The 72,089-nt window shown below is 42.8% G+C and overlaps 2 protein-coding genes across 2 annotated transcripts in view; one reads left to right on the top strand and one right to left on the bottom strand.

Moving 5' to 3' along the window:
* LOC306967054 (cathepsin K-like) overlaps positions 1 to 678 on the top strand; it is a 13,445-nt gene extending 12,767 nt beyond the window's left edge. The window contains exon 8 of the mRNA XM_079561957.1: positions 563 to 678. Within this exon, the coding sequence (XP_079418083.1) occupies positions 563 to 659 (97 nt within the window). The 3' untranslated portion in view covers positions 660 to 678. The remainder of the gene's footprint in view (positions 1 to 562) is intronic.
* A 14,728-nt stretch (positions 679 to 15,406) lies between these two features.
* onecutl (one cut domain, family member, like) lies at positions 15,407 to 49,843 on the bottom strand. The gene is made up of 2 exons (XM_079561942.1): positions 48,427 to 49,843; positions 15,407 to 15,743 (listed from the first exon to the last, which is right to left on the bottom strand). The coding sequence occupies exons 1-2, from the start codon at positions 49,457 to 49,459 to the stop codon at positions 15,433 to 15,435; spliced, it is 1,344 nt and encodes a 447-aa protein (XP_079418068.1). The 5' UTR covers positions 49,460 to 49,843; the 3' UTR covers positions 15,407 to 15,432.
* Between the last annotated feature and the right edge of the window lie 22,246 nt (positions 49,844 to 72,089).

Genomic DNA, 72,089 nt, shown 5'->3' on the forward strand with positions numbered 1-72,089 from the left:
TCCTGGAACCGCCACCTTAACGTGGTGGAGGGGTTTGAGCACCTGACTGTTCCTGGGGGCTCTGTTGACGGGGGCTTTGTGCCCCTGGTAGGGTCTCAGGTCCTATAGGTGACGGGTCAGACAAAGAGCGGTTCAGAAGCCCCTTATGAGAGACCAACAGGCCCGGTTAGAACCGTGAGGCCGTCCTTCTGTGGACCCACCACCTGCAGGAGGCACCATAGGGGCTGGTGCAGTGTGATTTGGGCAGCTCCAACACCTGCCCCCATGGATGGATGGATGGATGGATGGATGGATGGATGGATGGATGGATGGATGGATGGATGGATGGATGACGTTGTTAGATTTGGGTAAAGTTGACCAGGTGAAAATGTGCTCGGTTAAAGTGAGGGTTAAGAGATGAAAGTTTTGGATAAATCTTCTAAAGGTCCACGAGTCACCACATTTATTGAACACTTCATACATTTCAGCCAAAAGCAACCCGATTATGTCGACATCAACATTTCAACATTGCACCCACGAGTGATTTATTTCTGTGTAATCTTTCTTTTTTTCCTGCCCGAAGCTGGGGGACAGGTTGGGGAGAACAAGGGTACGTACGGATCGCTCGCAACAAGGGTGGCGTCTGCCGCATCGGTGCGTGGGGGGTGTACCCGCAGTAATCATCAAGATCAACAAAAGTCAATGAGACTATTGCCCACTGAGGACAACTAGGTCCACTTTGAAAATTCTTTGCCAAACACTGTAACTGTTGGGATCTTTTGTTAAGTTGCGAAAAATGTTTGTTGCATGTCTATGATTAATCACATCTTATTGTACACATGCTAGATCTTTGAGAATCAGCACTATGGATCCAATAAGCAGCTGTTTATGTTGTCATATCTTTAACTTTCTGCTTTACATTTCATGCATTATAAAATATTGTTTTCTGAAGTCAGGCCTCCAAAACTGTTTAGGCCTGCTCTGTTTTCAATCAAGCCAGCTCGAGCCGGTGAAGCTGCAGGGTCATTTTCAGTGCCAACCATGTGGAATAATTCTCATCACTTGCATGTATGTTAATGTTGGACACGTATGTATTCTCCTATTTAAAAGTGACATCAGACACTCTGTATAAAATGCACGGCAGACTCATATGCAGACTTGTCAGTGTGGGATTACCAATAAAGGACTTCATTGAACAATATTCCTGTCTCCTGGTTTTCCTTAGTCTCGGACGGAGAAGATCAACTTTAAGACATTTCCCTTCATAGTCACTGTCATTGTAGACTATACTGGAGTTCAAAATGATCAAATTTGACATTCATTTCAGTAGTTTTGCAGTAAAAACTCTGTCTGGGGATGAGTGTCTTTGCAGAGCCGTTTTTTTCCAATAGGCAAACTATGCAAGGTGCGTAGGGCCCCGCAGCCGCAAGGGCCCCGCATCTCAGTCAAACTTCGGTGCTGTTTCACTGATTAATCTACGCGTTGTTAGGGGCCCATTTGTTTCAAAGATGAGTTGAATCCACACAGTTCTCATGTGCACAGTTACTTACAGTAACTGGTTCTGTGAATGTGCACAGTCTAAAACGAGTGGGGCGACTCACAGGCTAATTCTCAGTGGTCAGACAGAAAAAACCGTCAGGTGCAGGTTTCAGGTTTAAATCAGCGTTTCCCAAGCTGTGGGTCAGGGACATAGACTGTAAAAAATAATGGACGTCTTCTGCTCACTCCTCCCCGTTTACCATAATGACCACGGTCGAGGGGGAAGTCATGGCGGATTTACAGACTCCGCCTCCCCAGCTCTGACGAAGCATGTTCCTAAAAAGGGCATAAGGGCGGGATCTTCACCGTAGACTCCAATGCTAACAGTCCGACCCTCATTAAGTACGAGATTTCTAAAATTCTTCTCACGAAAACCAGCCTGGTTTCTTAAATTGTGACTAACCCAGCGTTATCTCAGGAGGAAGATCCAGCCTAGTCTAGTGTTGAAAAAATTGAAACCAGGCGTTAAAGTTGTTTTTAAGGTGTCTAAAGTCCGATGCTTTTCAATGGGGGCCTAGTGGCGATATGGAGGTACTACAGCAATGGCGGCCCCCAGTGTCGTGGTCATAAAGCAGAGCAGCCAGCGCCCATTGGTCAGGGACCAGAGGTGAGAGAATGTGACCAATTGCCATTTACCATTTTAAAAAGTTGGTAAATAGACTAGCGTCGTACAAAATTCCAGTCTCACAGTGGCTTAGTGGTTAGTGGTTCTCACACAGAGGGACGGGGCCTGATTTTCCACTTCTCCTTTTAATGGAATTTATATCATTTCTGTGGTTTCATGATCTTTAGTGTCCACTGGATGTGTGTCCGACCCTTAGCAGAATTTGAGTTAGCAAACTTCTTCGACGCTGATTTGTATCTAAAGCAAAATCTCAAAAAGAGGCACATTCATTAATGATTTCTAACTTTGACCTCACATGTGGTCGATGGATTGACGGCTGAAAACGTCTGGATCGTTCATAATTTGAGATGATAGATCGATGGCTTACAGTCTCTGAAAAGTCTCCCGGACTAGCTCACTTGCTAACTGTCCGCACATGTTTTGACCGAACGCCGCCTTTCCTTTTCATTTCTACTTCTATGGCTGACCCACTTTGCTCCTCTCCGCGTCTCTGTATATTTATTTAGTAAAAACATATATTCACAATTCAGCATTTTGTCGTTTTGGGAGTGATTTGTAGAAGTGTAGTTATTTTCCCTCCTTTGTCTTGCGCCCCCGGAACGGACATCGCCTTTTACATGAACGACTGGACGTCTGTCAGCGAGTGAAACCCGCCATAAAAACGGCCTCGCGGGGCTTTCACCGACTCCGGGAGGAAATTGGTCTGTTGGTCAATTTAGCTTTTACATGTTACGACAGGGAGCAACAGCAAAATCAATACGCGATGTCTGGCCCCAACATCTCTGTCCGGTGACGTGACATTACGGCCGCCTTCAGGAGCGTCATCAGCGAGGCGGTAGGTACGTAGTTAAGTCGGACGCTGACTTTTTTTTTTTTTTTATTATTTTATTTCCCCCAAAGCTTTCATCAACCAGAGTGAATTTATTAACGGACTGATAGACTACCCCGCGCGGTCAATAACGCGGCTGTAGTCTTAATAAACGCCGTGATTGAGAGCTTTACGGTGCGATTCTAAAGGCGCCTTGATTATGGATGGGTTTAATCTCTCGGAAACCATTAGAGGCCCGAGTTGACTGTATGATCAACGCGGAGTTATGGGATTGACCGACGCCGCTCGCAAACGCTAACTAGGTTTTAAGATTATTAAAGCTCAGTTAGGACCGGATGAATGCGTTCCATATCGTCCAGGTTAGCGAAGCGCCGGCAACACCGTGGCGGTTTTCCTTTTCTACGTTCCATCAAAAAGTGCAAGTGCACAAAAAGGGAAGTCTTGATCGGGACTTGGAGTATTTCACGTTCATTTGAGCAATTCTGATGCAAGGCAGGAAGAAAGCTGCCACGTGCTAGTAGGTCGTAGCGCCTTTCGATTTAGCATTGGTTAGTGCTAGATCGTATGCTCTGGTCTGCTGTGATTTTGTATAGATCTATGAGTTGGTTTGTCTAAAAATACAAATAATCCTAATCCTAGCCCTAATCCTTAAGGTTTAACCCCTTAACTCCCACCTGAACCGAGCACATTTTCTCCAGTTTGGCTTTACCCCAATCCAAAAGCTTCTGGAAAAAAGCTGTGAAAATAGCAACAAAACTGAGACGAAAACAATGATGGAAATGTGACAAAAAAGCGACGAAAAATTGATGAAGAAGAGGCAAAAATGTCACAAGAAATTGGTTAAAAATTGACGAAAAAATGACAAAAATGTCACCAAAAAATTACAAAAAATTGATTAAAAAAAGGACAAAAAAATGACAAAAATGTCACAAAAAATTGATTAAAAATAGACGAAAAAATTGAGGAAAAAATGACAAAAATGTGACAAAAAAGCGACGAAAAATTGATGAAAAAGTGGCAACAATGTCACAAGAAATTGGTTAAAAATTGACGAAAAAATGACAAAAATGTCACACAAAAATTACAAAAAATTGATTAAAAAAAAAGGACAAAATAATGACAAAAATGTGACAAAATGTGACAAAAAAGTAACAAAAATGAGTTGAACGCCCAACAAAAAAATGTTGGAAAAAAAATCGGATGACGTGAGGAAAAAGATCCTCTCGGTTCAGGCGGGAGTTAAGAGGTTAACCATTTCCCTGGCCCTAACCTTAATTTGTGTCATGATATCTCACGTTTTCACAGCAGACTGTCCCTCCGGAGCATACGATCTAGCACTAACCATTAGCATTCTAGCATTTAGATTCTGCAATATCAAAAGATCCATTGTTGCATTCATTCTTCACCAAGATCTTGAGTGACCAATGCATGTGACAGTGTTCATGGCAGTGTTAATTTGTGTGTGTGTGTGTGTGTTAAAGGTGCCTCATGCAACTTTTTATGTGGAAAAAAAGTTGATATTTGTGTGTGTTTGACCTTGTGGTGACCGAGTGGCGGTACGAGTGGTCAGTAACGCCTTTACTTTCATCACAGTGCTTTCTAAGATGCTCCAGGATCAATTGTTCTGTGCTGACAAACCCTCTCACCAGAAAACCTATAACCTGCTTGTGCATCGATACAAATCATTTAAAGGCACTTGGAACTCAAGTTACATCAACAAAGACATGTCAACCTCTTAGCCTTAAAGGAACAGGCCACCGTTTTTACAGACTGAGATATGTTCTTACCTGAGCTTAGACGAGTTGATTCGTACCTGTCTGGTCTTTGTGCGTGCGCCCAGTTACGCACAACGACCAAAGATGTTGTTAGCATTTGGCCTCTCGCAATGTATTCCTATAGCTCCAAACAGGGGTGAAGTTGGAAGCCACCGCGCTCTTCCACGGGCACAAAGACCAGACGGGTACGCATCAACTCGTCTAAGCTCAGGTAAGAACATATCTCAGTATAGAAGAACTGTGTGCTTTCAGTCACGCAAAAAGACCAAAGATGTTGTTAGCATTTAGCCTCTCCCAGCATATTCCTATAGCTCCAAACAGGGTGAAGTTGGAAGCGACCGCGCTCTTCCACGGTCATTCGTAAAGACCAGACAGGTACGGATCAACTCGTCTAAGCTCAGGTAAGAACATATGGAAAAACGGTGGCCTGTTCCTTTTCCCCAGTTCGGCTTTACCGAAATCTAAAAGCTTCTTGACTAGAGAGCAACAGTGTAACGCCTCATTTGAAAGCTAACACCTACAAAAGTGATTGTAACATTTTGTCATGATTTTGTCACTTTTTTGCCCTTTTTTTGTTGCTTTTCCGGCACATTTTTGCTCCGTTTGCATCCTCGTTTTCATAGCTATATTGATGCATTTCTTTTAAGCTTTTAAATTTGGGTAAAGCTCGTTTAAGGCGTTAAGGAGAAAATTGAGAGGCCAGACCGTGGCCCTTCTGTGCTCTTCCAGATTGAACATATGGCCAGTCCGCCCCTGAACTCTGTAATGGCAAATATAAATTGAATTTACAGCAGCAAAACGTCCGCTGTAATGTTATCGTAAACCTGCACAGATTGCTGCAATATGGCCAATATATACTTGTTGCATGAAAAACAAAAACAAAATGTCTAAGATTGATCTAGTGGTGCAGGTTCTACATGATTCTGCAAAACTTACATTAATCCCAGTATTTAGGACACTTAGCTAACGTTGTCCTGACATGGTTCCAGGGGCGAACATCGGATGACCCCTCGTTTTTGGGAACGTTCACCTGGACTTAAAGTGAGTTTCCGCCGCATCCTCAGGAGACGAGCTTTCCACGAACTATTCCCAAGTCAGTGACATTATTCGAGCATAACCTAAACAACTTATTAGGGATGCACCGATACTGATACCAGTATTGGGCCGATACTACATGCTTGTACTCATACTCGTACTCATTAAGGAGATCCCGATACCAGAATACGATGCCACTTGACGTGCGGCCGGTGCTTAAAGGGGCTAGGTGCCATTTTATACTCACTACTGCCACCTCAGGTCATACATGTAACTGCACCTTCTATATCAAGCTTGTGCATGACGGCAATTCAGACCCGAAGTAACAACTTTTTGAGTGACAGTGCAGGACTTTAGAGGCAGTTGTGGTGAACAGGTCTGAGCTCATTCCACACCTTAGGACATGGCTGGAACATGTAGGGGGAGGAAATTAGATCATTTTAAACTCTGTATAATCACTTTAAGCGGGGCGCAGCTCTCAGCTGAAGAGAGAAAATAGCAACAAACTGGAGAATTCTTTAGTGGAAATATAATATTCCACATAGAGCTGACTTTATTGCAGACAGCACTCCCTAAATCTGAGTCTGTGCTGGATTTAACCAGAGCTAATGTTGCTAACGAGCCGCTAACTCGCGTTTAACAGTTCTGGCGATAATAAGGGGCTTATTCATCTGAAAAACTAATCCAGCGACTAAAAAGTCCTCAGGAAATCCAAATGAAAGAGATACAGCATGTCCATATTGAGGTGAAAATGAGCTGCAGCAAAACAATCAAAATGCTGTAGCTACTCGCTAAGTTGCTTTAAACACACAAGAAAATCTACACAGAGCTGTAGTGAAGGCGAAAAGAGACCATTTAGCAGCAGTAATAAGTAACCATCTCAATACTATTGTTAAATAAAAACATATACATGAATAAAGTACAGGTATTGAGGAGCTTTAGAACATGAGTTGTTCTGTCTGTGATGGACAGAGCAATAGATCTCAACAATACTATGGTATAAAATGGCATCTGTACAATTCTGATATAACTCATCTTAAAAGAGTAGTTTACTCAAGGAAATGTAAATGAGTAAATTAAAAAATTACTAACCAATCTGCTGTGAAAAAGTCAGTCTATAAACCGTCTATTCACTTCACAAAGTCTGTTGAAGAAAATGCCTTGTACTCGTATCGGTATTCGGTATCGGCAAGTACTTAGAGGAACAGGCCACCGTTTTTACATACTGAGATATGCTCTTACCTCACTTTAGCCGAGTTAATATATCCCCTAAAGGTTATTGACGGAAGTGAGCGGGGGAAGTCTTTAGGAGTTACTGCGCGGTCGTTTTGCTCCTCGTATCATTACGCCTCACAATATAGTCCCCCTTTTTATTTGCTTATAAAATCGACATGCTACATTTCTGTGTAAATTTACTTCGCATGAAAACACTTCACGTAACTTTATTTAAATAGGGAACACGTGGAAGAGCTTGGTAGCTTCTATCGTGAGCTTTTTTGGAGCTATGTGACATGTGGGAGAGGCTGCGTATGTGCTCCGTTTGCCTGACAGAGCGCACGGACAAAGACCAGACGGGGATATATTAACTCGACTAAAGTGAGGTAAGAACATATCTCAGTATGTAAAAACGGTGGCCTATTCCTTTAAATCAAAGTGGTATCAATGCATCCCCATAACTGATATCTAATATGAATAACTGATCATGTAAATCCGTCAATTAGGATGTTTCGGGGAAAGTGTCGGTGAGGAGTCTGGACCACGAGTAACAATTTCCTTCCCTTCCTCCTCCTCCAGGGCCCGGAGGCGTTGACCTGACAAAAAGGAGAAGCTCCGAGCTCGTGGCAAAAAGTGTGTTTGTAAAAAGGCGTACAGCGTAAAAGTACAAAACAGTGACCTTTTCAAAACAACCGGTGTTTGGAAGTCTGGCCTTTAGATACCTCGGAACGCGCTTTTTTACCCCGTCGCCCCGCGGCTCGTGGAGGAGGAGGGAGAAAAAAAAAAAAAGCAAAAACGTCCACACGATACAGGCTTGGGTTACAAATGAGTCGTTTTTATTTTTTTTTTAGTGCAACATCACAACAAACAATTTTCACATGAGGTATTCAAAGGGATTCTCTTTAGTTGTTGATACAAAATGTCCCACCATGATTGACGTTTTTAAAGTGTTGTGTTTATCTCTCTTCTTTCTTTATTATTATTATTTTTTTTTTGTCATTTTTCTCTTTAAAGCCTTTGGTTTGGTTAGCCACATTCATTAGTAAGTCTAACACATGAACAAGGAAAATGGCACGATATAAAGCATGGTGGGCCGAGGGTCCGAGGCCCGAGGGGGGGGGAGTCCGACTCAGGCTAAATATAGGACCCGCCCCCCCCCCCACGGCTCTTTCCCCAGTTAAAGCTTTCGTTATGGATTTTTCATTAATTCCTACTTACAACAGTGGGAGCAAACAGGATTTTCAACTACGCTAAACATTTGTTCGAGAAAGAAAAAACAAAAACAAAACAAAAAAAGTGGAAGGGGTGACTTACAAATGTGGAAAAATAGCTTTTGTCTCCTCTGAACGTTTTTTTTGGGATGAGCGCTTCATTTTTGGGCTTTTTCTTATACAGCACGCAATGATTTTGGGAAAGAAAAAGGAAAAAAAAACAAAACAAAGGAATAGGCAACGTTGATTACAGCAAGAACCTCCTTGCTTAGATTGTCACCTCCTTCTTTTTGGTCTTGAGAATGATTTCGTTATATACAGAACACGGATGGATGGGGTGGGGTGGGGTGGATGGAACACACGATCACACCGGGCTTTTGGCTGGACACCGGAGCCGGACCTTGGCTCCCGTTTTGAAAGGATTGATTCCAGCACATTTGGTTTTTCGGAGTAAAAGGCATGGAGTAAAGAGAGACGAAGATGAACAGACAAAGATATTAGGACGGACGGGACGGACAGACAAGACACCCTGACGGGATGGTTTCTTTGGTTAAGGAAAAATCTTTGCCACACGACATCGCACACAGTTGAGGTAGATGGGTAAAGTCTTCATGTACACAGAAGGGAGGGGACAGGGGGACAGGAGGAGGGGGGACAATGGGGGGGGGGAATCACAGTCAAAAAAGACTTCCATCTGCAGAAGAAGACGCTGCCTCATGTCAGTTTCTCAGTTCCAGCTCAACATAACACTGTCTTGAACCACGCAAATCCCGAGTCCTCTGAGTGCTACGCTATAGCTCTGACAGGAACTGCCAAAAAACTACCCAAGGAACAGAACCATCCAGCAGCTACCCACCAATCTTTGGTTGTTGTTTTTGGTTTATCAAAAAATATTTTTTTGTCTTTTTAAGTGTAAAACATAAGTATACATTATCTCCTGCTATGTTTTTTTTTTTTTTTTTTTTTTTCTTTTTTGGTTATAACCCGCGCCCCACCCCGGTTTCAAACCTTGCATTTGGTTTTTGTTCAAAGTGGCCAAAGCTCTTTGGGATCAAGCCTCACTAATAATGTAAACTACTCATTTCACGTCAATGTTCCCTGACCGTCTGATCGATTTATGCCATGTTGTTAGAGATGCACTGCCCGAGCGAGGGTTAAAGGAAAAGTCACGCTCTGAATGTTTCGCTTTGGAGCTTTGAATCAAACGTTGCCGCCAAAAAAGATCTCGCGTTATTGACGATGGGAGAATGCGACCACAGCGCGAAAAGCCCTCTCCAGCACGTCGTAAAGATTCTCAGCAAGGTTAAGATCTGGGGAACCTGGTCGGACAATCCCGCGACGCATGCCCGACGAACTCTGGCATTGGTCATGGAGGAATATGCCCCTCGCCATCAGGGAAGAAGTAATCCAATGATGGAATAACCTGGTGATCTCATTCTTTCGGACGCACAGACCTCGACCAACAGCAACACCAGATCAGAACAGTCAGCTACATCCGGACGGTGACTTATCTTTTTGTTTCCGTGATTTTTCGCTCAGGCAGTGTAGTCGACGATGCATTTCCCCCGTGGAACAAACCAGGAGACAACCGCGAAAAAAAAACAAAACAAAAAAAAAACTGGAGCAGGACCTGCGTTTTTGCCACCAAAACTCACACCCTAGTCCCGCCCCAGAGATGTAAAAGCATAGGCATCTCGAGGCAATTTTTTTTCAAACAAGTCACGAGCCTAGAAATCTCTCTTAAAACGCTCAGTGCTCTCAGTCTCTCGTGGAAAGCCACTAGAGGGCGCCGCAGGCTCAAATGTCCCGCGCGGCCGCACCTGCCGCAGCCGACCGGACCCCCCCGTTTGTGTGCCTCCCTCTTGTACAAAAGCGCTGCTCCCCGCGTTTTTGACACCGAGCAGAAGGTCGGCTCACTACAAACAGCCCCCCCCCCCCTCCTCCACGAGTCCGCGAGACAAAGCACTGGGAGGGAGGGGGGTGTGGGGGAGAACCTGAAAGGTGTCACCTCTCCTTTGATACAACGACGAGGAGCGAGCATGGGGTCTCTGCAGAGGAGCCCCCAAGAAAAAACTCTTTTATTTTTAATTTTTTCCACCACCACCCCCGCTTTCCCCTTGTACGGGACTCGCGGCGCACATCCCCGGCCACCGCTTCGACCCCTCCACTCTCAGCGTGCTCACAATTGTTGCTCATTAAAGTTTAATTCCGCTTCCGTGCCCGGCTACTCCCGACACCTCCTGTTCCTCCGATAAACCCGCCGATCCCTCCCACTCTGCCCCGTCTCCCTCTTGTCTCGTCACATTCGGGGATGATTCAGCCTCCTCTCTGATCTACCCCCCCCGCGCCCCGGCCCGAATGCCCCCCCCCCCCCTCCTAAAGCCCCACAGGTCTAGCCGAGAGCGGACCCCGGGACCAGATACCCAGAGAGGAGACAGGATGAAAATGAAAAAAATAAAAAAAAAAACCCTCCCCCTTTGAAGTCTGTGGAGGGAAAAAAAAAAAAAAGTCGATGGCCTCTTTCATGACCGCCCGTCTTTCAAGTGCACACTGTGAAGGGGGCCCTGGCAATCCGGCCCCCTCTTCCAACGCTAAAGACGGGAGCGTCAGGGGGGGGAGAAAGAAAAAAAAAAAGAAGCAAAGCAAGAGGAGCGAGTGGAAAGGGTGGAGAACGTGACGCTCTTTGGCAGCACTGACGGAGGGGGGGGGTTTGACCGGTGAATATGAGGAGAGCTTAACTTGGATCAGGTCGTAGTTGGTACTTTAAGAAGAACCCCGAACCCCGAACCGAGTGCATTTTCTCCAATTTGGCTTTGCCCAAAAGCTAAACGCTTCTCAAAAAAAGTGTCGAAAACGGCGACAAAAGCGAGGATGGAAAAAGTGACGAAAACGCAAAAGAAAAGCAACAGAAAAGTGATGAAAAAGTGACGAAAATGTGATGAAAACCAACTGGAGGAAACAATGGGAAAAGAAATTCAAAAAAAGTGACGACAACGCGAGGAAAAAGATCCATTTAGATGAGTTTTGTAGGTCTTAGCTTTCAGATGAGGCGTTACACGGGCCTATAGGCTGTGACCTTATGGACGTGGGTAAAGCTAACCCGGAGAAAACGCACTCGGTTAGGGGGGGTTAAGGTCAACCCTGGCTTAAAAAGATTCCGAACTACCACCAGTGGGAGCTCTCATTGACAAAGTAAATGAATAATGACCTTAAATATTCCTCCACAGAGTTCACGGACGAGATCTTTGTGCAGAATGTTCGACAGGCGAGAACAGGAGCGGGGGGGGGGGGAGAGCGACAGCACCTCGAAACAATCCGGGTCACCCAGACACCGGCGAAATCCTTCCTCCCAAAAAAAAAAACCCCAGAAGAAAGACACTATAAAAACCCTCACCGACACCTGTTAAAGCTTTTAAAAGCCTCTCGAAAACCCCGCCAGATGAGAGTTGCTAAACCCCCAAAAAAACAGTTTGGGGAACTGAGACAACTGGCAAAAGGTTTGGGGGGATGTGGAGGACGAGGGTTATCACACTGAGCTTGACACACATTAGACACCGGAGTCCAGTGGGGCCCCGCACTGGAGGGTGGGGGGGGGGTTGGGTTGGGTTTGGGAGAGGGGTGGGTGCTAGTCAGGTGGGCGAATGGAGAAGGGGTCGCAAACCGTGCACTTCCCCAGACAAGACACATGGCAACGCCTGCTCGTACGCGGAAACCTGGCTGGACTTTCCGGGGCCTTCGGTCAAAGCTGTTAAGGCGGGGGATCCCCCAGATGCTCAACACACTCTGCCAGATGGCGCCGGGGTCTGAGAGACACTTCGCCGGCGGCCGGGTGACGTCTCCGCGCCGCCGCCATCGCCCCGCCATTATCGCCGTCGTCACCGTTAAGAGTAGAGATGCACCGATCCAGCTTTCTTTTTTCCTTCCGATACCGGGGGTTTTAATATCTGCCGATATCTGATACTGACCGATCAATAAAGTCTGATAATTTCTTGTCATGATGTCACAGATCAATTATCAATTATATCTATTAATAAACTAATGGGAAAACATTGAACAAGGATCACTGGACTTTTGACACTATCCTTGGGACAGGCTATTTTACATGAATATATCAATACAACTCCTGCATTACAAATATGTTGGATCAATTTTTCTTTAAGAGCATTTCATAAAATACACTAAACACTTGGCCGATTTTATTGCAGTGGCTACTTTAAGGGGAGACACTACAGGCAAAACTCATTTTTTTTCAGTTTTCAGGTTTTGGGCTAAATTGGTCTCTGAACATATAAGCTTTCACCAGGAAACAGAAAATATACCTAATCTTCGCAATAACATGGTTAAATATTGCGCTGGTTCAATGTTCCCCCATAGACTTATATGGGAGAATGCAATTTCAAGGGCCTTTTTCTCAAAACACATTTTTCTGTCATTGTGGCGACACTATGTCCACGTCAGTCGGACCTAAAGACTTCAAATTTTCCAGCCTTGGACTGAACAATATTTGGAAGATTTTTTCAGAGGGATTTTTTATTATCTAATTCCTAAGCCCCATTTATTGAGTTTTGAATGTCAAAAAATAAGGCGATAATGTAATTTTTACACATTTTTCCACTAAAAAACAGCTTATTTTAAAACTAAACAAGAAATCCAAAATCCCCTCTGAAAACGTCTTGGCAACTCATTTATCAATAAAATGAAACAATGAATTTGAATGTAGCTCTATCCATTATTCAGATTTCGTCGCCGAAAAGATGGGAAATTTGGGGCATTTTTAGGCACAAAACACCTTGTTCTTATATGAAAAGATAAAATAACAGAAAACTTGCAATATATTTTTTTCTTACATTTATGCCAGTGATCTACAGCAAAAGTTTCAAATTGATATCTGTAAATATACATTTTTTCCCTATTCACCTGCAGTGTCTCGCCTTGTTTTCCTATCATAGTTTTTACCCCAGTCTTGATTAGTTGCCGCTAGCATTAGCACGCTCCCACTAGCTTTAGCTTGCTGTTGCTAGTCGTGGAATTTAAGTCAGCGATCGAATTCTCCAGGTTCGAAGCTTTGAATAGACATACGGCATATTCTTTAGTTAAGTTTAGTAGGTTTAGTCAGTGAAAGTTGTTTTGAGCCAAAACCAGTATCGGTTCAGTATCGGATATTTGCAACGGATATCGCATTTTTTCCAGTATCGACTACGATATCGGATATCGGTGCATCCCTAGTTCATAGTATTTACTCATCGCTTTTCCCCCCCAACATTCAAAAACTAGCTTTGGCCTCGGCTTTTTTTTTTTTTTTTTTTTTAAGAGCAGTCCTCAGAGACATTTGCGAGAAAGAAATCCCCTCGACGAAACCAAAAAAAAAAAAAACAGCCTGGCCTTACGGACAAATATACATCACTGAGCGAATGGGGTGGGGGTGGGGGGTTAAGGACCGGGACAAGGGGGTCGGGGGGGGGGGGTTGGGGGGGGGGGATTCAGGCCGTACATTCAGGGAGGCAATGTTTATCTTTGGTATAACGATGGGATTCTACAGCTAAAAGTGCCCATCAGAAAAAAGTCATCAGTTTCACACAGACATACAGAGCATCATTAAATAAATACATTACAGTATATTAGATAGCATAAATAAATAACTAAATAAATAGCAATGAAACGGAAAAAGAAAAACAATAAATACCCTAAACGCGTTAATAATAATAATAATAATAATAAATACCATGATCATATCAGTAGCAATTGCATTTTGAACACTTTTCTGTCCGTTGGCTATAAGGAGGCCATCGTGGACCGAGAAGAGGGGCAAGGACGGGGGGGGAAAAAAAATGGCGTCGACGGCGAGGCGAAAACAACCGCCTCGCACTTTTCCCCGACGTGATCTATAAAATACCGATGTGCTTGAAATCTGTACAAAAAAACTGGGCGGAAAGAATCACGTTCCTCTTCAAAATAGGGTGGGGGGGAAAAAAAACAAAACAGAAAAACAATATCACTATACATTGTGTCAGATGCACTGTTTCCCTCTGGAACCTTTGGCGAAATCTTTTTTTTTCTTTTTTTTTGGCTTGAGACGGAAAAAACATGGCTGCGAGCTCGTTCAAGTGTCTTTCAGAATCGTTTGCGCCAACCGAGTCTCTTTACCCTCCTTCTTCTTCTTCTTCTTCTTCTTCTTCTTTCCTTGAATTCGCTTATTCTTAGTCCCGGCAACAACGACGACGACAACGACAACAAAAAATGGCGTGACCCAATGGGATTCCTTCCTTGAAAGCTCTGATTAATTCAAGGTAAGGAACGAGTTTTGAAATTGAAACGATTGACGGCGGGGGGGGGGGGGCATGGCAAAAGAAGCCCCCGCGCGACCAAAAAAAAACTCTTTCGCGCAACACCGAGGTACAGTCCAGGGGGAACATCATCATCACGACAACACATGCTAAGAAATGGGATCGTAGAAAAACCGAATCAAGAAGAAAAAAAATGCCTTTCCCTTTTAGCTTTGATTTGAAAAAGAAAAAACAAGAATCAGTCTAATATCTGGGGGAGGTGGGGGGAGGATTAGCGTCTTTTGGATGATGGCGAACACTTCTGATTAAAGAAGCTACACGATGGTACTCTCCGGCAAACACCCTTTGATTCTTTCACGTTCGGAGAGGTGGCGGTGTATCGATTTTTTGAAGGTACGCCCCCGAAAAAATATGCTTCCTCCTGATTTGGGGGGCACCCTCGTTCATCTCTAAGTCTACGGGATAATGCGATGAGATGGGGAGGCGTCTATGTGTTTTTTTTAAAAAGAAAAGGGGGCGTCGAAACACAAAAACGCAAAAAAAATAAATAAATAAAATTCAAAGTAAGAACATCCCACGCCGCCCCCCTTTCGGGTTTTTCGGGGACTGTACAAGCGGGATCTCGCACCCCGCGTTCATATCACTATAAGGATACCGCCCTCTTCTTTTTTTTTGGTTTTCAGTAAAAAAAAAAAAAGAAGGAGCGGTCGACTTTGGTTTAGGAAAAAAGTACAACGGAAAAAAACTTTCGACGATGCATCATAAAATCATCTAAATAGCTGGCTCCGTCGCTCCTACAAATAACGAGGAGGACATTTATTACGGCTGATCTCCGCCTTAGACCAGTCTATGTACCCCCCCACCCACAAAACCCCACCACTTTTTTTTTGCACCTTTTCCTGGAGCAGAAAAAAAAAGAGAAGAAGATCAACATTCTTTTTCACGCCGTGGTGCAGGACACCGCGGAGGAGGAGACGCTGGACCCGGAGGACCCCGTGGAGGACGGGCGCCCCTCGTCCGCCCACTTGTTGACGTTGCGTCGGCGGGCGTTCATGAAGAAGTTGCTGACCGTGGACAACTCCAGGCCCAGCTGCTGCGAGATGGTGACCTGCAGCTCCTTGGTCGGGCGGTGGTTCTCCCGGAAGATGGCCAGGAGCGTGCGCCTCTGCAGGTCGGTGAACACCAGCCGGGTGCGCTTGGGGCCCTGGTTGCGCTCCAGCTTGCTCTGCTCCTGCTCCTTCCGCTTGCAGGCTGGAGGGAGAGCGGGGGGGGGGGAAACAAAGAGAAACGACAAGGTTACCGTGGGTGACGGGACGGGCTAGCGAGCAGACCGCCTGGGACCAATGGATCAGATTTGTTGTAAGTAATAATTATCATTTCATTTCAGTGAAGCAACAGTTTTAGTGAAGAAAAGTTGGGAAGAAAAGTTATTTTTTTTATAAACTATTATTATACGGTTCTTCACAACGTCAGTAGAAGCTCCGTTGATTTGAATGGGATTTCCCAACGTTCTACCGGTCATTATTTTCTGCCAATGGCAACGGAGTTGGTGCTTTCATATCACTCCGCGCGTACGTAGTAGCAACACTATCTGTCCCCGTCACTGCGAGAGAAGTTGGGGGAATTGCTCGTGAAGTTAGTGTGAGTCTGACTTTCAACTTACCCAGAGATTCACCACCATTCCTCCTCTCCAACTGCGCCTTCAACTAAGTAGCTAGGCTAGCTGCTAGCCTTGCTGCTTCTAGCCTAGCAAAACGTTGCAGAGCAACGCGCAAACATTTGGGAACTATTTGTCGCGGAAGTCATTAAATAAACCTTTCGACCGAAGTGTACGAAGTTTATGTTGTGTATCGGGAAAATAAGCACCTTCAGGGCGAAACAAGCCCTGTCGGTGCTTATTTTACCGATAATGACCAGCGTTCTATACATTATCCCTTACATAACAGAAAGTGACATAGAGGTGAAGTTCCAAAGCAGTTTGACTCATTTCCCATACGTTGGCATCACACACGATAATAAACTACTTCCAGGTCCAAACTGTTCAGAGTTCCATCGACAAACGCAGCAAAAAACACAACTTTTTCTGAATCTCCTGCTGAAATAACAATAGAATAGAAGGGAATAATAAATCTCATCATTCCTCCAGGTAAAATGAATATGCTTAATATTTAAAATAAGCCTTCATTGTGTATAGGAAAAAAATATATATAATTAATGTCAGAAAATCATTAATAAAGAAAATCAAGAGTAAATGTGATATTTCTGTGTGATCACTGTGTGTTATAATCAGTAAAATACCATTATAGTCAATACGGCTAAAGCTCCATTGGACCTGCAAGTGGAGCAATGACATCATCACTTAGCAAACGTATTGATATAACATGTTCTGTGTCCAATAAGGACATCACAAAAAAAAACTAAATTTCTAAGCAATATCTTAAATATAATTGTGTATATAATTGTGTATAACCATGTTTTCTCAAAAAAATGTGTCTAATGTGTAATATGCACTTTAAAGGAACAGGCCACCTTTTTTACATACTGAGCTATGGTCTTACCTGAGCTTAGACGAGTTGATGCGTACTCTCTGGTCTTTGTGTGTGCGCTCAGTCAGGCAAAACGAACAAAGATGTTGTTAGCATTTGGCCTCTCCTAGTATATTCCTATAGCTCCAAACAGGGTGAAGCTGGAAGCGACCAAGCTCTTCGACGGACAGACCAGACAGGTACGCATCAACTCGTCTAAGCTCAGGTAAGAACATATCACAGTATGGAAAAACAGTGGCCTGTTCCTTTAAGCAAAATTGTAGCTATCTAAGCCAATTCCTTCAAATGCATTGAGGCCAAAAGCTTCTCAGACCTGTTTGAATTGAGCGTTCTATCCCCGTTGAAATGAATGGTAAAGCCACATGAACAGAACTGATAAAGCCAGTGTAAAGTTAACAAAGGGGCAGATATAACATTTGTCGATGCTCCTTTTCATTAAAACTGCAATGACTTAGCAGTTTTCTTGTATATGCTGTATTTAGTGTCACTTTTGAAAGAAAGAAAATAAACTCTGGCAGGGCGATGGTCATGATGCCTCTGATACAAAGCTACGCAATTTGGAGTGAAAAATGCCAGATAAAGTCCAAAACAAATGAGGGCCGGACAAAATGGCGGTGCTAATTCTTATCTTAGTAAAGTCTTAGTAAAGTCTGTAAATTCATTCATGATTTCTAACTAGGCTTTGTCATCACCTAAATGTGGCTGATGGGTTGAAAACAGCTGAAAACATCCGGATCGTTCATAATTGGGATGCTAATGCTAACGGCTACAGGAAAAATACATTGAGCAAGCTAACGAACGCTGAGAATATTCCCCAGATTAGCTAGCTCGCTAACTGAACGCTACTTCTTAGCAGTTTAGCAGTTTGTACGAGATGATGGAAGATGTTCATGTGCTAAACGTTACTGGGAAAAGTATTTGTATTTAGCTTGTGTTGTGGTAGCCTATATTAAAAAAAAGGTCTGCCTTGCCCATATTCATGAATCAGCTGGATTTGTTTTGAATATGAAAAATAAAATTGTATTGAATATTGAGATTGACCATTATGAGTAAAATAATAAAGATTTAATTTTTTGTTCAACCCTAGTTAATATGTTCCTAAACAGTTAACCTTCCTATGTAAAACAGTAACCTTTGTCAACAGAAGTTACCATCGTATTATCATTTTCCCCCACTCTTTAATAAATAATCCTTGAGGCTGGAAGCACAGCACACAGAGAGGAGGAGGGGGAAAAAAAAGAAAAAGGTAAATTAAAATACGGACAGGGAAAACGGGTTAGCTAACAGACCGGCTGGCTAACTAGGACAAATGGATTAAGCTGGCAGGAAAGTGGATTTGTTGAAAGAAAACAGATTAGCTAAGCAACTTTGATTAGTTAAAAGAGATGAATCAGCAACTTGTTTCGCCGCGCTGCAAAGGAATGAAGACGTCTTATTGCCCGTGAGCCGCTGTAGGCTGCCCGGATAATACCGATAACATCCCGCCCAAAGCTCTTAAGTTTTCCTCCAGGTTTTCATTACTCCTCTGTTTGATGTCGGGGCCCCGCAGACTAAAAGGCCAAAATGTATTAGGATGATCTTTTTGACAATGTATCTCCCAAAAAAAGAAAAAAAAAAAGAAAAACAGCGTGTGAAGGCGCTCCTTTGAACAAAAACGGCACAACCACCCCTCCGCACCACGTCTAACCTTTCCATTTTGGATCCTGAACATGCGGTATATCATTAGTCACTGCATTTGCACAACGAGAAAACAACAGCTCACATGGCTGAGCGGGTCGTCTTCGGACCAAAAGCGTTGGCGGCTCGAATTCAGGTTCTCATTGGTCAGGGGCAAAGTACGGCCCTCCAGCATATATCCTCTGGCCCCCAGATGGTTTTGAGGAATGTATAATAAGATATATAATATAATAAGATCGAGAGAGATCAAATACCTGTTAATGTACTTCAAAATACTAAGGGCAGGACCTCGAGACTAGGGCTGAACGATATGGACAAAATTTCTCGATATTCATGCCAGATATCTCGATACGATACGATATAACTTTGGGTTTAGGTGAAAACACAAACCAGTGCAGTTTTATTGATGAAAATCTGCATCGTTTATATCTTGCTTTTTCGATTTTAATGTTTTCAATGTTCATATCTCGATATCGATACGACAACGATTTATCCTTCAGCCCTACTCGACACCCCCTTTTTAAATAGAGTGGGGTGTCCAGACTTTTTTTTTTTCTGGGGCGGCACCAGAACCAGCCACTACTTCCCGTGACTTAAAACCTTTTTAATGGTTTTGAAGCAGCACAACGTAGTGAAATGAGGACTACCAAATGAACAATGTTAGCTTATTTTACAGCTTTAGGTCTAATTTAAAGGAACAGGCCACGGTTTTTCCATACTGAGATATGTTCTTGCCTGAGCTTAGACGAGTTGAAACGTACCTGTCTGGTCTTTGTGCGTGCCCTCAGTCAGGCAAAAACAACCAAAGATGTTGTTAGCATTTGGCCTCTCCCAATGTATTCCTATGGCTCCAAACAGGGGTGAACTTAGAAGCGGCCAAGCTCTTCCACGGGCACACACAAAGACCAAACAGGTACGTATCAACTCGTCTAAGCTCAGGTAAGAACATATCTCAGTATGGAAAAACGGTGGCCTGTTCCTTTAAAACATTGTATGCTGTGTACTGAATGAAAACGTATTATATATTATAGGCAATAACGTTTGTAAATATTTCTGAGGTCAAATCTCCACTGGACCAACCAAAGCTGGGCTATACTGCTAACGCTATAACAAAATGGCCCGGGCCTCTCCTGGTCACCCCCGAGACACGCCCCTGCAATGCTAGCTTTACTCAAAAGTGGTCCTTGAGTTTCGGTCACCATGGGAAGACTCGGCCCTCCGCCTGTTCACCATGGAAAAACAATCACATCTCTGTCATAGGTGTAGACTGTCCCTGAGTGACTGTGGTCATAGGATGGTGGTGGTGGGTCAGGACGTCACAACCAATGCTACACGATGTCACTTTAATCCAGACACACTGTTGTTTAAGAACAATGCAGGATTATTTGTGGGAACACCATCAACCAAAAGGAGCATCTCAACACAATGTCTCTATGTTAATATCTCCAAAACGCTTCGTTAACTTACAAGCCGGACAATCCTCCACAGACTGGCTGATGTATTTCCGTCTGATACTCCGACTAATAGGGCAAAGATCTTCAGTTTTTAAATGCAACCAAACAAAAGAGGAGCCGGGGGTCGCTCTGTAATTTGCCGTTTTTTTTTTGTGTGTGTTTTTTTTTTTAACATTTGTGTGTAGTTTTCAAAAGCGCCGGGTCCGGGTTAAACGCCGCCGTAGCCGTTGCAGCAGCAGCGGCAGCAGCAGCAGCAGCAGCGGCCCAATTATATAATCAATATTTTCTCATGAGGAGTCTGGAACGCACACAAAAAATAAATAAATATATAAACAAACAGAAAAGCCTGCAAGAAAACACGAGCGAGAGGAGACCTGAGGAAGGAGAAGGAAAATAAATAGCCTGTGTGTGGGTAGCCGTGGCTCACATCCATTTTGAGAATCAGACGGGCATTTGGAAGTCAGCCCGCGCCCGCCTTCCTTTTTTCCTTCTTCTGCATATCCACCGCTCGACCTTCCGCCCCCCCCTCCTTCCCCTCAACGCGCTGTGATGCCGTATTTACAGGGGAGGGAAAAAAAAAAGAAAAGGCAAACGCCGGCCTGTGCTTTTTGCGTGTGCCGCCCCCGTCGTTCCGCACATCCTCCTTTTTCCCCCTTAGTGGACGACTCCCCGGCATCATTAGTTTCTCATAAAAGTCATTTACATGTGGCGGCAAAGTGAGTGAGCAATAATCACTTTAGGGGGAACTCGTTTATTTTCTATTAAAGGCGGGGGCTACGTCAGGGGGGGGGTGAGCCAAACGAGCCGAGTCGGCATAGCCCGGGGTGTTCGGGAAAGCCTTAAGTGGAGCCGGAGCATATTTGGGAGAGAGTCCGGCAATTACCTAAATGCACACTTTTAAAAGGTTTCAATCAGCCCGAGCGACTGTTTTGCTGATGGTATCAGATGCATTTGTAAGTGTAAGCATCGGGCTGTGTGCAGCGCAGCAAACCACACACATGCACTCAAAACACACCCACTCACGCTCACACCAAAGCAGGCCAGAGCCGGTGCCGACAGGACGCGTTCTGTTATTGGGAGGCACCTGTCAATATCTGTGCACTGTTCTAAGGCCAGACTCTGGAGCTGAAGAGAGGGGGGGGATTGTATGAGAGATATTATTTTTCTAAGGGAGATTCCTGACATTCTTCATGGGGGTGGGAGGTGTATGACAATCTCTGTCTCTATTATGTTTTCATATAGAAATCAGGCATTTTATGCATAAACAATTCCCCAAATTGGCTATATTTTCAGCAACAAAATGTAAATAATGAATTTAAGTTTAAATGTATGGTTTTATTTTATTGATATATCAATTACAAAGATTGTCTCAGAAGGGATTTGAGATATATGGGGTTTACATTTTAAAGCTAGTTAATGGAAAAATAATGAAATAAATAAGTAAATACAATTTAATCTGTGGTTTAAAGTTCACTATGTCCGGCAGGAAGTAGATATTCAAAACATTTAAAATCTGAAGTCCAAGACTGGAATGTTTGGAGTCAGCAGGAGCTACTAAAGTGTTGTTGCAGGAAGGAAATGGTCACATTTAGCACTTTTCTACCTTCACCAGGCACTCAAAGCACTTTACGTCCTTTACGTCCTTTACATCAGGGAACCACTCACACATTCACACTCTCATTCATTCACCAGTGTCACCAGACACACCAAGAGGGTGAAGTGTCTTCAAAAATGCCTAAAATAGGCCACAGTGTTGTCATGTCTACATATACGCGTGTATATTGCTGCTGTTTTTTTGCCGCTGCTGTCTCGCGGAAAGGAAATGACCATATTTGGATTACAGTGTCATCCCAGACGCCTTTTGTGCTACACATGGATCCCAAACAGGTCAATATTTGTGAATAAATAGAATTGGGAAAGACGAGCCACACTGTTGTAGTGTCTTCCTAGAAATCTCCGACTCGCTATCGGACAAAACAACATGAAATAAGCATCTCAAAGGGGGAGGGTTTTTTTTACTGTGACACTGAAGCTAGGGGAGAAAACGAGCTGCAACAGGACACTCAGCACAATATCTCACCAGTAAATCTGTTAAAACAGATTAACCGCTAAGCTCTTCCCAGAAGATGGTGAAAGACTGTTGTGGAGCGGAGGGAGCTGCACAGAAGGAAGAGGAAGGAGCTGACCAGTGCAGGACACCACGCTCTGAAACAGGGACAAACCCCGGAGGCGCTGCACCGTTTCAGAGGATCAGAGGAGACTGACGGCAGCCAGGTTTCCTCCCCGACCTCCAAAAACATGCTGGTCATGTCGACGCACAGTGGCTCAGTCACAGCGGCTCAGGACTAACACCTGAACACTATTTCATTGTACTGTTGTTCTTGCAATATCAGGTCTTCCCTATTGATTGAGAGTTACACATTTTTGACTTAATAACTGGGAAACGTAGCGTGAAAACTCCCTCATATGTAAAAATAAACTACAAACTGTCTCACCACGACTTCTACTCGCCGCTTGATTATGGACCATTATTTATCTCTCTTATCAATAATCCTTTCATAACTCCAATTTCGAACCCCACCTTTTCCCAACCGCAAAACAGAGGCACGAGCCGATCGAAAACCCGAGTAACTGCGCTCGAAAATCAGGAAGATGACACTTTATTTTCGGTAATACACTCGCCGCGTTCTGCCTGGCAAATGCTCGGGAGTAATCTGGCCCATTTTCCTCACTCCTTTTAAGAAAATAAAGATCCGCCGCTGCTCCGTTATTGACAGAAAAATGACTTCATTAGATGGAGATATCAGGGCGGCAATAACCCACGGAATCCTATATTCCTCAGATCCACCACCGCCAGAAGGAAAAAAAAAAAACAACAACCCGAGAAGCCGAACCTCTCTCTCTCGGGCTCGGAGCAGCGCCGGCACGTCCAATTGATTGGCTCACATCTTCCCATTGAGAAACATCTCACACGCCGCGGCCTGCAGCTGCTGATGTTTACTGTATGACCGGCTCTTGAACGCAACGCGGCCAAATATCTCTCATTAGCCCCGTGCCAGAGCGACCTTACAGCTACGCTCTCCTCCACGACGGCCGCCATCGCAAATAAAGCGGAAATTGCTAGTTTCATCACCGCGTTCCTCGAAGTTGAATAGCTCGCTCTCGAAACAAACTGTGTGAACCTTCTCCTGGAAAAACAAAATCGTTGCAACCAAATTTCCACTTAAGCAGCATCTAGAGCAGACCTGGGCAAAGTACGGCCCGCGGGCCACATCCGGCCCGCGAGATGATTCAGTCCGGCCCATAACTTGTAGGGCATAAATTCATAAGCATGTCAAAAAAAAAAGTAAGTCTCTAGCTCATTCCTGTGCGGAGTTATGATTTTTTTTATTTTTTATTACCAGAATGCTCACTCCAGCCACTAGGGGGCAGATTAAATAAGAATAAAAGTAAAGAATTCCACAGGTGTCCAGCAAAGGGCACTGGCATAATAAGATATAAGGATATAAACAACACATTGTGTGACTTGCAAGTGGGAAATGGACAGTCTGCCCCTGGGCAGCTGTGGCTACAATAGTAGCTTACTACCACGGAGTGCGGAGTGAATGAATATTGACTACAATGTAGCAGAGACTTGTGACACAGGCTTGTAAAGTGCAATAAGTGTAAGCCGTTGTTATGAGGCTACAGTCCTGCCAGACTCATCATTATAGATTTATTGAAAAAAAGTCCTCAATGTATTTTCCCAATCAAAACATTTTTTTTTATTTTGGAGCTTTTGTTCATGGACCCCGGCGATACACTCCCGATATATTATACTTATATCCCGATATAAGTTTGAGTTATTGTTGGTGCGGCCCTCCGACTCAATTCAGGCTCCTCATGTGGCCCCTTTTGAAAATGAATTGCCCACCCCTGATCTAGAGACACCAAAATGTCCGCTCGTGGCCTTAGCAGCACTTCCAGGGTTTGCGCTCAAGTATTTTTCAATATATAATCACCGCACTGGAAAAAGTTGTAAAAAAAGTAGGTAAAACGTCCTTGTATTAAGACTACACTCCGAAAAATGTATATCTAGATTAGTTTAAATGTCTCCAATTGAGAATAATAATTTGAATTTGAGTTGGTTAAGATTATTTCACTTCACTTTCTGACTCGTTCCAATACGTTTTGTCTTAATGTCAGATCAATCAAGTCTGAAATTAGAGGTCGACTGATGCCGATGCCGTTTTTTGGGGGATTTTTATTGGCCGATGCCGCAATGGACAATGGACAGCCGATGTTTTCTAAACTGTAAACTATTTCAGTATTGAACTGTGACAGCAGGGGGCGCTTTATTAGGGGCATAGGGCAGATTTATTGAAAACATTCCTGTTTAGTAGGTACTAGAGATGCACAAACCCAGGTTTTCTGCTTCTGACACAGATACTGGGGTTTGAGTATCTGCCAATATTAACCAAAACCTAGAGACTTTCTCTAAAGTGGCTTTCTCTGAGTGAAAAAGGGAATGATCCTCTTTTCTCCAGTATAAGATCAATACAGTCTTAATTTTTCTTGCAAACAAGACGCTACAGATCATTAATCAATGATATCTATTAAAGGGGGGGTATTATGCATAATCTACTTTTTCAAGCTTTACATCATGTTATTCTGTCACTCCCTCATTAAAAACATGCCTGAAGTGTTGCCTTGGCACATTCACATATTTTTGAGTAATCTGTAAAAACTCTGATGGCAGCCATTTTAGGGATAGGTTTGCCTGAGTCCTCCTAGGAACGCCCCCACCTCCTGGAGACGCCTCCGAGCTTTCGTCACCAGCCGAGTAACCAACCACTGCTCCTCAGCAGAACCCCCTCCCCACTGATGCCACAGACAGCGTGTGGAGGGGGCGTGTCGGAAAGGCTCAGAGGTTCTTAAAGAGACAGAGGCCTATTTCAAGACATTCACTACAGCCATTTTGAGAGAGCACTTTTATACAAGGCAGTTATTCTAATTTACTGCATTTACAGACCAACAGAAGGTTTGGTCATCATTGTAGTGTGATATAGACTGGTGCTATGTGACTGAAAAAAAGCATAATACCCCCTCTTTAATAGATTAATGTAAACATTAAGCAATGATCACTGGACCTTCCTACGCAAAACATATTTGGCTACATGACAGGCTTTTAGGTTGCATTAATATTACCAACTCATATAAAGTGATATGATCATTATGTTTGATCAGTTACTGTATTTCATAGACTAAAATACAAATACTTGGCCTCTCCAGCAGTGGCTGATATTTCTTGATGTGATCCAATCCTAGTTTCTTTCCCAGCCTCGATTAGCTGCTGTTAGCATTAGCATGCTGCCACGAGGTTTAGCAGACTGTTGCTCGTCGCGGCAAAAACACAATTGCGGAGGTTAAAAGGACTATACAGAGTTTAAAAGTGTTAAAATTAAGTATTTTCCTCCCCCTACATGTTCCAGCCATGTCCTGATGTGTAGAATGACCTGTTCACCACAACAAAGGTGTTAAGCTGCAGTTACGCCTAAGACCTGAGGTGGCAGTAGTGAGTATAAACTGACCAACTTGCATCGAGTCCCTTTAAAACTAACTCAGCGATTGAATTCTCCAGATTCTGTTCTTCAGAATGACCTGCAGCACGTCCATGTTGACTGTGAGGTTCAGTGAAACTTTCTCAGTTCGCTCTCTCCAAAAGGGAAGTCTCCGTCACTTTCGGTCCTGGAGATATTGGCTTTTATCTGTGTTAGATCGGCTGATAGCTGATGTTGTAAATGCCCAAATATCGGCCGGCCGATATATCGATCCACCTCTATCTGAAATGTCATCAAAAAAGAAAAGTAATCTCGGTCCGATCAGGAGAAAAGTCTTAAAACAGGATGAATATTCTCAGTTCAAGTCATTTAAACCCATGCTTTATACTTTTTGCAGTGTATGTAGGTTTGGAAATAAACATTATAATTACAATATTGACTTGTTCAATAAGTGACAGATGAACAATACACTTTTGGGCTCAATATTTATTTTCTGTACATTTATTAACATTTTCCTCCAATTTCCTTTTTATTTGTAAAACTTTGATTTTTAACTGAAGCAAATTGGGTCACATTATGTTTTGTGTTTATTGCAGCCTGTGTGGTGTTTTAGGGCATGATTATGCACTTTTAGAACAAGGGTTTACTGTCATTTTGATGCTTTAGCGTTTCCAATAATATTGTTTATTGTTGATCATGTATTTGAGCTGCAACAATCCTAAACACAACATTCTCTGGCGCTGCCTCAAGACTCGCTATGATATGAAAACATACAATGAAAGAAAACTCGCGGCACATTTTTTCCCCTCGTGTTTATGTCAGTAATCTATAGCAAAAGTGTCAAACAGATACCTCTGCATTAAGGCGAGATACGGCCGGGGAAAACATTGATTTTTCACGCAGTGGTCAATGCCCAGATTTTAAGCTAGTTTTCTCCCTTAACAGAGCGGAAGAAAAAAGACCAAACTCAACCGTTACCAGGCTTATTTTATGACGTTTTGTCCGATAGCAATTTCCAGGAAGTAACTACAACACTACCACGCTTGTTCATGCACAGATATTGACATGTTTGGTATCCACGTGTAGCACGAAAGGCGACCGAGATGACGCTGTAATCCTAATATGATTGTTTACTTTCTGGGAGACAGCAGCGGCTAAAGACGGGAACTATACGCACGCACATGCACAAACCTTAGGCCCGTTTCCTCAAAATGAGCTTTTCATTCCACCCTTGCGACGGCAGCTCCACTTTAGCAGCTCCTGTAGCCTCATGTTGGGTCGCGGGCCAAAGTTCAGCTCCCACGGGGGGTGAGAACATTTTTCAAAGACATGAATAATAATCAGCTGTGATTTGGTCAAAGCCCCGACTTGACTGTAGCTTCATGAATAACAACGGCTTACACTTGTATTGCACTTTACAAGCCTGTGTCACAAGTTCCTCAAAGTACTACATAGTCGTCATCATTCATTCTCTCCACACACGGTGGTGGTTAGCTGTTATTGAAGCCACAGCCGCCCTGGGGCAGACTGTCCATTTACCACGTGGCTTTGTAATGTGTTCATATCCTGAGCTCTTGTTATGTCAGTGCCCTCTGCTGGACACTTGTGGAACTCTTTCCTTTTTTTAATGTAATGCCCCCTAGTGGCTAGAATGAGCATTCAGGTTAATCTTTAAAATTCATAACACCGCACAGGAATGGGCGAGAGACAGGGCAGGGGCCCGATAATAGACTCCATACTTGATAGTGTTGTACTCAATAATATCATGCACTAATTTTTTTCAGAAGGATTTTTTAACATCTAATTCCCAGCCTGATGTATTGAGCTTTCAACCTCCAAACACTAAAGCTGCACTTTAGACGGCCTCACGACTAAACGGGCCTGTTGGTCTCTCATAAGGGGCTTCTGAACCGCTCTTTGTCTGACCCGTTACCTAGGACCTGTTTGCCTTGGGAGACCCTACAGGGGCCATGGAGCCCCAGACAACAGAGCCCCCAGGATCATTCGGGCGCTCGAGCCCCTCCACCACAATAAGGTGGCGGTTCCAGGAGGGGGTCATAATTATAATCATAATTACTCACTGTAATATCGGATCGTGACAAAGGTGTATCGTCACAGCCCTAGTAGCTCATATACAGTATATATAATACTGCAATTTTGTCTCTGAAAATCCCTTTTTTATATATGAAAACACAATAACGTTTGTCTCATATTAACGTCAGTGATCAACGACAGCAAAACAATCACTGTCTCCTAAATAGAAACATTTTCCCTTCTTCACCCGCAGCATCTCGCCCTTTCCCCGCGCCGGCGCCATCGCGTCACGACGGGCCGTGATTGCCAATAAACGGAATTGCTCATTTCCTGATTCGCCCCCCCCCCCCCCCCCCCCCCCCCCCCCCCCCCGACATCCCGCATCGTTTGTCAAAGCGGGAATATAAATCCCGGCATAAATTCCACTTTTGAAGTCGTTACGTGGAGCGCCCGAGGGGGGGGGTGGGGGGAACTGCTCTCTTGTTGAAATCCAGATTACACGAATGGCTTTTTTCTTTTTTTTCCCTTTTTTTAAGGCCGTCCGTTTGCCTCGTTTGCATTTCAGAGCGTTATCGAGCCACGTCTCATTAAAATCCGAACAGGCCCAGAAGATGTCAAAGGCATGTCAATATACGCTACAAGAAAATGAAAGAATTTTTTTTGGCCTTCTTCTTCTCTTTCGAATGCTACATTTTTCACGGCCTCCCATCAATATTTGCGCGTTGGGGGGGGGGGGGGGTTTGGCGGTGTTGTCGGGTGGAGGAGGAGAAGGTATAGAGAGACAGCGGTGCACTCACAGCTCCGTGTAGTAATGAAAGGAACGACATGATAGCTGGAGCTGGCCCGGCTTGTAGCGTGGATTTATGACTTGTTGGGAGGATTCCTGGCGCTTCTCTTTCGCTCCCCCTCCTCCCCCCCCCCCCCCCCCCCCGCCAATCCAATCCAATCCCGAGCGCCAAATTAATTGAACCACTGTAATAGAGCTGCGCGATATGAAGGGGGGGAGGGGGGTGGGGGGGGGTCGGAAAATACTCGATATCTGCCTTTAAACATTGCGATAATACTATTGTTGTCTTTGTCAAATTGTGCCAAAATAAGATTTAACCTCTTCACTCCCACCTGAACGGATCCCATTTTCTCCAGTTTGGCTTTAACCCTAATCAAAAAGCTTCTTGGGGAAAAAAAGCACCAAAACAGCCGCAAAAAAATGAGAAAAAAACAAGGATGTAAACGCAACAAAAAAGTGACAAAAATTCAACAAAAATGTGAAAAAAATTCAACAAAGATGTGACAAAAATGTGACAAAAACTCAACCAAAAAGTGACAAAAATTCAACAAAAATTTGACAAAAATTCAACAAAAATGTGACAAAAATTCAACAAAAATTTGACAAAAATTCAACAAAGATGTGACAAAAACTCAACCAAAAAGTGACAAAAATTCAACAAAAATGTGACAAAAACTCAACAAAAAATGTACAAAAAACCCCTACAAAAACGTTAGAAAAACACAACAAAAAATTATAGAAAAAAATGATTAAGAAAACAACAAAAATATGACAAAAATGTGGCGCCGTGACGAAAAGTTTCCGTCACTTTTGTAGGTCTTTCAAATGAGGCGTTACATTGTTGCTCTCCAGTCGAGAAGCTTTTAGATTTGGGTAAAGCCCAGTATAAAAAAAACATGAATCTAAAAGGAATTCCGCGGAGTATGGTGCACCACAAGGTTCAATTTTGGGACCATTATTATTTATATTAATGATTTTGCTTCTGTTTCTACGACCACCTTCCCCGTTCTTTTTGCTGATGATGCCGATCAAAATAATAATAATAAAAAGCCGAACTGGGGAAAATGCACTTGTTAATGTAAAGGCGGGTGGTAAAAGGTTAAAATATGTATTTGTGGAAGTGTCACAATTACGCTAATTTGGGCCAGGCTAGTCAGAGCCCAGGGCTGTTTTTCAGTCCCAGTCCGCCCCTGTCTACAACCTATTTCATTTTGCAATTTCTTGTAAGATTTGAGGTGGTGCAGCAGTTGATAAGATTCACTTGAAGGCACATTGCATAACATTTTGGATTCTGCTGTTGTCTGTGATGGAAAACATGCTCCTAATGAGCAGCTCCACACAGACATTTCTGCAGTGGATAATCAAAGAATGGCCTTGGATGAGGACCTAGTCTGTTTAAAGTGGACATATCTTCCAAATGACTTTCTTGAAAACCATGTTTAAACGTTGTTCGCCGTCATACCTGGTGTAGTATTTCACTTCAATCACGCAGTTTTGAGAAATCCTCGGACATATCTGTTAAATTGAGATGTTTCTTCTTCTACGGTGTCAGTGCCTCGTTCTGTACATACTCGCATCACTGTTTAAACCCAAAAACTGACCTCCACATTTTTAAGCACAAAATCCATCATTATTGACTCATCATCTTATCTTTACCTTATCTTTTCAATAAGATTGTTCCTATAGCTGCCAGCAGGAGGAGCCCCAGTCAACATTTTCACCAGTTCTTTTCCCTTCATTTAATTCATATTTTCAAATTATAAAACATACAACATCAAAGCTGAGGCTCCCAGAATACATTTTTAAAGTCTGTTTTTAAGCTCCGTATGCATGACAGAGCTGGGAAGCAACGTTAGGTTACGATGAAAATATGATACAAAAATAATAAATTACGATCAAATAACTGTTAGTATTTTAGATCTGCTAATTGGAACTGTTGCGCGTTCTGGCTTGTAACTCTTGTGAACAAACTTAAATGTTAAGAGTAATGAAAGGATATCTGTTTTTAAGTCTCCGCCACGAAAACTATTCTGAATTCCCCTCCTTCAAAAGTCCAGAGACGTTCTAGTTTAGTTTCATGACCAAGACAGAACTTAAAGCTACACTGCGTAGAATTTTACCCAAACAATGTAATTGAAATGCAAGCTTTTATTTTATGACAGATATTTTTTTAGCATTGAAAAATACCTCAAACAAACATGTCATTTTGCTGCGAGCGGCTCAGCTCTCCCAAGACATGACATAACTTTTACCGGGAGTGGGTACGTCTCCGGCTCGTTTCCACGGAGATGTCGACGAAAGTCAGCAGAATTTGAGATTTAAACAGGCTAGGTTCCCATCCAAATCCATTCTTTGATTTCTCACTGCAGGAATAGCATTGTCTGTCGAGCTGGTCATTAGGAGCATGTTTTGTACTGATGGCAACAGTATAGTCCAAAATGTTACACAGTGTACCTTTAAGTTTGCATCAAATCTTTTGTGTTCTGTTGAGCCAAACAACGCCGCGGGGACATTAAGCGCCGCAAACGAGAGTGTTACGTATCGTAATCGGCATCGACCCGGCGCCGTCGTCATCGTCTTGAAAATCGAACTATTTCCCCACCGATCGGGGGCCGCCGCTCCCCCCCCCCCCCCCCTTCACGACCGCCGTAACGCCGGCCGCTAAGTGAACGCTTCCTTATGCTGTAATCATGTGTAAAAGGCTCACAATTACCATGCAATAAATCGCCATCGCGGAAGTAGGGAGGGGGGGGGGGGGGGAGTTACTTTCTCCCTGGACATAAATATCCCCCCCCCCCCCCCCCCAATACGCTCCTTATGATCGTGGGAACAGCCCCTAATCATGATGTATGCCCTTGTCTCGTGTTGCTGAAACGTGATCGAAAGCCCTTTCCCTACCCCCCGGCGTCTCAACCTACACCCCCCCACACCCACCCTCTCCGCGCCTCACCTTCCACCGATATCACCCCCCCCCCCCAACGATCGGAGCCATACCCCTCCTTCCCCCCGCGCTCCCCAGCCCCATCCCCGAGCCCGCACCACCCCCCGCTGATTCCTTGGGCCAGGGGCTGATAGAAATTATTGATTAAATCTGTGCAGCTCAGACTCCTCGACCCACAGAGGCTGGTTAACCCCTTCAGCGCCGGCCCGAGCGGCGGCAGGCAGGCGGGGGGGCGGGTGGGGGTTTGTAAGGGAGGAGACGAGAGAGGAGGAGAGAGGGGAGAGAGAAAGGCTCTACTGCTGCGGCGGCGAGATAAAAACAACAATATCAGCACATGCGGCGGCGTTCGCTTTGGCGATATGCAAAAAAAAAAACGATCGGGACGGGTGACCTTTACACCTGGGGAGTGGAAGGGTAAAACCAAACGTGCGGCTTTCGTAGTAGAGGTGGCGGCGGCGGCGGTGGTGGGTGGGGGGGTTGGTGCAGCTACCGGAGCCGGCGCGTAAACCGCATTGACCTTTCTTATTCATTTGGACCTTTCGTCAAGGGCTTCGGCCATCATCCTTAAAGTTATAGTCTGTGAACGCACCCCCCCCCAACAACCCCCCCCCCCATCGCCAATCGCTCCTCGACTTTAAGTGTCAGGGAAGGTTTTTTTTTTTTTTCTTCTCGGTCTTTATCTCGGGCTAAATCCTGATTGGCTTCTCCGCACACGCGTTTGAACGACAGTGCGCCGCCGCCGAAGAGGGACAATCGGAACGGCGGTCGATGCGTTTACGGGTCGTGGGGATGTCAAGAGATACGACACTTTTGAGTCATGATTATTCGATTCTGCGACTGTGCACAATGAGCGAAATGAAAGGGGGAAAAGACGGTGAATTTACCGTAGTCCATAGCGCCGTCAAGGATGATCATTATATCGACCGTTCAATAAAATATACACCTTTCGCCTCAGTTTATTGTCTGTACATTTGTTTTTCATTCCCCCCCATTTTGCTAATGTAGTCTTTGTATTTTTTACCCGAAGTAAGTGTTTCATTCACCGTATTTCATATCTAAATTTATTGTGGCGTATTTAACCCCTTAACTCCCACCTGAACCGAGCACATTTTCTATCCAAAAGCTTCTGGAAAAAAGGTGTGAAAAAGGCAACAAAACTGAGACGAAAACAAGGATGAAAATGTGGAAAAAAGTGAGAAAAAATGGACGAAAAAGTGACAAAAAATGTACAAAAAATGTAAAAACAAAAAAAAGACAAAAATTGATAAAAATTTGACAAAAAAGTAAAAAAAAATGTACAAAAAATGTACAAAAAATGTACAAAAAATGTTTTAAAAAAATTACAAAAATTGACAAAAAATTGACAAAAAACGGATAAAAAATTGACCAAAAAAATGCGAATAATTTGACAAAAAAGTGACAAAAAAATTGACCAAAAAAAAATTATCAAAAAATGTGACGAAAAAGTGACAAAAAAGTCACGGAAATTTGACAAAAATGAGACGACTGCCCCAGCAAAAAAAAATGATGAAAAAAAATCTGATGATGTGAGGAAAAAGATCAATTTAGTTTTGTATGTCTTAGCTTTCAAATTAGGTGTTACACTGGCCTACGGGGTTTGGGTAAAGCTGAACTGGACTGGATGCTCTCGGTTCAGGCGGGAGTTAAGAGGTTAAAGAGGACGTCATTTTCAAACTCAGCTTTTTTTCCTGTCATTTTTAAGCTCCTGAGGCATAAAAATGTCTTCAATCATATCGTTTATCTCTCTATTTTCCTACCCGGGTATATCGAACTTCAGATTTTGTTATCGTGACCATTCATACTTATTTAAGGGTTATTTTAACTGAAAACCTATTGAACATACAACAATATTACTAGCCATGTCTAAAGGAAGCAATTTAGTGTGAATGTTTTCCAAATATCTTCTATAATAAGACACATCTCATGAATTCACTATGAAAACAACAAATGACAAACGGAGCAGCAGCGTGGTTCTTTTGGGACTCTTCGTTTGGCGACGTTATGTAATTATCAAGCACAAATGGATACGATTTTCTCTCTGGGCATCGGATTGTTGGACCTGGCGTTGACTTCATGTGTTTTCGGATATTAACATTGGACGGCCTTGTTTTTTTGTTTTTTTCACCCATTTCCATGTTGTTCTATGACTGGACACAACTTTAAACCGGTGTATCTCAGAACTGTTCCGAATGCAGAGAACTCGAAGGTTATTGTTTTTGCTGCTAGATCCAGTTCACAGGACGTGTTTTCGGGTGAAACTGCAGGGACGTGAGGTTTTACACACAAAAGGACTCCATGTGTATCCGATATTTAGCTCTTTGCAAAGGTTTTCTCCACGAGCCGGGCCCGACGATGGAACAATATCTTAATGCACATTTTAAACCCATCCGAGTCCGGGAGCGCCGTTAACGCTTGAAAGAAGACTGAAATGAGCTCGCTAGAGAACGCTTTTCGCATAGTATTTGTAGAGCTCTTAACTACAATCATCGCGGCTTTTATACCAAATAAGACCTTGAGGAGAAAGGATATATTTTATTGATCGCAAAGGATTACGTACTGCCGATACTGCCTATATTGTTATCTCGTTGTAATTGCCGGGTAAGAGAATGTCTGAATATTAGCATCAACAGAGGAGATGTGGCTGTTTTTAAAAGTGCTGTATGAATAAAGACATATAGAAAACATCGACATTGACAAAGAGTTGGAGCAATGGCTTTAGAAAGTCATTTGAGGAATCTGTGGAATATATCTAAAAAAAATATTGGATCAGGATATCGCACAGAGCCACTATATATCGTAAAACTCAGCCTAAAGTAGGGCTGAACGATATGGACAAAATTTTATATTTCGATATTCATGCCAGATATCACGATATAACTACGGGTTAGGGGAAAACCACAAAAGAGTGCAGTTTTATTGATGAATATCTACATCGTTTCTTTTTCGATTTTAATATTTTGAATGTTCGTATCTCGATATCGATACGATATATCTTTCAGCCCTAGCCTAAAGCAAAAAATGGAATGGAAGTTCAGTTTTACTTGTACTTTTGCTAATTTAGTTCCATTTTAGCCTCGCTTTGATGCTGAAATAGTGTTTGTGTAACGTCTTGTTTCGACACAATTTGCTGCAAAACCAATTTGTGTTGAAACTGAAGGGAACATGGTTGAAACAGATGAGGAAGACATCGCAATGATATCGGTATCGCGATATTGCAAATGTTTTTTCAGCATCATGCAGCCCTAGTGGAGAGAAATGCTCTCTCACATTCCTGACATCCTGAGTTTATGATCATGTCTCACAGCTTTTCTCCGTAAAACTAACTGCATGACTCTTCACAGGGCTACTACTCGCAACTGTCGGGTGCACAATGGCTCATAACACCACTACTGTACCAAAAAACACAAACCACTGCAAGGAACAAAAAGCCTATACAAACATATTCAAATCGACAGTGGCTCAGATGGTAGTGCGGGCTGTCGTGACCGGAACGTTGGCGGTTTGAATTCTAGCTCCTGCACCTTGTATGAGTGCCCTGCCCCAGGGCAGCTGTGGCTTCAATAGTAGATTTGCCACCACAGACTATGTAATCTGCAATGAACCATTATTATATACTAGGGCTGCAAACAACCATTATTTTGGTGATTGACTAATCTTCCAAATATTTTAACATTGATCAATGAATTGTTGAAATTGACAGTAAAAGTTGCATTGAGATTTAAGCTAGCATTTAACCCTTCGACGCACAACCTCCCAATACCTCCACTCCTCCACAAGTGGGCTCAAAAATGACCCCAATTAAAATCTGTGCTTTTTTGCAATAAACTGGGTTGTTGTTTTTTAAAATGAAGAGTTGTATATTTTTTCATTTTTCATTTTTCATTTTCATATTCCAGGTAGATATAGGGACATTTTTGACCCCACTTGTGGAAGAGTCATACAAAATACAGTGATACAAAAACTGCAATTTGAAAAAAAAAAAATGAAAAATATATATATATTACTACTTTTCATTTTAAAGATTTTGAAGAACAACAACCAGTGGGAGGATTTTTGACCCCACATATGCATCTAAGGGGTTAGGTCCCTTAACTAGAGCGATGCCATTTGAGCACATCTTGATAGAGTAAACTTAAAAGTAGGGCTGTCAAAGTTAAAGGTGCACTATGCAACTTTTTATGTGGATTTTCTTTTTTTAATATTTGTGCATATTTGACCGTTTAGTGACTCCGTGGCTTTATGGGTGCAGCATGGCACCTTTGCGCTCCCTCACAGTGGCCTTTATGACGCTACAGCATAGGTGTCAAACTCTGGCCCGTGGGCCAAATTTGGCCCGCAATGTAATTATATTTGGCCCGCGAGGCTATACCAAATGACTACTCAAGCTGGCCCACCGGTATTATACTTTTTTTTTTCAGATTTTGCATATCTGGACTATTAAGTTATATATTGTATAGTAATAGGTGATGCTTGTTCCATATTCAATGTTAAAGCAAATCTTGTTTGGGTCCATATTAAAAGGTTCATTTGTTCAATGGTGGCCCGCGACTTTGTTCAAGTTTTACATTTTGGCCCACTGTGTATTTGAGCTTGAGACCCCGGCGCTACAGGATCAATTGTATCCTGGAGTCTCATAGAGGCCACTGTGAGGGAAAGCAAAGGTGCCATGCTACAAATATCAAGACTTTATTTTTCACATAAAAAGTTACATAGTGCACCTTTAATAATGAAAAAAAGTGCATTAATCATGATACTGTCTGTATGTAATGTATGTATGCGCACATATGACCTGGAAGATAACGCACTTGTATCAACTACACTTTGTAAGCCGGAAGTCTCCAACCTTTTCACATGAGGAGGTGCGACAGAGAGCTCCTAATGCATCAAAGAAGCTCATCGAATAATGATATTTCAATAAATAATGACTTTCATCCTTATGCTCCACTTTGTATGTACCCAGCCAAGAAAAGGAAATGTATCAAAACATCAAAATATTGGCCAATGCGCTTTAACCTCTTAACCCCCTGCCTGAACCGAGCACATTGACCCAAATCTGAAAGTGGTAATGAAAAAGTGATGGAAAAGCAACAAAAATACAACGTTGCAGGTCTTAGCTTTCAAATGCGGTGTTACACTATACACTAACTTTGAGCAGAACTGAACGGAAAGGCGGGGGGGTTAAAGGTTAATAAAATCAAATGAGAAATAAAAAAGTGCTTCCTGCAACCGTAGTCCTTCCTCTGTAACATATGACGATTCCTAACCCGTCATCTCGCTCCCCAAAAAAAAAACAAGACCCGCCCCCTTGACCCTCTGACCCTCAAAGCGAGAGAGTAAAAGGTTGCGCACGAAGAGCCTGTTTGAGCCCTCCGTGACACCGCGAGTCGCCCCTGTCCCGTCTGGTGTGCGTGGCCTAAGTGAATGTGAGCGCCAGGTGAAACGTCACTGTCAGCGCTATAATTGCGGCGGACAAAGGCCTGATAGTATTGTGAGCAGATCGCTCTTTAAAATGCAGCGCGCGCCGCCAGATAAACAGTCGCTTGCGCTAAATCTACTCAAGCTTTTTTAAAAGAGCACGGGAGGGGGGGGGGGATCCAATCAGCGACGAGCACAATGTGAACAATGGGACGCGATGATGTGACTAAACAAATGATTACGTAACGCCATCGTTTGTTTCTGACGAGCTGCGATTGGATTTAGGGTCTATATTCTGCCCACAGGCGAGCAGATATCATGTTTGTAGAGGTTTAAATGACAGATGTGGCAGGTTTCATGACAAATCCCTATAGGAAACAGCATTTCTTTCTTGTTTTCCATTATAATCTTTTGCTCATTCGGAATATTCAAAACGTTCAGTCCTTATAACCTCTTAACTCACACCTTATTTATCCTCTTCTCCAAGTTTAAAAGCTTCTCAACTGGAGAGGGTTAGGCGAGGGCCGATTTTTTTTATCACTGCCAAAACACCGAGGCCCAAAACCTCAACATTGTAGCCGAAAGTTAAGAAGCATTTTGTGCAAATGCCAAAGTTTTACATCAAAGTGGCCCGGCTTCGAGACCCGCCATTACCTTAACCTCTTAACTCCCGCCTGAACCGAGAGGATCTTTTTCCTCACGTCATCAGATTTTTTTTTTCCATCATTTTTTTGTTGGGTATTCAACTCATTTTTGGAACTTTGTCATTTTTTTTGTAATTTTTTGTTAAATTTTTGTCATTTTTTGGTCAATTTGTATCACATTTTTTGTAATTTTTTGTCAATTTTTTGTAATTTTTTTGTCATATTTTGTCACATTTTTTGTATTTTTTTTGTGATTTTTTGTCAAATTTTTGTAATTTTTTTGTCACATTTTGTCACATTTTGGTCATTTTTTGTCACATTTTTGTCATTTTTTTCATCTATTATTTTTCATCAAATTTTTGTCATTTTTTGGTCACATTTTTGTCATTTTTTCGTCCATTTTTTTGTCAATTTCTTGTGACATTTTTGCCACTTTTTCATCCATTTTTCATCACTTTTTTGTCAACGTTTTCTCACTTTTTTGTCACATTTCCATCATTGTTTTCGTCTCAGTTTTGTTTGCTATTTTCACAGTTTTTTTCCCAGAAGCTTTCGGACTGGGGTAAAGCCAAACTGGAGCAAATGTGCTCGGTTCAGGTGGGAGTTAAGGGGTTAAAGACACGCTGCGACCCAAATAAAACTGTCATTAGTCATACATCGTATTTACCACACGTGTTTTTATTGAGCATTTGCTTTCAAGACTGAAATCATGATCAAAACAACCCGATAATATTCCTTTTAACCGACGCCAGTGTGTTTCTGTGTAGTTTCACATGGAAAATATTGAACTAAAATCTTTCCTATGGGCTCCCGACCCACTCTTGAGTCCCGAGAATCCCTGTTTTACATTATACATGACCAGGTGGGACGTTCTGTTTGAAAGGACATTTAAAAAATAGACACCAGTACTTTCACAGTGCACTATAATATTACTCAAAATGATCGGGGGCCAGAGGTTCTGTGCTGCAGGGCTGGATTTGGCCCCCGGGCCTGATGTTGCCTACCCTTACAGCCAATAGGCCAGTGTGACAACGCCTCATTTGAAAGCTAAGACCTAGAAAACTGATCTAAACTCACATTTTTTTTAATGCTTATTGTTTTTAATGGTGTGTTCATCGCTTTTGATTTCACATTTTTATCCTTTTTTTTCCAACGCTTTTTTGTTGCTTTTTTTGTTTACAACCTACTGTCCTGTGTAATGCCTCATTTGAAAGCTAAGACCGACAACACTGATCTAAAACTGTCGCCAAATTAATTATTGAAATTTTGGATTTAGCGTTTTTCTTTTTTTACACTTTCTGTTGTGTTTCTGTGGTGTGCGTATATATAACTTTTTTTTCTATGTTTCTGTTGCTTTTTGTCGCCATTTTTGTCCTTTTTTTCGTCACTTTTTCACCACATTTTTGCTTATGGGCCGGCACAATGCCTCATCTGAAAGCGAAGACCTGGCAGTTGAAGTCAAACACCGCTCGCAGGTGGTGGACGGCGGGTCACTGGTTAAACGTCTGGAGCGTTACTTTGACGGAAAGCTGAAATGTATTTGTTAAACTACCACGAAGGTCACGTGCGCTGCATTACAGAGCGCACTATTGCCTCTTCAGAGGACGTTATATCACACTATTTCGCTATTTTCCAATCAATTGCGATTAGGGCCACACAATGCATCACCGAACAGGCGTCATCGTGGTGTTCGGTGACACATTATCCATAGAGCGAGAATCAACAATATGTGTTAAAATCACTGAGGTTCTTCTGTCGGAACCAGATTCACGGGTTTCCTTCCAAACACAGCCGAAAACAAAAAACACACGGTCACTTAAAAACGTTGGAAAAGACCAGTTTTAGTATCATTTTAATGACTTATAACGATATATAATTTGGCCTTTAGCCGATGGGGCAAATGAATTGAAAGCAATCTCATTCTTTTACAAATGAAGATATTTGCTTTTAAACAATTTTGCACGGTAGATTGGTTTGCCATGTTGTTGTTGTTAGCGTCATGCTAAGGAAGTGAACGCTAGAAGGCTATAGATACAGACGGCATCTCTGGAATCGCCCATATATGGTCATGGTTGAAAACAGTTAAAGGGGAAAACAATTTTGAAAACATCTCAACTTTTTCTAATTGTGCAAAAACTACTTTAACAAACGCTGAATTATGAATACAGTTTATACGAAATAAAGACACAAAGACATGGGGAGGAGCAAAGAGGTTCAACAGCCCATAAATACATAAAAAAACGGAGAATGCCAACATGATGCTACATGTTAGCATCGGGCTAATGCTAACGGCTTGCTAGCGCTAGCTACAACTGCAGTTTTTTTTTCACTTCTACTGAACAATCTGCTGTGCGAAAATATCCATATGTGCCCGATTTACACTTGACTTTATTTGTATGTGATAAATAAGTTGATATTCCAGCAGAAAATGGCTAAAAAGAGTGAAAAATTGTGTTTCCCAAAAGATTCTATTTTCCCCCTTGGCGAAGCCACGCCCCCTTCTATGACGAGATGCCGTCTGTATCTATAGATACAAACAGCAACACATCATATAAGGGGGTGTGGTTTAGAAAACCTCTCAATCACATTTTTTTAACTCTAGCCGTTCTCTGGCGAACTATAAACTTATTTATCACACACAAATAAAGTCAAGCCGATATCAGGTCCATTTGGATGTTATTTCACAGTAAATTGTTCAGCAGAAGCGAAAAACGGCACTCGTTAGCTAACGTAGCATGAAGTTAGCGTTAGCTTCGCTAGCTTCCTGATTAGCATTGTCCGTTTTTTATGTATTTATGGGCTGTTGAACCACTTTGCTCCACGTGGTGCCTTTGTTTTTTTTATGAAGTAGAAGAGTATGTTAAAAATACAGCATATGTTGGAGAAATGGGTGAAAGTTTAGCTTCTATTTTATTCCCCCCCTGGCTGCTTCAAACATGATCATATACTGTATGTCCGTCTATTATCGGAGTTCACTATTCATCAAAGACGCAAAGACCGAGCGTTTGTGAGATGATCTACTCGAGCAACAGAGAAGCTTCATTTTAGTTTTTAGAAATTCAAACTTTAGCAATTCAAAATATTGCACAAATTGCACAAAATAATAATTCCAATCAGGAAACTTGCCTTAAAAGCAACAAATGAATGCCTTTACCATTTCGAGGCTGAGGAATGGAGCCTAATTTGGACACTGGACACATTTTCTGACGCCTAAACGGAAACATTTGCCATCTAGAACCAGAAAATAAAACAGTAATGTGAGGAAGAAAGTGTACAATATCGGGTTCATTTCTAAAGTCAAGAAATGTGTGAAAAAAGGGGAAATAAGGGCAAAAAAATAGGGAAAAAATAAATATGGGGATAAAATTAAAGATGTCCCTGGACCAACAGCATCAAAACTTCGATCCAAAGATATAACACTTTTTTCGGTACATGTTTTCATCGATAATGGTATTATCTAAACTGGACGTGGACGATATGAAGTGGCCCGGGCCCTCCTTGCTACCGAGTATCGCGATTCATATTCCCCCTCATTTGCCGCCGCCCTGACCGCGATTGATCTCAAATCCCGTCCGGTGAGACGAGTGAGACAAAAAACAATAGGAGTCCTCAAACTGATTGCGGCGGCCATTATTTCATCTCCGGTGCCAGAACCTATGGAAATGGCGGCTCTGCGGGGGCCCGGCTCGCTCCCCCGGCTCGCACGTCTCCTTCTCTTCTCCTAAACGACATGCATTACGTGGGATCATCTCAAACTTGAGGCGTGAAGCGCGGCCGTCCTCCCCTTTCCCTGAAAACGCATTCTAATTCCAGTCTCGATTTCGCCGAAGCGCCCCGAAGAGCGGAGGTGTGAGAGCGCGAGTGTGTGTGTGTGTGTGTGTGTGTGTGTGTGTGTGTGTGTGTGTGTGTGTGTGTGGGCAAGGCGAGGCATGCTGCTCTTTCCCATGGAAATCAATAGAGGCTTGTAATTAAACAAAAGGGGGTTGGCCAGAGGGAAGGGGAAAAAAAAAAAAAGACGGAACAACAACCCCCTTTTCGAAAAGTAGGTTATGCAGAAAAGTGCCGAGCTGTCCAAAGTGCGGCTTTGCCAAGAACTAAATATGCAATTCGGGAGTGTGTCGGGCCGGGCCGGTGGAGGACGAGCAGAGAGAGAGGGAGAGAGAGAGAGAGGGTCACTGTGCAACATTAGCACACTTCTCTGTGTAGGGACTTAAATTTTTGATGAGCCTGATTGATCGGCTGCTGGGATCTGGAGCACTGACTCGTTAAAATAATGTTTGTGTTTGTAAAGACGGGAAACGGAAAAAAAAAAAACATGGAGTAAAACGTAGGAAATCAGACCCCGGCGGCTGATCGATGGGAATATTAATCGGGAGGAAAAATGCACAAATCGAGTCGATTGTTTCGGCGCTTAATTGCGTCGAAAAAATGTGCAGGTAACGGCATTTTCAGAATCATTTCAATCAAATACATACACAGCTCAAAACGGTGAATCCATCCATACTCGATGATTCACTTATTGAGCTTTACGTTACAGTGAATTGTAAGAATTGTCTTCATATATGTAGCTTTGTCACACACATTATTCCTTGTTTGAAGCTTGATCCCTCTGTATTAAGGCGAGACACTGCAGGCAAATAGGGAAAAAATGTATATTTACAGATATCAATTTGAAACTGTTGCTGTCGATCACTGGCATAAATGTGAGAAAAAAATACATTGCAAGTTTTCTGTCATTTCATCTTTTCATATAAGAACAAAGTGTTTTATGCCTAAAAATGCCCCAAATTTCCCATCTTTTCGGCGACGAAATCTGAATAATGGATAGAGCTACATTCAAATTTATGGTTTCATTTTATTGATAAATGAGTTACCAAGACTTTTTCAGAGGGGATTTGGGATTTCTGTTTTAGTTTTAAAATAAGCTGTTTTTTAGTGGAAAAATTTGTAAAAATGTAATTTTCGCCTTATTTTTTGACATTCAAAACTCAATAAATGGGGCTTAGGGATTAAATAATAAAAAATCCCTCTGAAAAAATCTTCCAAATATTGTTCAGTCCAAGGCTGGAAAATGTGAAGGCTTTAGGTCCGACTGACGTGGACATAGTGTCGCCACAATGACAGAAAAATGTGTTTTTAGAAAAAGGCCCTTGAAATTGCGTTCTCCCATATAAGTCTATGGGTGAACATTGAATCAGTGCGATATTTAAACATGTTATTGTGAAGATTAGGCATATTTTCTGTTTCCAGGGGAAAGCTTATATGTTCAGAGACCAATTTGGCCCAAAACCTGAAATCTGAAAAAATTGAGTTTTGCCTGTAGTGTCTCCCCTTAACGACTAATCAGGCGTCTTTTCATGAATGTGAAGCGTCGGGAAAAATATGATTTGCATTGGAAACTCTGCAAGGCCGTCTTCGAGCTCATTTTCCTAGAAAGCGCGACGACGCCTCTTAATTCCGTCGAAACCGGCCCACGCGGATAACTCGTCTTCGTGGCTAAAAGTGGCGTGGCGATCGCCGTATCGCGTTCTTGCTGAATGGAGGATGTACACATGTGCTCCCACAGCCAAACAATCAGAGATCAATAATTGTGAAGGGATTGCAAGAGTGCACAATCATTACCTATGAACCCTATTGTGTTGCCCGGGCTTAATCAGTGGAGCTGCTGACAGAGAGCGAGAAGAGGAGGAACGGAGGAAGGAAGGAGGAGGAGGAGGAGGAGGAGGAGGAGGAAGGAGGAGCCCTGATGAAGCGGGCAGACCGGCCGACACGCAGGCAGCTCCCCTCGGCCCCTCGCAAACCCCCCCCCCCGGGTGGGCAGCGCGGAGAAAGAAAACCCGAAAGCCGCTCATATTACCGCGCTCGCTTTTTTTTTTTTCGGATCTCTTTCTCGGGCCCCCGTGTATCATGTGTGGGGCGCTCTCTCTCTACCCCCCCCCCCCCCCCCGAGGGGCCCACAACACTGTAACACGGCACTGTACAGCGCAGCGTCGTGTCTTCAATCCTGCATCCCCAAAGAATATTAAATGTCAAGCGCCAGATTACCATGTGTCCATTCGGAAAGGGAAGAAAAAAAAAGAAAAAAAAAGGCCCTACCCAGAATGCAGCGGGGCAACAAGCAAGGCAGGGCCAGTTCAATTATTGATTACTACGCTCAGAATTCAGTGGCGCTGGATAATTGCAATTGGCAAAAGGCTGTAATACTGGAGCCAGCACACACGCGCGCGCTTGTTTCGGTGCAGCTGTTCTACTTCCTGTTTTGTCTGCTAATCGGACTGAAACACGCTCCGAATGCAGGGCAGGCTTCACTCCCGCACTGTATTTAACGTAAGCACAAAACAATCCTTTCACATCGAGCTATTGTTTCATCTTTTCAACAGTGGTCTCTGGCAGAGGGGCTGGAGGGACACGGCAACAACCAAATATCACAATTTCCCCTCTCATATCGATCAATCTGGATTTTCGATTCTGGAGCATGGAGCTGATTCACAGGCTCACACGTAACTTCTACACCGGCCTCAGCTCCAGCACAAACCTATGCTTTCCTGGACATATTTTCCTTTGTCTCGTCCCAACTCCTGCTCTAGGGGGTGTCTCTGCGATAGGGCTGGGTACCGTTGTATGTATTAACGATACTTGGTTTCCGATACGATTGCCTATACTTAAGGCGAGACACTGCAGGTGAATAGGGAAAAAATGTATATTTACAGATATTAATTTGAAACTTTTGCTGTAGATTAACTGGCATAAATGTGAGGAAAAAATACATTGCAAGTTTTCTGTCATTTTATCTTTTCATATAAGAACGAGGTGTTTTATGCCTAAAAATGCCCCAAATTTCCCATCTTTTCGGCGACGAAATCTGAATAATGGATAGAGCTACATTCAAATTTATGGTTTCACTTTATTGATGAATGAGTTACCAAGACTTTCTCAGAGGGGATTATGGATTTCTTGTTTAGTTTTAAAATAAGCAGTTTTTTAGTGGAAAAAATTGTAATTGCCTTATTTTTTGACATTCAAAACTCAATAAATGGGGTTTAGGGATTAAATAATAAAAAATCCCTCTGAAAAAATCTTCCAAATATTGTTCAGTCCAAGGCTGGAAAATTTGAAGTCTTTAGGTCCGACTGACGTGGACATAGTGTCGCCACAATGACAGAAAAATGTGTTTTGAGAAAAAGGCCCTTGAAATTGTGTTCTCCCATATAGGTCTATGGGGGAACATTGAATCAGCGCAATATTTAAACATGTTATTGTGAAGATTAGGCATATTTTCTGTTTCCGGGTGAAAGATTGTATGTTCAGAGACCAATTTGGCCCAAAACCTGAAAACTGAAAAAATTAAGTTTTGCCTGCAGTGTCTCCCCTTAAATATTTGTCCTCTAGAACCAGAATCAGGAAATGTTTAGAAAATGAAAGGAAAAATTGTGTCAAAAAGGAAAATAATATTGGGAAAATGGGGCAAATATTAGTAATTGAAAAGCGGCAAAAAATGAGGAATACATTTTGTTCAAATAAAATGGGAAAAATTGGGAGAACAAATCATTTATTTGAGCTGAAACAACCAAGTCACTTTCTTTAACGCTGTCCCTGGACCAACAGCATTTTTATTTTTTTATTTTTTTTTCCCAATACCATGCCAGTACCCAGCCCTAGTTCCTGCCAAAGAACTGTCTGTAAAACCTGACGATTATAAAGTCCCGCATGACGATGATTGAGATTGAATTTCCATTAACTGCCCGGCCCTAATCTCTGAAACGTTCCTGTAGGTTCTACGTCGTTACCGTTTTATTATTGTAATAAACTATAATTACATAGCAAAAAAACAACAACAACACTGCAGCTGTTTGGGCTTAGAGCAACACAGTAACACAGTATATTTTTTTGTATGTGAACAATGAATGGTTTTGCTGTATGTTATTGGAAAATACAATAGAATCGAAGTCCGAAAAGCCGTAACACGTGGCGTCTGTTGAAGTATTTCGGTTAATGATTCTCCTTTTCAACCATGATTATTATTTGATACGAAAACAATCGTGTTTTGTGATTATTTTTACATCAACACATTTACAGCCTGGCACAGACGCTTGACCGATTTGAAACCCTGCTGAAGACACATTTGTACTCAAAAGCTTTTAACCCTGTCTGGGAAACGTAATGGCCCAAAGTCCGAGCAGTCGGTGCTTTGCTGCCTTTATATTGTGCTTTGTTGTTACTATATTTCTGTGAAGCACTTTGCTCAACAACAGCTGCTTTAGATGTGCTAAATAAATACATTTGGATTTGATTTGATCATGCTGTGTTGTTGATATCGTAAAATGCTATGTGCAACGATCGCTAACAGTTCACCAATAATCGTTTGATAAAGTTACCAATTAATTGATTCATGAAATTGAGCAGAATGTGCATCCTCAACACATAGAGTCTAAAATGTTATGGATTACAATTCAAACATAACTTTATCTAAATACTTCCATGGGCTATTTTGAAGCAATGCCTACAGTGCCTTACACTGTAGGCAAAAAGAGTAAAAAGTGGCAAATGCTTAGCTACTTACTAAACAGCTGCTGTTATTACTACAAGTATTACACTAACAGTACTGATGTTTCTATGTTGTGCCCCTCCCTTTACTGGAAACATAAACACACTGCAAAACATCAGCAACTAGATTCGTTTAAATGTCTGAATTTGAGCATAATAATCCAAATTTGACTTGTTTACTTGGGCATTTGACCTAGATTATTTCACTTGCTCTGAGATGTTTTCCAATATATTTCGTATTTATTTCAGGTCATTTTCTTTGCCAGTGGGATAGGAAATTGGTCTTATCCCATTGGCAGTTTTACTTCCTTATTTCAAGCGAGATTTACCTTAGAACTAGCCTGAAATGTCCTCAAACAAGCAAAGCAATCTTGGTCTGATCAAGAGAAAAATCTAAATGAGTGAAAACCGCTTAAAATAAGATACAATTGCTCAATTCAAGTCATTCAAGCCAATGCTTGACATTTACTTTTTGCAGTGCACTGTGAAAAGTAGCCTTGAAATAAGTGAATTTGTCTAATACAACTATCAGCATCGAACACCTAATAGATAAAACAACTCAGTTCTTTCACTTTTTAATCTAGTTTTGAGTGTGATCATTTATTTGATCTTAATCTAAGTGTAAATATCTCGCCCCATGGACAGATTTCTAGAAACCAGACACTCAAATCAAGGAGAAATTCCCTTATTTCAAGATTACTTTTGCAGTGAACACAAGCTGACTTTGTGTTTAAGTCATACTTCAGCATTATTCCAAAATTCCTCAAAAAAACAAAAAAGCACCTGCTCAGAACCCATCCAGTTTCAACAACACCCCAAAAGAACATACAGCATTTTCCTATAACTATCTTCGAACACATATCCAGTCATCCCAGCACCCATGGGGCTTCGCAGCGTCCCCCAAACATCTCCATCTCCAAACTCCTCCCTCGCTCAGCATCTCTAATTGCCCGAGTGACGACGTTGATAAAACACATCTGGCGCCGTCCCGAGTCATTTACATGGGACCATACCCCTCTTCCTGCCAAGCCTCCCTTTCGGCCACGAGTCAAACCCGCTCGCTCGCGCCCAATCAATCCCATCCCAGAATGGCATATCTGCTGCAAATTATTTCGCCGACTCCGAAGCGATTAGATTGCCAAAAGAAGCGCCGCTCGATCGCTGATCTTCATGCTTCATTTGAGAGGAGGGCAAATGTCTGTGGCTTTTTTTTTATTGTAGCTACTGTACAAATCAATAGGGAGCTGTTTGGGGAGCTAGGTAAACAAAGGGAGGAGGAAAAAAAGGCACATATGGCCTTCTTTTCTACTGTGGGGGGACGAGGCAAGCAGACCCTCCCGAAAAAAATACAGTTAAATGGGAATTGCCCAAGCTGTTTAGGCATAGGCGGGGGACGACAATAAGGGCAATCTAAGGGCGTTTGTTTAAATAGATTTGCAAGAGGAGGGAAAAAAATGGCGTCTTGCAAACATCCAGCGAGTGGCCAAAGAGTATAATAAGCAAGCGAGTAGCACAAACGATCGCCGGAATCTCAATCGGACACCATTTTAAGCATGGGGGGGTGGGAAAACGTCAGCGGCTGCGAATCAATACCATGGTGTGGAAGTCCTTCGGCGACCAAAGCAAAAAGGGGAAAACAGGAATAAGGGGCTACCGTGTTTTGACGGTTTTTCAACACCGTTTTGCGCAGACTTGGAACTGATCTTTCCCCCAGACCACAACATTCCCGACGACTGTACACACGTCGATCATCGCTATATTCACACCGTGTAAAAAAAACAGCTGATCCGGCACAAACCGTCCGCGATCAGCTCCCGAGCGTGTTTCGGTATAGTGTTGTAATGTTTCAGAAGGAAAGGCTCTCACGGCTGATTAATGTTTGCACGTCTGACTCCGTGCCAGGGGCCATTTGCATTTTTTTTTTTTTACGGCTTTCCTGTTATTGCATTTTTAATTTCTACCCCGTCTCTGGCTTCTTGCCCGTATAAAAATATGGTTCTGAAGGAGGCTGCGCTACACCTACATCTGCATCAACGTTTCTTGTTCTTAGCTTTTCTTATTCGCAAGCACTCCCGACAAATGAGCCAAAAAATACCACCAAAAAAAAGTAGCGAGACATGTGTGTGATGCCTGTGGGTTTCTTGTAGTGGTGCCTGAGCTGCATACTGATGGCTGGACAGATTTTTTTTTTTGTGAGGTGAAAGAAGGTGTTTGGGGAAAACACAATGCAGCCGGTGTCTGTGCTGCTGCTGCTGCTGCTGCTGTGCACGTGTTTTTTTTTTTCCAGTGTGTAGAAGTGAAGGAGACAAGAGAGTCAAAGGCAGATCTTACCCTCCAGCCGGAGCGAGGCCATCCTTTGAAACTCGGGCTCCTGCAGCCAGCGGGACATCCTCTTGAAGGTCTCGCGGCCCGACTTGAGCTTGCCCCAGGGCTTGGGGTTCCTCAGGAGGTCGGACAGCGTGCCCTGCGACCTGCACAGCACCCGCTCGGCGAAGATGGCCTGGGGGATGCTGTACCTCTTCAGCTCCGTGATGATCCTTTGGGCCACGTCCCGGGTGTTGATCTCCTCTCCGCCGCCGCCGCCGCCGCCGCCGTTGGCTCCCGCGCCGCCCTGCGACCCGGAGAGCATGCCCTCGCTCGGGGAGGACGCCGGGTGCTCCATCTTGGCGGTGGTCTGCTGGCTGCTGGGGTGGTGGTGCGGCTGGTAGTGCTGGCTGTACAGGTGCGCGTGGTGGTGGTGGTGGCTGGCCGGGTGCTGGTGGGCGTCCATTTTGTTGAGCTGATGCGAGGCGTCTCCGAGGCCCGGCGGGGACATCTCCCGGGCGAAGTCGGACGTCCGGCAGAAGATGTTCCCCCCGTGGACGTCGTAGCCTCCGTGGATCATCTGGTTGGCGTTGGAGGCGTTGCCGAGGGCGCCGTACCCGTGCATGGAGGTGGTGGCGGAGGGCGGCGACAGGCTCTGGGACATCTGGGCCAGATCCTTGCCGTACGGGTTGTAGAAGTTCCCCCCCAGCCCCCGGTCCTCCCTCATGAGGGTGAAGCTGCCGATGACGTTGCTCACGGGCAGGCATGGGTGGTGGTGGTGGTGGTGGTGGAACTTGTCGTCGAACGGCTGCAGGGGCGTCAGGGTGGTGTAGGTGGTGCCGGCGCTGGAGGGGGAGTCCCCGCTGTAGCCCAGGGCCGACATGGAGTGGTCAAAGGCCGGGGGACGGGGATCGGGATCCAGGGACATGGCGGGGCCCCCGAGGGAGGTCCTGGGGAACGCCGCGGACAGGTCGCGGGAGTGCAGCATGGAGCGGCCGTCCTGACCGTGCGCCAGCTCCGGGTGGCTGTGCAGCGACATCTCCCCTAGACTCCCATCCATGGTTGCTCCGCGGGTGGGAGGGAGTGAGGGGGGGGGGGAAAACAATTCTTCAAAAAAAAAAAAAATGGGTGCCCTCTCGTCTTGTTATTGTTGCCGAGCCGCCACGCTAACAGTCTGGAAGCTCTCTTGTTACACCAGACTATGGATTTATCGATCGGTGAATTAATTGATTTCCGGGCTTATGGGGTGTCTAATTAATTATCTGATAACGTTAAGTACTGTCTTCAAAACTCCTTCCAAACTCCCCGAGTAAACAGTTTCGCGACAGCAGGTGCCGGGGTTTGGTTATTTTTTTTGTCCGTCTTCTTGTCGCTTGTTGCCTGTGCTGTTTCAGTGTGTCTTTGGTTTTGTTTTTTTTCGCTCCGCGGCAGAAGCCTCGCGTTTGTGCCTGCGCGGAGAAACAACACGGGGGGCAGCGTTAGTCCAATCGCTCTTTTCAACTTTAGCGCTCACACACACACACACACACACACACACACACACACACACACACACAAAGAGAAAAGAACGTTTTTACGCATACAAACCGCGAGATAAGCACAGATGGGATTAGCTTGATTTTGTCAGCGAGCGTCTCCACGTTAACGCGCGGAAGCAGTGAGCGAAAACGCGGCGGAGGCGGAGAGAGGAGAGCCCAGGACGGGATACGCGAGGTGTGTAGCTTAATATGCAAAGTTACGGAGCATCCTTTTTTACGCTCCGCGCTCGCCGTTCCGCTCGACATCCACGTTCAAATCCGCACGATCCGCGACGTTTAGTGCTCAAAAAATCAAAAAACGTGCGTATTCTTTACCTTTTTGGTTTGTTTTTGCTTTCAGTCTCCCCTTCTCGAAGCGCGTCCTCGGCTGTTGTCCGTCCTGTGCATCTCTCCGATTGTGTCGCCGTCGAGCAGCCCTGCAGATTCACACACAATTGGTCCGCGCAGCGCCCCGGGGTGATACATTCACCGTATCCAGAGCGAGCGCACGCAACGGGGTGAAAAAAAAAGAAAAAGGAAACAGAAAAAAAGATGGAATGAAAAAAAAAAATAGCCAAAAAATCCCCAAACGAAAACAAAACCACAAAAAAAAAGAGGAAAACCCGTTATTTCTCTTTTAGTCCTTTTTTGTTGTTGTGGTCGGGGGTTGGGTGGCGGGGACGCTCGAGCCCTCGGTCCTCGCTGCGTTTTCGCGGTTATTGCGATATCGTACAGTAAGCTCGGCGGTTTTTCCTTTTCTCTCTCTTTACACTAGCAGCCCTCTCCGCTTCTTTTTTCTTTCATTATCTCGTGAGATTTTCTTCCTCCTCCTCCTCGTTCCCTCTGCCTGCCACTTCATCGATCTCCACACCAACTCTTTCTGCCTGGCTCTCCGCTAGCCCCCCCTCCCTCCCTCCCTCCCTCCCTCCCATCCGACAAACCCCCCCCTCCCACCACCACCACCGCCACCCCTCCCCTCTTTACTCGCTCGCATTGACTCCCCGCTTTTCAGTGCGTCACGGCCTTAAAAATCTGACAGATGTGCGATGAAATTCCTACTCCAATTAACCCTTTCTCTCCGGCGGGAGGGATTGGGAGTTTGGAGAGGGGGGGGTTGTAGGTGGGTGGTTGAGGAGAAGGGGGGGGGGGGGATTTGTGGAGGTGGAGATTCACCCCTTTCTCATAACCCCACAGGTTAAGCCCCGCTTGCTTCAGCTGATTGCATGCATGGACTTATGAAATATGTGCGCGTAAAGGCTCGTCGTTCTGCTGCGCTCAGGCTCTTTGGGGAGACTGTAGCGTGTGATCAATGGGTGCTCACGGGGGTTTTGTTCTCTCTCTTTTTTTTTTTCTTCTTTTTTTTTTATGTAACTACCACGGCGCCGGCTTTTGGGGTGATCCATCCGCGTTTCACTCCGGTTATTAGCGCGCTATCATTTAACACTGTCCAAGGGTGTGGGGGATGATTTATTTCAACTTATAACCAGCCCAGGCAGCAGGCCAAACGTCTCATTAGCCGTGTAGCTTATGAATATTAGTATGTTTTTATTCAGTTCGTGTTCTTTGTCCAACGTGAAGACCTCGCGGTGCGCCTTTTACGCACTAAAGCGTAATTCCGTTTATCACAAGCAGCATTATTACAACTGAAAGCCCTTCAAAACAAAACTAATCAAATATGAAAATGACCAATGACTGACAAATCAAGCAATAATGTGCATAGCTACATATGCGAAATGTAGCTTAATGTAGTGTAATGTATCGTTTGGTGATCCAAATCTGGAACCAGTATTGTTTTATTAGCCATTGTTATGAACAGGTTCGCAACTAGGATTTTTTTTTTCGGTTCAATTGTGCAACATGGAAACATATAACACATAACATAGATAGTAATAAACTATATAAACTATAAGACTATGAGGGAATGCATAAGAAGATTACATATAAAATATGATAAAGACGACAGCAGTTTGAGCGTGAGTGTGTTCACAGATGCGCAGGTGCATTAAGGGTTGGCAGCAGATCTGAGTGTGGACATACACCACATAGTGACGTAGAGCGGTGCAAATGGCCGGAACAGGTTATTACATTCATGAGTCTGATCCAGAGTCACGGGGTCTTGTTTTCGTCCATGAGGCTGATGGCGCAAATGACTTTTACGCGTGGATGGAATGAAGGCGGTCGTCGGTCGTCCCGCACATCCCACTCGGTTCTCACGATTAGGACGTAAACGGGGACTAATTATACGTAATAAATCCATATGAATCAATAGGAAGTGTGTCGGGGCCATTGATTATTTGTATAGACGGGGCCGTGGGATGTATGGCAGGCTCGTCACGGAAACGTAACGCTGATAATTGAACAGATCGATGATATTGTGCAGCTTTAAACGCAGCAGCTGCTTCAATTCCGGCCATTCCTGCGTATTTTTTTGTATATGAGATTATTTGTAAGCCGTTGTTATATTTACATACGACGCCATTAATACGCACGGCGCGTACGGAGAGGCGCGGGTTAAGTGTGTGTGTATTTAGAAGAACTTCGCCGAATAAAGCAGTCAAGTGGGGGCCAGTTTAGCCGCGCTCTTAATCACCACTCACCATTCTCTCAACACTCCCCCCCCGATCAATGTGACCCTCTCCTCCACTAGACCCTTCGACCTGCCGTTGCTGCTGCTGCTGCTGCTGCTGCACCGCGGCGCGCACAGACTCTACCGGGAACGCGCACGGTGCACGAGCCACACGCGCGGGGGGGGGGCGGCGTGCACGAGGATTGATTGAGTTCATAACAGAGTGAGATTAGGTCAGAGTTTGCATCGCTATCGGTTTTTCCACGGTTTAGCAGAGAAGGGCAATGCGTTTGGAGAGGTTTTTTACGCACGGGTCTTTATGATAATACGCTATAGGCCAAATGCGGATATTATTATAATATTTAGATATAAGAGTGGTTTCTATTAAAATACAATCGTCTTTTTATTTTTGTTTTATTGGTTCCACATTGAAACGACTGCGCCGTGGTGTTTATGGTTTCGGCTCTGATGCAATAGACAGATCTGGTCTAAAATAAATGATCAAATAAAGACATAATGGATTTACACATGATTTTATTACGCTTTATTGGTGTACACACAACATTAAAAGACAACAAGATTTTTTTTTTATATATGCAGAACATCTGGTAGTGACTTGTCAACGTACAATATCGAAGCAATAAACGCTTTTACGTTTACAACTCATCTTCGTTCCTCCTTGGATCACGTTATTGATTAACAAGAATCCACACCCATGCAAAAAAAAAAAAAAAAGAATCAAAATCTTTATTTACAATTGCCACATGATACAATAGGCTACATTCGCCTTCGATTTATTTTTTTGGGAAAAACAGCACAAGAGCAAAACAGGCATGAGCCGTGCGGACGTTTTACGCGCCACATTTTCTTTACATCTCTTTACGTAAAATCCTCCCACCCGACGCCAAAGTGAAATCCCCTCTCGGTGGCACGCGTGGTCATACAAATACAGCGCGCACAGTCAGAGCGCGGGCCCAGACAGACGGGACAGGATCGACAGACAGCGGGGCCGAGGCAGAGCATACTAATCACACGAGTCTGTCAGTTTAATTTTCAGAGATGAGCAGTTCTGGTTTGCAGAGCGCGGAGCGGTGCACCGTGTGGGACCGCGGCTTCCCGGAGCAGATGCTGCCCTATCGATCCAGCCCCAGCGCCGGGGATGCGTGTGCGAGTGTGTGTGTGTGTGTGTGTGTGTGTGTGTGTGTGTGCGCGTGTGAGCGTGTGCGTGTGTGTGTGTGCGCGCCTCCGTGGCCAGTATAGCTGGAGGTAAGAATGGTCAACGGCTTTACGCACGGAAGATATAATGTTGGAAGGCAAAAAAAAAAAGGTCCTTGCTTAAGGTCGAGGTGAAAGTTCAACATTCAAGGGGTTGGCGAGTGGAGAGGCGGGCCTTGGGGTTGGTGGTGGTCTGAGTGAGGCCCCGAGGAGGGGACTGTTCTTCCCGGGCTGGACACTGGACACTTTCATGAATCAGTAAGCACCCAAACATCTCCAAGGAGGAATACATTATCGCCCATGCATGCTATATTCACAATCTTCAGCTCCAAGGTTCTAAGGATGAACAGTTTCACTTGGATCAGGATTCCAGAAATAATGAATAGCACAAAGGAAAGACAAAAAATAATCAATACCACAAAATATAGAAGACACTTTGGGATGGTGTCAGAACATTTTTATTTATTTTTTTTAGTTGGCTTTTATAATGATCAGTGTGTGATTTGATCAATTTGACACATTAGACAAACATTTTAACGAAAACATAGTTATCATTACACTACATTATTATACTCACAAATCTGTTTTGTACCTATTTTTCCCTGGTTTGACATTTTTATTGATGTTTATTAGGTCACTTCCTTATTGGGCAAATGAAATAAAATTGATAAATACACTTGACCATCATTTTGAAGTGACTGCACACACAAACCTGACTTAATAATCGTGCAGCTCAAAGTCCTTTCTCTTTGGTCAAAATCACACACATGTTTTTATACGTATTGTCACCACTTTTGGACACCTTTACGAGAAAACAATTGACCTTAGTTCATGCTGGCAGAGAAGATGCAGCGCTGAATGACCGTTTTTGTTTCACGTGAATTGTCCTGGTAATAACAGACATTATCCGTGAAATTCTTGCCGGCCCGCCGCCTCAATTTTAAACTAAAGGCCCCTCAGACTGTTGCGGCGCCAGGTGAGCGTGACTTATTCTGTGGAACTATCCCTCTATTTATTTCACCAACACATTTTTATTTAAATAAATATAACCTGTTCCGCCAGCTTTTCATCACTAATTCGCCACTTCGCTGAAATAACATCATGAGCAATACTTCGTAATTACAAAAGGATTCAGTACACACTTTGAGATTCCACCAATAGGCATGTCATGTGGTGCAACGTCCCTTATGTTATCTGGTATATCTGCGAGAAATGGCAATACATTTATGCACCAGCGGTTCTTAAACTGTCCCTTCAAGTAATAATAATAATTTAAAAAAAATAAGGATTCAATACACACTGACTTTCCACAAATAAGCATGTCATATGGTGCAACGTCCCATATGTTATTTGATATATCTGCGAGAAATGGCGACAAATTGATGCACCAGCGGTTCTTAAACTTCTCCATCAAGTAATTATTAAAATTGCTTCATAATTCCGAAAAGATTCAATTCACACTTTGAGATTCCACCAATAGGTGTGTCATATGGTGCAACGTCCCTCATGTTATCTGGGATATCAGCGAGAAATGGCAATACATTTATGCACCAGCGGTTCTTAAACTGTCCCTTCAAGTAATAATAATAATACATTTAAAAAAAAAACACGTTATAATTACAAAAGGATTCAACACACACTGACATTCCACTAATATGCGTGTCATGTGGTGCAACGTCCCATATGTTATTTGATATATCTGCGAGAAATGGCGACACATTGATGCACCAGTGGTTCTTAAACTTCTCCAGCAAGTAATTCTTAAAATTGCTTCATAATTCCGAAAAGAATTCAATACACACTTTGACATTCCACCAACAGGCCCTGTCATGTGGTGCAACGTCCCTTATGTTATCTGGTATATCTGCGAGAAACAGCAACAAATTTATGCACCAGTGGTCCTTAAGGCGAGACACTGCAGGTGAATAGGGGAAAAAATTTAAATGTACAGATATCAATTTGAAACTTTTGCTGTAGATCACTGGCATGAATGTGAGAAAAAAATACATTGCAAGTTTTCTGTCATTTCATCTTTTCATATAAGAACAAGGTGTTTTATGCCTAAAGAGGCCCCAAATTTCCCATCATTTCGGCAACGAAATCTGAATAATGGATAGAGCTACATTCAAATTTATGGTTTCATTTTATAGATGAATGAGTTACCAAGACCTTTCTCAGAGGGGATTTTGGATTTCTTGTTTAGTTTTAAAATAAGCTGTTTTTTAGTGGAAAAATGTGTAAAAATGTAATTTTCGCCTTATTTTTTGACATTCAAAACTCAATAAATGGGGCTTAAGGGATTACATGATAAAAAATCCCACTGAAGAAATCTTCCAAATATTGTTCAGTCCAAGGCTGGAAAATGTGAAGTCTTTAGGTCCGACTGACGTGGACATAGTGTCGCCACAATGACAGAAAAATGTGTTTTGAGAAAAAAAGCCCTTGAAATTGTTTTCTCCCATATAAGTCTATGGGGGAACATTGAATCAGCGCAATATTTAAACATGTTATTGTGAAGATTAGGCATATTTTTGGTTTCCGGGTGAAAGCTTATATGTTCAGAGACCAATTTGGCCCAAAACCTGAAAACTGAAAAAATTGAGTTTTGCCTGTAGTGTCTCCCCTTAAACGTTTCCATCAAGTAATTCTTCACGCACTTTGACATTCCACCAATAGTCGTGTCATGTGGTGCAACGTCTTTATGTATTTTTTTTCATGCACTAGTCGTTCTTAAACCTTTCACACACAAGTAACTCATAAAACGTCTGATCTTTCAGGTTGCCACAGGGGCCCCGAAGAGGTCCACACACCTGGAGCTTTGAGAACCGCCGGCGAAACGAAATGGAAACACATCATCGGAGCATTAGCATTTATACATTACGGCTATATTTACCATGATGTTCTTTATGGCTCTTGTTGTACTTCACCACGCACTCAATTCATTTAGCCTCTTCCGTGAGTGCTTCATTTGTGAAATACAGTCCGGCGCGTCCGCATGCATCGAGCCCATGCTGCAGCTTTGCGTATATTCCGATAGAAGCTATAAAGGGAGGTCAGTGGAGGAGTCGGGATGGCTCTGCATTCCACGCTGGGAGAATTAATGCACCTTTCATTGGCACTAACCGCTGCGATGTGCTCCACTGTCTTTTACATATAAATATTGCATAAATACATCCCTGCAAAAACACAGTACCTCCTGAGATGTAACAGCAGGCAAATGGCAGCAGGGGGCTATCAAATTTGCACGACCACTTCCAAACCCCAGACTTACAAGATTCTGGAGGGAGTTTTTTTTAACATCTTAACCTTAACTGGGCATGTTTTCTCCAGTTTAGTTTTACCCAATAAAAGCTTAGCCTATAGACCAGTGGAATGTCCCATTGGAAAGCTAAGACCTACAAAACTCATTGAAAATCATAGTATTTTTGGTGCTTTATTGTCACATTGTTCTTGCTTTTCTCTCAATTTCTTTTGTTGAATTTCTGTCACTCTTTTGATGCGTTTCCATGAATTTTTTTGTTGCTTTTTCGTGACAGTTTTGTCGCGTTTTCATCCTCATGTGCATCTTGTTTTTGACGCTATGTTGCTGCTTTTTTTCCCCCAAGAAGCTTTAAAATGTGTGTAAAGTCAAAGTAAAGACAAAATGTGCTCGGGCAAGGCGGGGGTCGAAAGGTTAAATCGGCTCAAATGTGGGGAGAGTTCGCTTTTCAGGGCTCCAGACGGACACACCATTTTTTAATATCTAGGAGTCTGAGCGTTCAACTCATCTTCCGCAGTCATACATTTCCAATTCATCTTCTCTAAACTGGATTCTACATAATATTGAATGTTTATAGTTTAATGATGCAGAAGGGTTTGGGTCGAGAGACAGTGAACTGGTATGAAACAGGTCAGAAAACAAATGAGTTGACTGAATTAAGTTTTCCGATATAAACGGCGTGGCTTCCTGTAAGGTCAGAGGGCACGAGGAACCGATGAGCTGATGCTTCAGGATCATTTAAATGTGGCGTTGTGGGATTTTATAGACTTTTTGTTCTGTCACATCTTCAGTCTGTTCTACATTGAAAAGAGTTTTGCCTTCATGTGGACAGTAAGCTGTTTAAAATGTAGCTAGCACTGACTAGTCTTTTCCAAAAAATGACTGTAGCCAGGTAGAGATTTTGTAAGCCATAAGTAAGTTGTAACGTTATGGGAAGATTTGTCACATTAGCCAACATTTTTTGGCTGTAAATAAGGGGTAATTGCTTTTAGACGGCTAATTCTACATATGTTCAGTTCAAATGTCGCAGTAAAAGTTGTTGTAGAGCCAGGGCCGGACTGGGACTGAAAAACAGCCCTGGGCTCTGACCAGCCGGGCCCAAATTAGCGTAATTGTGACTTCCACAAATACATATTTTAACCTTTTACCCCCCGCCTTAACATTAACGAGTGCATTTTCCCCAGTTCGGCTTTTTATTATTATTTTTTTGATTGGCATCATCAGCAAAAAGAACGGGAAAGGTGGTCGTAGAAACAGAAGCAAAATCATTAATATAAATAATAAATAATAGTGGTCCCAAAATTGAACCTTGTGGTACACCATACTCCACGGAATTCCTTTAAGATTCATGTTTTTTTTTTTTATACTGGGCTTTACCCAAATCTAAAAGCTTCTCGACTGGAGAGCAACAATGTAACGCCTCATTTGAAAGCTAAGACCTACAAAAGTGACGGAAACTTTTCGTCACGTCGCCACATTTTTGTCATATTTTTGTTGTTTTTTGAATCACTTTTTCGATCATTTTTTGTTGTGTTTTTCTCACGTTTTTGTTGACTCTTCGTCCTCTTTTTCTCGCTATTTTGATGCTTTTCTTTTTAGCTTTTAGATTTGGGTAAAGCTCGGTTGAGGCGGGATTGGTGGCCCTTAGAGCCAGTGGCCCTTCTGTGCTCTTCCAGAATGGACATATGGCCAGTCCGCCCCTGTGTAGAGCTAATAAGATACTTTAGGAAAATTCCTGGATGACGAAGAGCCAACACACAAGTTTGGTTTAAGTCGGCAGTGAGTTTTTTAAAGGTACACTGCGTAACATTTTGGACTACACTGTTGCCAGTACAAAACATGCTCCTAATCAACACAGAAAATGCTATTCCTCCTGTGGGTAATAAAAGAATGGATCTGGATGAGGACCTAACTTACTTAAAGGTCAAATTCTGCTGACTTTTATCACATCTCCATGGAGACGAGCTGGAGACGTCCCCACTCCCGGTAAAGCTACAGTCATGCAGGAGAGCTGAGCCGCTCACAGCAAAGGCACATGTGGGTTTGTGCATTTATGAGGTGTTTTTTTCAATGATGAAAATATCTGTCATCAAATAAATGCTCGTACTTCAATTTTATTTATTGGGTAAGATTCTACGCGGTGTGGCTTTAAATTGTGAGCCAAATTTGGAGTAGCCTACACTGGAAATTCAGGCCGAGACCTTACTTCAAGAACAAATTAGGTTTTTTTTTTCCATTTGGAGGACTTTATATTCCAAATACCTAGAATATTGTGTTTTGTATGGGAAGCCTCCTCATTTATTATTAGGAGCAGGTTGTTGATGTTAAAACAAAGAGAGAATTAGTTAAGGGGAGACACAACAGGCAAAACTAAATTTTTTCAGTTTCCAGGTTTTGTGCCAAATTGGTCTCTGAACATACAAGCTTTCACCCGGAAACAAAAAATATGCCTAATCTTCACAATAACATGTTTAAATATTGCGCTGATTCAATGTTCCCCCATAGACTTATATGGGAGAATGCAATTTCAAGGGCCTTTTTCTCAAAACACATTTTTCTGTCATTGTGGCGACACTATGTCCACGTCAGTCGGACCTAAAGACTTTTCCAGCCTTGGACTGAACAATATTTGGAAGATTTTTTCAGAGGGATTTTTTACTATTTAATCCCTAAGCCCCATTTATTGAGTTTTGAATGTCAAAAAATAAGGCGAAAATTACATTTTTACACATTTTTCCACTAAAAAAAAGCTTAATATAGAAAACCAAAATCCGCTCTGAAAAAGTCTTGGTAACTCATTTATCAATCAAATGAAACCATAAATTTGAATGTAGCTCTATCCGTTATTCAGATTTCAGAAAAGATGGGAAATTTGGGGCATTTTTAGGCATAAAGCACCTTGTTCTTATATGAAAAGATAAAATGACAGAAAACTTGCTATGCATTTTTTTCTCACATTTAATCCAGTGATCGACAGCAGACGTTTCAAATTGATATCTGTAAATATACATTTTTTCCCTATTCACCTGCAGTATCTCTCCTTTAAAATGCAAGTGGCCAAAGTGGAACTCACTGTGCCAAATTGAAACCAGCATTTAGCCTGGCTATAGAGCTAATGTCAAACCCTGGTGCCAAACAATGAAAGACTGTATCAAACTGCTGCTAACTCGCTTTTTATTTATTTTTTTTATTATTTTTTTAGAAAGTGCTTGTGGTAGTTTTTCAGGAACACTGTATAGTTTTTTTTTTTAAGTGCCAAGAGGCCTTTTGAAAGCTCGTTCATATTCAAGGTGCGTGGAACTCTAGAAAGAAAAAGGAGAAAGCACACAGGGCATGCCTTTATAACTAGAGACAAAAATCAGAGCAAACTCGTTTTCTTCGGCGGTGGAAGAGCCGAGGCGAGCCTTTTGCGCATGAGAGCTCACAGGCGCGGTGGCTTGTCAACATTCATAAATTCATATTTTATTGCTTCTGGAGAGAGAGAGGGGGAGAGAGAGAGCGCGCGCGCTTCTTGTGCCGTGTGGCGACGTGCGGCGCATATACAGGCGTCCGCGAAGGCCTCTCTGTGATGTGGCGAGCAACAGGACCATCATCACCGCCCGCGCGCGCTTACGTGTGTGTGTAAGTGTGTGCGCGTCTCAAACATTAGTCATCTACACCGTTCCATTGCCCCCCTCCCCTCCCCAAATCCCCCTGCTTAATCACCCCGTAAACATGAGCGCTTATTGGAAATGATAATGGATGGGGTGCACCGGGGCGCGGGCACATTTGAATGAGATATTGACCCTGGGTTTGCTGCGGCGAAACGCGAATAAAATCATCTCGATGCATTTTTTTTTTTTTTTTTTTTTTTTTGGGGAGAGGAGGGGAGCAGTAATCTAATCTACGTATGAGATTAAAAGACGAGGTAGAAGGAGAGGGGAAAGGGAGGGAGGGGGGGCTGGGAATGAGAAATATGGATTGTAATGTAACGCGCAGGCGAACGCGAATGGGAGATGGCAGGTGAGCGCGTAAAAAAAGTGTAAACAGCGCGGGGGGGGACGTTAGCGCGCACGAGGCACGGCGGGCCTGTGAAAAACGTGAGCGCGGGTTTGATTCAATATTTACGAGCCAGTTAACGTCATATTACATCATTCACGCGCGGCATTAAGAAAATTACGCTCCTGTAAGAAGAGAGAGGGGGGGAAATAATCTTAGGACATTTTTACGCAAACGCGCGGGGGAAAAGTTGTCATTCGTAAAACAGAGCATAAAGCCCGAGCCCATAGATCCATAAAACAAATCAATAATATAGGCAATAATACGTGTATAAACTGTAAAATGTATGAAAGGAGAAGTGGTCTCGGCTTTATATGTCAGAGGATGTTCATCAGGCAGACTTTTCTAATCTGATGTGATGGTCCAAACATTGCGCGTAATAAGTTTGAGACATTTATAGCCAAGTACAGGGCTGTTATTGTGTGTGTATGTGCGCGTGTGTTACATGTGCGTGTGTTACATGTGTGTTATCTATTTGACCTGACGAGCTTCAAAGTCATTTTTTGGATTTTTAATTTAAGCTCCAACGTATAGCAAGTATCAGAATATAGGACTATAGGATGTAATATAATGTAATTGCTGGGTCTCAGGTGACATCAGCGTTCGGCCTATACTATCTATCTATCTATCTATCTATCTATCTATCTATCTATCTATCTATCTATCTATCTATCTATCTATCTATCTATCTATCTATCTATCTATCTATCTATCTATCTATCTATCTATCCATCTATCCATCTATCCATCTATCTATATGTATGTATTTATTTATAATGAGATTGTTGGTGTTGTACAGAAAGATCATGGACCCTGTCAATGATATTAATAATCATTTTTTTTGTAATTCTTTTATTTTTAGATGCGACTTGTGAACGTGTTAGGCAGTTCATGGGAACAACTGGCTCCTGCCCCACACATGAGAGTGTGACATCATCACATTCTAGCACCTGAATAAAAGCAACATTATAATATTAAATATAACCTCAAATAATAAATGGCACAAACTCATTTTACCAAGGACTGCCATTTAACCTATGTCATATAAATAATATATCCAATTGTTCCCTGTCTATATTATTATTATTATTATTATTATTATTATTATTATTATTATTATTATTATTATTATTATTATTATTATTATTGTATTTTTTTTATGGAGGCTACTGTATGATTTTGCCGAGTTTAAAACGCTCCCCATTCACGGTGGGCCATGAACGAGCACACTCTCACACACACGCGCACACACACACTTGTGGAGAGCCTATTAGCTCCGAAATGATTAAAACCATAGCCTCGCGCTGGGGAAAAACTCATTATTACAATGGGGCTCAAAATGACTGCGCGTTTTGCGGCGCCACTGCTGTGACTCCGCTGTTGTCGCTGCATGGCCCTCCTTTCTGCGCTCATCCCCCCCCCCCAACCAATCGATCGGATCAATGATCAGCCCGAGTCCCCGGCGCAGCGCGCGCAGGCCCAACGTGAATAATCGATGCATGAATTCATTTGACTGGATTAGAGCGGCGGGGGGAGGGAGAGGAGGGGGGAAATAATCATGGTAATAACAGCCTTAGTTATGAGCATTGATGTAAAAAAGAAAAAGAAAAAGAAAAAGAAAAAGCTCCACACTGATGTGAAACCCGCTCTCGACCCGGAGGTGCCATACATATGCATGGCGCCCGGGTTAACTGGGGTCCCTCATTCGATTAGCAAAAGCAACATGCTACTTGCTAATGATGCTAATGGACTTTATTTCAACTTTGGCTCGTTCGTTAACCCCCGAAAGCGGTTTGAAAACATGCGGCTTCCTTGGGTCGGAAATATCACCTCCAGGCAAAATGTGGTGCCATGCGAGGGGCCTGCGTGTGCGCGGCGGCGGCGGAGAGGCCTCCCGCGGCGGAGACCTGGGTATGTTCACCGCTAATGAGCAAATCACTCTTTTCTTATTCAGGATAAAGCCGAGTGCTTATGTTAGAGCAGACACCTGAGAGATGACATGTTGAGTCACTTCAATTCAAGTTTATTTATTTATTTTTAATTGTCCAAGAAATCCTTAAGTCGAAGCAAGTTTTGGTCTAAAACTTTTCATGAATTCTCTCTAACAAATCCATCTAGATTCCTACAGACAACGTTTTTTTGTTTTGCAATAGCCTATAATCTGCTGTGGGACTGTATTTTGGCCCATACATGTATTTTTACTTTTTTAATATCGGCGACAAAAAACTTTCGAAAGTGTCATTGTGTGTTTGAAAAGGGGAATTTGACTACGCTAGCCAAAAGTTAGCCACTTAGCTTTATCAGCCTGATCTTATAAACTAATTAGAAATTATTATTAGGCATGAGCGCGTGTTGCCTGGTGCCTGGGCTCAAATTGAATTTGTTTTGAGATCGTCTTGCTTGAGTTATTTTAAATGTGGCCAAACTTCTCCACTTCTTTACGCACCGTAGCCGTACATAGCGTTGAGCTGCGCGCGTGAAGAATGTAGCCTATATTATCGATCAAATATGGCCGCGGATCAATGAATGCAAATTTCACTCGGTAAGGAGGGCTATTGGTTCCACTGAACTCAGCTACGCGCGCGGGTTTAGAGGAGGCGGGGGGAATGGACGAACTGTGACCGCGCGTAAACCTGCGTGCGAAATGTGGAGAGGTTGGCGTGCGATTTGCGTTTTTGTGTCTTATATAGAGGTGTAGGCCTGTCAGAGGGCTTTTTTCCCTTTTTGTGCTTATAAAAGAAAAGTCACAGGCCAAACAATGTGGGCAAGTCTAGATTACATGGCATCAGAATGATCACAAACATACAGCCTAACTGTGGGAATGACTTTTGTTCAATTTGTCCCTTAGTTATGAGTTAGTTATGACAGGGTTTACCCACAGTTTAGGCATAGGTTAATGTCTAATGATACACAAATGATAGAGCTCAACAGTCCCGCCCACTTCCAAGCCTTTGGTGAGTGCTGGAAGTAAAAATCCCATTCATTTCATCCATTGACTTTTCCAAAAATTCAAATATAAGGACTGTTCAAGCATGACGGAGGCTAATCAGCTATGTGCTAACTGCTGACCATCGCGCGGACAAAGGAAATATTAAATGACCGACATTAAAAGGTGGTGAAATGCTGTTATACATTTTTAGCATAAAATTTTAGATAAGCCAATCTTTTGTTGAATTTTTGTCACTTTTTTGTTGAATTTTTGTCATTTTTTTGTTGAATTTTTGTCATTTTTTTGTTGAGTTTTTGTCGCTTTTTTGTTGAATTTTTGTCATTTTTTTGTTGAATTTTTGTCACTTTTTTGTTGAATTTTTGTCACTTTTTTGTTGAATTTTTGTCATTTTTTTGTTGAGTTTTTGTCATTTTTTTGTTGAATTTTTGTCATTTTTTTGTTGAGTTTTTGTCACTTTTTTGTTGAATTTTTTGTCATTTTTTTGTTGAATTTTTGTCATATTTTTGTTGAATTTTTGACATTTTTCCATCTAGAACAGTGTGTTTTATGTCCATGAGTCACCACATAGCTGATCGGCTGCTGTTGTTCTTTTAAACTCTTGATATTATTATTATTATTATTTTTTCTATGGCTATTTTGCCTGGGATTTTTCACTTCCGGCACTTGGGGCAGAACCTCGACTGTTGAGCTTCCTGTGTTAGCAAAGTTTACACATAGGCACCGCTAGGCTAGTATTGGTTTGCACTTCAATATAGAACGATAATTCGGTTTCATTTCATTAAATTGTTCAGTAAAAGCCATGATCCATCTATAGGCCTATTTATTGATACCAATTATGTAAAAATGTCTTGTGAGCCTCGTCTCATGGAACATGTGTCTCGGCGTAGCCTACCTTTAGCGGTTATGCATGTTTGAGGAGCTATTATGCTAACCTTGGCTTGATGTTAATGTGAAGCCTCGCTAGCAACATTTTGTTCAGCTTATTTCAGCTTTACTCAAATCTAAAAGCTTCTTGACGGGAGCTCACCGCCTGTAGGCCAGCGTAACGCCTCATTTGAAAGCTAAGACCTTCCAAACTGATCTATTTTCTCACGTTGTCGCCACTTTTTTGCCGAATTCTCTTAGCCTTTTTTTCACTTTTTCATCGCATTTCTTGTTGCTTTTTCATCACTCTTTAGTTGTGTGTTTTTGTTGCGTTATTTTTTTGCTTTTCCAGCATGTTTTTTGTCACGTTTTGGAAGAGTTTTTGTCGTGTTCTTTCCTTTTTTGAATTGCTTTTGCTTTTGTTGCTTCGTTTTGTCACTTTATCGTTGTCTTTTCATCACTCTTTAGCCGCGTGTGTTTGTCGCTTTATTCCATTGTGTTATTGTTTCTTTTCCGGCACGTTTTGGTCACTCTTTTGACACTTTTTCGCTTTTAGGTTTGGGTAAAGCCAAACTGGAGAAAATATGCTCAGCTCATGTGGGGGTTAAGAGCTTAACACAAGCCTACACTCACTTAGCATAGCCTACACACATATTCTTCATCTCTGATTAACTTTTCCATTACAAACCCGGCTAATAACGTATTAATGACGCCGGCGGTGTGTGTGTGTGTGCGTGTGTGTGTGTGTGTGTGCATGTGTGTGTGCCAAAGCCAAATATCGATCCGTGCATCTTTAAGCAGCCTCGCGCACATGCCCTGCAACCGCGTTTCATATAAAATGCTAATGGGCCCCGGCGTAATTGGCTCCTGAGTCGGTATGCAGATGAAATTATGAGGTGTCCCGAGTCGGAGCAGGCGGGAATTTATGCAAAACACAGCTCAAGGGGGTGCAAAGGTCGATAAGTAGCTCGCTTGTCTGACTTTATTTTTGTTGTTGTTTGTTTTTGTTTTTTTTCTCTCCCCCCCCCCAGCTCGGAGTCAGCGGTCAAAATCATTAAGAAAGTTTTGGAGAGCGTTAGGAGCGTCATCATCAGTCAAGCGCGCACGAGGAGGCGGGAGGGGGGGGTAACGCGGCACTACAGGTGGACCAGTGGCTCATTACTATGCAAATACTCAGCTGCTGGCAATTAGGTAAGAGAGAGAGAGAGGGAGAGGATTGCACCTTTCAAGAGCTAATGGGAATGTGATCATAGGCATTCAGGGATGGATTAAAGAAAGAAAGAAAAAAGAATCTGTCAACACCCACATTCACCGAGCACATTTTCTCCAGTTTTTACCCTGAAATAAATATCTATAACGCCTCTCGACTGGAGCTTGCAGACTATAGGCCAGTGTAACGCTGCATTTGAAAGCTAAGACCTTCTTCCTTGTCTTTGTTAGCACGTTAAAGTCGTTTTTGTTTTTGCATTTTTTTTTGTTATCATGTTTTTGTTGCTTTTCTTTCACGTTTTCACTGCTTTTTTTTCACCTCTTACCACCCGCCTAAACCAAATGCACTCTGTCCTCTTTGGCTATTATATAGGCCTGTGTAACACCTCATTTGAAAGCTAAGACCCACAAAACGGATCTTTTTCCTCGCGTTGTTGCTGTGTTGTGTCATCTTATTTTGTGTGTTTTGTTTTTTTAAATTTTGGTCACTTTTGGTTGAGTTTTTGTCACATTTTTGTAAAATTTTTGTTGAGTTTTTGTCATTTTTTTTTTAATTTTTGTTGAATTTTTGTCACATTTTTGTTGAATTTTTGTCACATTTTTGTTGAATTTTTGTCACATTTTTGTTGAATTTTTGTCACATTTTTGTTGAATTTTTGTCACATTTTTGTTGAATTTTGTCACATTTTTGTTGAATTTTTGTTGAATTTTTGTTGAATTTTTGTTGAATTTTTGTTGAATTTTTGTCACATTTTTGTTGAATTTTTGTCACATTTTTGTTGAGTTTTTGTCATTTTTTTGTTGAATTTTTGTCACATCTTTGTTGAGTTTTTGTCACATTTTTGTTGGATTTTTGTCTTTTTTTTGTGTTGAGTTTTTGTCACATTTTTGTCACATTTTTGTTGGATTTTTGTCACTTTTTTGTTGAATTTTTGTCACATTTTTGTTGAGTTTTTGTCACATTTTTGTTGAATTTTTGTCATTTTTTTTGTTGAATTTTTGTCACATCTTTGTTGAATTTTTGTCACATTTTTGTTGCGTTTTTGTCACTTTTTTGTTGCGTTTACATCCTTGTTTCCTTCTCTGATTAAGGTAAAGCCAAACTGGAGAAAATGGGATCCGTTCAGGCGGGAGTTAAGAGGTTAATAGCGTTTTGGCCACATTTCGTTTTTTTGTTGTAATGTAACTTCCACACGCACTGTAAGCTCCAGTCGAGAAGCTGTTGGATTTGGGAAAAGCAGAACTAAAGAAAATGCACTCGGGGATTAAGAGGTTAAAAGACCGTTTTCAAGAATCTGCAAACCGTGGAATCGGTATCGGTAGCCTTTGCATCAGCGTTTTATGTTTTGAATACATTGTGCCTCTTAACCCCCACCTGAATCAAGCACATTCTCTCCGGTTTGGCTTTACCCAAATCTGAAAGCTTAAGGGGAAAAAAGCATCAAAATAGCGACGAAAACGAGGAGGAAAATGCAACAAAAATGTGTCGAAAACCGATAAATCGAGCCGATACGATGTGTTTAACAATATCGGCTGATATTGACGATAAAAATGCCGATATCTCTGAAACCCTCCCACGATTTCCTAGGCCTCGGAACAATAAGAGAGAGAGACTTACCGTTTGATTGTTTTGGAACGGACTGATTTTTGTCTTTCAAACGAGCGCCCTCTGAAGCACCTACTGAACATGAACATACAGCGCCCCCTGCTGTCACAGTTCAACACTGACACGTTTAGAAGCTTCATACATGGGATTATAGAAGCAGACGTTTTCCAAAAATATCAACGGTGCATATTAGTATCGGCCAATCAAAATCCCCAATGATCGGTATCGGCCTTAGAAGAAAAAAATCGGCCTCTGTTGGACATATTTATATATTTCTATGATTGAAACCTTAACTGTATCAATAAATGTTTCGCTATTCACCTTATCCCGGAGGTTCGCGTGGGCGCCGCCATGAATTGTGCCCGCCCCTTTTCTCCTATCTGTTAACATGGGGCTAGAGGAGTTCAGGTAAAATCAGCTACTACACGAAAACAAAGCCGTTTTCAGGCCGCACAGAGAAACGCTGCAGTGTCGACATGTCGGTGCAAATGAACATTGGCCATTTTTACACAAATCAATCGACTAAACATTAGATTTGAGCGGAGAATGTTTTCCCTCGTTCTCCGTTAAGGGGAGACACTACAGGCAAAACTCAATTTTTTCAGTTTTCAGGTTTTGGGCCAAATTGGTCTCTGAACATAGAAGCTTTCACCCGGAAACAGAAAATATGCCTAATCTTCACAATAACATGTTTAAATATTGCGCTGATTCAATGTTCCCCCATAGACTTATATGGGAGAATGCAATTTCAAGGGCCTTTTTCTCAAAACACATTTTTCTGTCATTGTGGCGACACTATTTCCACGTCAGTCGGACCTAAAGACTTGGACTGAACAATATTTGGAAGATTTTTTCAGAGGGATTTTTTACTATCTAATCCCTAAGCCCCATGTATTGAGTTTTGAATGTCAAAAAATAAGGCGAAAATTAAATTTTTACTAATTTTTCCACTAAAAAACATCCTATTTTAAAACTAATCAAGAAATCCAAAATCCCACCTGAGAAAGTCTTGGTAACTCATTTATCAATAAAATGAAACCATAAATTTGAATGTAGCTCTATCCGTTATTCAGATTTCGTCGCCGAAATGATGGGAAATTTGGTGCATTTTTAGGCATAAAACACCTTGTTCTTATATGAAAAGATAAAATGACAGAAAACTTGTATGTATTTTTTTCTCACATTTATGCCAGTGATCTACAGCAAAAGCTTCAAATTGATATCTGTAAATTTAATTTTTTTCCCTATTCACCTGCAGTGAACGGGCTTCTCGCTCGACCGGAAGTGTCCGGACAACGAGGTGCCGAGACAACGCAAAAAGTGGCAAAAGTGGGCGGGGCGGAATAAGGTGAATAGGCTATTTGAGAGACGAAAAAAAATAACATCGCATTAAATTACATAAGATATCTGCCTATTTACTGGCCGGACCCCTAAAATCCACATCGGTCGGGCCCTAAATATTTCATAATCCAAACTGAAGTTCTGCGTCCACGTATGGATCGTCTCAGTGCCATTCCCGAGCCTGTATGCAAACGTGAGCAGACAATTTGAGCCAGAATGAAAATACGATTAGGCAAACACTATATTATACTACCTCACACAAATATCGCCCAGATTAATGATCAATACTGCCTACTTGTTTATAGCATGACACCCGATTCCCGATATAAAAAAAATAAAGTGTGCCGTTATTGCGTGAAAGGCCTCCACCTGCAGCAGCCACACGAGGCCTGCTGTTCTCTCCTCTAGCCTCCCTCCCTCCCTCTCTCTGTGTCTGGACGCCCGACCAGACCCACCGCATGAGCCGCGCCTGCACATGCACATCTTCCCTCGGCACATCGTTCCGACAGCGGCCGCTCAAAAGGCCGGACACGCCCACTCTCTACAGCGCTGGTAAATAAAACACCGGTAAAAAAACACACTCTCCCTCTTCCCCACCTCCACAGCTTCAAAAAACACCACTTGGCACAGCGGATTACGGGTCGGGAAGCAGTTTGAAAGAATCTGCATATTGATTATTCGTTTGTTTTTGTTTTTTTTGGGGGGCGAAAGCTGGGCCCTCTCTGCGGAGTTGCAACCGCCCCATCCCCAGAAGAAAAAAAGAAAAAAAAAAAAAAACCCTGACACACAGCAAAAATCTCGGTGGGGGATCAAAGAGAGCAGCGGGGCTTCTTCTTCTCCTTCCTCTTCTTCTACTACTTTCTCCAGTCGTCAGGCCAGCCCCCCACCCCTCCCACCATCGCCATCGCAACACCCCCACCCCTCCTACCTCACCTTTTCCTCCTCCTCTTCCCAATTACTCCCTGGTTTTTCCTTCCTTCCTTCCTTCCTTCCTTGCTTCCTTCCACGCCGGGCCGTTTTCTTTAATCCACTTTCCTTTTTTTTTTTCCTCCCCCCAGAAGCGGCGATGGCGGCGGCGACGACGGCGGTCCCACGGAGGCGTCCCCTTGTTTCGAGTCCAGTCCGTTATCCAGGCGTGGGTCGGATGTGTGTCTGCCTTCTGCATGCGCGCTCTGCCTCCCCTCGTCTTCCTCTCCTCCTCTCTCTCTCGCTCTCCCTTCTCTCTTTAATCAGCATGTTAATAAGAAAGGTAACTAATCAATACGTTCAATGGCCTGGGCTCGGCGATTGATACCATCTCCACGTCCACCCCCCCACCCCACCCCTCTCTTCTGCGTCGCTAAACACACACACACACACACGCTCACACTCTCTCGCGGTGACACATAAACAGCTACACCCCGGACTGGAGGGAAAAGGGGGTGGTGTGTGAGGTGTGGTGTGGGGGGGGTAATTGTAATAAATGATCATTTCCCACAAACGTTGGCGCCGCCGCGTGAGGTGAGAAAACATCAGCTCTGTTTTGGGATTTTTGCGCATCCCTTTTAGCGCAGAGCGTCGGGCCGCCTCGCTCCTTCCTCGCTCCCGGGGCCCCCGTCCAGAGTAATACCTTTTAAAAGACTCTCGCGCCTGTGTTTTCCTGTCGACGCCACATTACTCACGCGCTTTATGGATGCTGTGACAGGGATATTGCGGAGCTTATAGGTGCCGCGTCGCCGGAGCGGACGGACACACAGCGCGGCGTTTGACAGCGGGACGGATGTTCATCGCCCGGTCGTCTATCCTGAGCTATTAAGTAAATAAAAGCAACAGTGCACCCCCGCCGCTGGGTGTTTTAAGGCCGAAATGTTTGTTGTTGCTGATGTTTTGAATTGAAAAAGGGCCGCCATGACACATGAAGTCATGTTGTTTTGGCCCGTCTAATGAGACGAACAGAGCGATGTCGCTGGAAGTGTGGCTTTGAATGATCATTTACAGGCCGTAGACGATATTCAGGCAGTATCTGGATAAACTGTGAGCCAAAGGTTTGGCTCACAGTTTATCCAGATACTGCATGACAAAATTGTGAAAATAATTTTAATGCTTGCACTGTAACTGCACTATGTCTCCAAATTATCGTTACCATGTAATACCTGACGAGATGATGTCATTTCGCTAAGCATCATTGGATTTGCAGCAATAACAGTGTGAAAAGTAATCTTTTAATCAGTAACATTGTCTTGAAATAATTACTTTTGTCCTTGAGTTGTGAGTCTTATTTCAAGAAATCAGTCAATGGTGCAAGATACACTGTCATTCATTTATTTCAGGCAAATATATCAATCTGAAGCCTGAAGGGGAGTGGGAAGAAGAAAACCTCAACTGTTACATACTATTTTTTTCCAGCAAACTATACAGTCAACTGATTATCACTCATATTATTATTAACAACATTAATAAATCAGTAGATGAAACTAGAGCGATCATGGAGGCATTACCATGGTAACGGATTGTTATCCAACAGTAACATTTTATACCAACAGTGGTCAGGAAACAAAGGCACATGTTTATTTATTTATTAGATTCTTTCGGGACAGTGCATGTTAATGAATACATGGGTCTCATGCATGTAAACACGCCACACTGCTAAGCTAATTTCCATCACACTCTCATTCATCCTGGCCTATTGTACATGTTTTTAATGGTAGGGGAAAACCTGAGTACCCGGAGGAAACCTACACTGACACGGGGAGAACATGCAAACTCCACACAGAAAGGCCCGGTCCAGGGAATCGAACCCGAGACCTTCTAGCTGTGAAGCATGAGCGCTAACCGCTGTGCTACCGTGTCCGACATCAACACTAGACAAAACCTGTATGAGTGTGAAATGTCAGACTCACTCTCTCCATGTTGTGACTGGACCAGCAACAGTTTGTGTGACAGTTTGGCTTTGCTTGAGTGATGAGTTCATTTGCAAAAGCAGATTCCTCTGTTATTTGTTACCAGTGTTGGGGGTAACGTATTACAAAAGAAACAAGGTACAAAATATATTACTTTTTCAGTGACTAAAGAATATAACATATTACTTACCAAAATACATAAATATATTAGTCATTACATTTGAAGTAACTTGACTTACAAGTGCA

The sequence above is a fragment of the Gobius niger genome (genome assembly GCF_951799975.1).
Source record: "Gobius niger genome assembly, chromosome: 8".
Lineage (NCBI taxonomy): Eukaryota > Metazoa > Chordata > Actinopteri > Gobiiformes > Gobiidae > Gobius > Gobius niger.

Bases quoted from the DNA above. Each gene is read 5' to 3' on its own strand.
- onecutl (XM_079561942.1), bottom strand. From the start codon at position 49,459: ATGGATGGGAGTCTAGGGGAGATGTCGCTGCACAGCCACCCGGAGCTG. The intron at 15,744-48,426 runs GTAAGATCTGCC...CTCTCCCTCCAG, and splicing joins GGCCTCGCTCCGGCTGGAGG to CCTGCAAGCGGAAGGAGCAG.